General features: G+C 42.1%; 2 protein-coding genes across 2 annotated transcripts; both read left to right on the top strand.

Moving 5' to 3' along the window:
• Positions 1 to 1,900: 1,900 nt before the first annotated feature.
• On the top strand, positions 1,901 to 12,795 carry rasl10a (RAS-like, family 10, member A). The gene is made up of 3 exons (XM_070905105.1): positions 1,901 to 2,116; positions 10,249 to 10,378; positions 12,530 to 12,795. The coding sequence occupies exons 1-3, from the start codon at positions 1,901 to 1,903 to the stop codon at positions 12,793 to 12,795; spliced, it is 612 nt and encodes a 203-aa protein (XP_070761206.1).
• A 9,689-nt stretch (positions 12,796 to 22,484) lies between these two features.
• osbp2b (oxysterol binding protein 2b) lies at positions 22,485 to 59,154 on the top strand. Its single transcript, XM_070903687.1, is given in 13 exon segments — positions 22,485 to 22,693; positions 44,407 to 44,657; positions 48,594 to 48,792; positions 49,981 to 50,104; positions 50,868 to 50,934; positions 51,413 to 51,565; positions 51,650 to 51,895; positions 52,073 to 52,193; positions 52,857 to 52,960; positions 54,887 to 54,982; positions 55,400 to 55,584; positions 55,727 to 55,992; positions 58,366 to 59,154. Coding segments are annotated over 13 exon segments (2,145 nt in total). The 5' UTR covers positions 22,485 to 22,497; the 3' UTR covers positions 58,503 to 59,154.
• The last annotated feature ends 1,543 nt before the right edge of the window (positions 59,155 to 60,697 follow it).

Here is a 60,697-nt window from a genome sequence, read left to right as displayed (position 1 = left end):
AACCAGTGGTGGAAGAAGTATTTAGATCTTTTACTTACATAAAAGTAACAATACCTCAATGTAGAATTACTCCACTACAAGTAAAAAGTCTTGCATTCGAAATCTTACTTAAGTAGAAGTACAGAAGTATGAGCAGCAAAATGTATTTAAAGTATCAAAAGTAAAAGTACTCATTAGGCAGCAGAGTGAGTCTGAAATGAGGCCCCGTTTAGCCACTTGTCCCCCTTCTGGTCCCTCCAGTCCATCGACTGTAGCCTCAGAAACCAAACGGTGCTCCTACAGTTGAACACCACCTGCCTCCATGTTTGCTTTGTGGCAACATTTAGGGTCTCGAGACTAGATATTAATCATCATCCTAAGGCCCTCATCCTGAGCCAGTTTATGTTTAGCATTAGTGGTGCAAATTACCTATTAATTGCAATTGATTAAACTACCACAAAGTAATTACCACATATTGAGTCTGTAGGCTTCAGGGTCCCTGAGGGTTTGGGGGACCCTGCAGGGGACTTGCCCACTTTGCCTGGTTGGTAATCCAGCCTTGATAAACACCGACCATGTTGTTGTTATTATTGTTATTAATAGATTAGAACTAATGTATAAGGTATTACTAAACGATGTATTGGTTATTAATAAACCATTAGTTACAGTTTATAAACCCTGTATAAACGGTGTCTTATTAGGAAGTGGTGCCGCATTGGGAAACTGTTCCTGAGACGATGAAGCCGAGGCTACAAGCTCATCTCTGAGGGACCATAACATGTTTATTATTCCTCAGACTTGTCACTGAGTGGACTGGTGGCCATTGTGTGCAGCTGCCATCCAGCAGTGATTGATGGGACACGTCGCCCCTGCCCTCCCCGAGGACCCTGTCCAATAATAAGTCGTGTCCCTCAGAGATATGATGTTCAGCCTTCTCCATGACCCTCACACTGAGGCACTGAGATGATGTATGGTGCTGTGGCCCTGTTCCTCTGCCATTTATGTGCGGCGTATGGGAGCTCACAGCCTTCACACGCCTTGCGCACGACATGATCCTATTGGATGAGCTGGGCAGGAGATATTGCAAGTGATGAGGGAGAGAGGGAGAGGGAGAGAGCTCGTGTCTCTCCAGCAGCAGACACACACACACAATGCTCGTTAATAGGCTCCAGATGCCTTTACAGAAAACGCACGTCTGCAGGCTGTGTGTGCTGCCTCTTCCCTTCACACACATGTAAATCTGTCTCTCCGCCGTCGACACGAAAGGAAGATTATGTGGTTGTGTGCATTTTCAGAACACGTGGGAAGCTTATTCGTGAGGCTGGCGGCTGTGCGCCCGTCCTCCCTGTGATGGAGGAGCGCGGCGGTGGTGCATCGGTGGAAATGAGTGAGAGGTGCAGAGGAGACAATCAATGAAGACACAGAGGGCTCCTGTGCGTTTGGACAAGGTCAGAGTCTAGCCTGGGTGAGATTATGTCCATGTGGGGACAACAAGGACGGACTTTTACGCTTCCTCTCCGGGGACGAGGTCGCCTGGGGATGTCCCCTGAAATCCAAGAGTTTCTCCCTCCGTGTTGGATTGCAGAGGCGGCGAAAATCCCTCCATCTGCATGATGATGGTTGAGCTTTGTTTTTGACAACCCTCCGAGCTGCATGGCTCGTCTCTTTTCACCCTCAGCCCGGAGATAAAGTTTCTTCGCTCTGCTCGACGGGTGGGTGATCCGTGCGGCCATTCATTCGCTAATTGCTCGCAGTTGAACCCGGTTAAGGTGATTTAGAGGCTGCTGGTTAAAAGGGGGCAGCGGCGGATTGAATTCCATCAGAGCGGCAAACCAAACAGCGGCGGCCAGCTGTGCCTCTGGACGGTCACATCTGTCGTTGTTGTCGTCGTTGTCCATGGTGCTGAACTCGTGCTCCAGGAATGGTGGAGACGCTGAGTATCGCAGTCATCGGTGCTCCCGGAGTGGGGAAAACTTCTATAATCCGCCAGTTCATCTATAACGATTTCTCGGAGGTGTACACGCCGACCAGGACCAGATATGTGTACAGACCCTCCGTCATACTGAACGGCATCATGTATGAGCTGAAGATTTTGGACGTCCCGCCAATCTCCTCCTTTCCATCGAGCTCCAGTCAGGTATAATGTCTCTGTCTGAGGACGTGTGTAGACGCTCTCCCCCAAAATACAACTTTATTAGAGGAACTCTGGTGATCCATTCTCAGATCGCCTGAGTACACGCCTCATTTATGAAACCTCTACTTAATTGCCCGTCTGTTCACAGCCAATGGCATTCCTCAAAGACCAAAACACCAATTTTATTTATTCTCCTATCACTATCAGATGTCCCTAGTCTACTAGTTGCTATGGAGACCCGACTGACTTAAAGCCTTGGAGAGCTTCACTTTGACGTTGTAAACTCTCTCTCTCTGTCTCTCTCTCAGCCCTCCTCAGGAGGAAGGAATGCCAGCTTGCATATTGTAGTTTATTAATCATAACATGTCTGCTACAGATACTCCTAACTAAGAGCAGTGTTCACATATACTCAGATGAGTTGGTAACACTGTAATGCTGGCAGTGCTGTTTGGGTTAAATCTGGTTTGTATGCACAGAAAACGATAGCAGGATTTGTGCTGCAGTCATCACCACAGCACCTGGTCAAACCCTCCATTTAAAAATAGAACAGACTGCCCTTTTATTCTGGCCACAGGTCATGAGGCCACACCTCATTAGTTGGAGACACATCTGATGGCAGGATCATATAGCAGAAATGCACTGTAGCTCCAAATGTCCAAAGGTTTGGAGTCACTTTGCAAAGTGGAAGGAAGGAAATTGAGGAATTATCTCAGTCTTTCTTGTACTTTTTAATCTCTGGAAGTTTTTCTTTTAAGAATAGGTCCACATTTGTTCAAGTCTGTCTTGCTCATATGTACATTAAAACTATTAATGGATGCTATAATCGTTTCTCTTGTCTATAGCGGCCTTGAAGAGATCCATTCCTAAAGCAATTCCATTGTGAGTGATGGGGGACAAAATCCACAGTCCTCATTCTGTGCAAATATGTATTTTAAAGTTCAGCCAAAGCCAATATGAGGCCTCAACAGTGTGAGTTAGTCTTATTAACTGGGTATCTTCTAAACTCCAAAAATCCTTTCAGAAATTCCCTCTTTGTGTTACTGTCTCTGCACCGCAGCTCAGCAGTGAAATGCTGTGGGAACACAAAGAGGGAGAAATTCTGTAACTTTGGAAGATATATACATGATTTGATTAACTCAGACAGCTGCACCCTCACATTACTCTTGCTGAACGTATACAGAGTTTGTTCCCCATCACTTGCATTGACATCGCTGTAGGAAGGGATCTCTTCACAGCCAGCGTAAAAAGGAGACACTTACAGCAACCAGAACCTGTTTCAGTGTACATATGTGCAAAGATGATCATATCCTCCAAAAACATATATATGGATTTGGTGTGTGTGTGTGTGTGTGTGTCTGTATATGAGTGTGAAAGGTCCTTGGGTATTGATACAACGTGCCTGACTCAAAGCCTCTGTTGACTCGAGGTGTGTGTTTAACTCCTGTCCATCGCTGCCTCTGTGGAGAGGCTGTGACGCTTTCAAGATAGAAATCTCCAAGGTCACAACACCTGACTCTGCTGCTGCTGCTGCTGCTGCTGCTGCTGAACATTTCCCTCGTTCTCTCCCCTTTGGTGTCACACATATAGCCCTCCCAAGAACAGCTGTGGTTATCTACACAGACGAGGTGCCACTGAGAAAATGAGATCAGGCCAAGGAGGAGACAAAAAAAAAAGAAAAGAAGAGCAGCTTGGACGAGAGGCCTCCCAAAGCGTTGGTTTGCTGTGCGTTCAGAAAGCCTGGCGTTAACACAGAAAACATCTGACAGGCAGGCTGAGAGGCCAGAGCGATCTTCTTGTCAGACTGCTGCAGAATTACATGTGGCTGTTCTACTAGATTTAACATTTTGTTAGAGAGCGTTTAGAGGTCTGCAGATTGCTTCATTGTTTCCTGCCCTCAGAGACCCTCTGTAAAGACTGATTGAGTTTCTTCTTTCTTCCGCTAAATGGTGCTTAACCCCCATTAGGGAACAAGTTGGTAGGTGTGAGCAGAGAGCAGGAATAAGACGGGATGAGTCTCATGAGTTTAAGTGTGGGAGTGTTAGTGTGTGTCCCAAAGGTTGAGTCACACGAGAAGGCTTTTAAGCACACGCAGCGTTCATCATCAAGTTGTATCACATAGTGTGAACATTTCATGCTCATTTCAGGGTGTAGTGCAGTGAGAAGGCGCCTGTTTGGCAGGACCCTTCGTAGAAGGTATACAGGCAGAGAAAACCATTAGCCGAGTGCTGCCACAACATTTCTATCAGACAGATTTATGGTTACTCATTTGCTGAGGAACGACCCCTCTTGGCCTCCTGTACTTTTTCTTCTCCGCTCCTGTCATGTGCTGCGTGTTGTGAAGCCTGCTCTCTTGCTTTGTCTGGTGACGTCCTCTATTCACAGCGAGAACAGCGATGAGACACAGGGCTTTTTTTTATGGGCTCACCGCCCTGCTCTGTATTTACCCCTGTGGGCAGAGAAATGTAACCTGGGTCAGGGGCGGTGGACACAATGAGTGGCAGGTAGTGCCGGCACAAAGAAACCTGATTGAAATTTACTTGCAGTACACAGCAAATTGAATTAAAGCACAGTTCCCTGCTGGAATACCGCTGGGAATAAAAGACCAACAGAGGAGACAGTAGGACTTTGCTGCAGTCAATTAGAATGGTTGCACAGAGTTTAATGGACACAGTCGAAGTAAGGGTTACCAAATGAGGTTTTATAATGTCCTCTGAAATTTGTGATGAATAAGCTGCAGAATGGAGTGAGTCAGTACGCCTCCATGCTTATGCAGCGTGGCAATTTCTCATCAGTTCAGATTATATTTGAAAGAAGAACAGTGCTGTTCTGGCAGGCTACTTGTGACCCCATTTTAACCACGTAGACAGCCATTTTTATTCTTTCTGATACTGTAGACAGGCAAGATTTCTATTATCTTACTGAGAGGCTGTGATGGTGTAATGATTTGTTTGCTTTGCGGTATGTCTGTCTGTTGCTGATAGCATTGCGTTTAGAGAGCATCTGTCACTGTGTGTCAATAGGATGTGATGACAGATGGATTTAAGCCTAACAGCGGATTCGGAAATGATTTTCTTGTTCTTCTTTTGTTTTTTGTTCTTGCCATCGTGTATCTCCATGACTTCCTCCCACACATAATGCTCCCTCTCCCTTTCCTGCTCTTTCTGGACATTTTTCTCTTCTTCAGTTATATCTGTCCATACTGTCTATGATAACAAGGTGGAAATTATTACACATTGTGCCATTTTGACTCTCACAGACACGGTAGATGTGATGTGTGCCTGCATGAGGTATAGCTACAAACTATTTAAGGTTTTGCTTACATGAGTTGAAAGTTTTGGTTGTGTCTGTTAAACAAAGTAAATACAAATTAGAAAACTTAATGTAAGTGAAATGAATAATTCTGTGTTCTTACAATAGAAACATTTAAATGAATTATAAACTATGTACAGCTTATTTGCCTACTTGCGGAGAGTAAGATGAGTTCTTGTTTGTTTAATCCATACAAAAACCAAAGCGTAAAAAAAAAAAGTTATCACTGCTCCAAGAAATAGACCGCATGCATAACCTCCTGAAAAAACATGAATCATCAGTCAGTCATTTTTTACACGCATTAAACAAATGAGACTTCGGCTTTCCGTTGTTTCCAGTCCTTATGCTAAGCTAAGCTAGCTGGCTGCTCACTGTAGCTTCACATTCACCTTACAGATATGAAAGTGGTACCATTCTTCGCACCAAACTCAAAGCCCATTTCCGAAAATGTTGAACTATTATAAAGCTGTTTCAACTTGTAAAATCATTGACAGCTCCTGTTTTAAAATCAACAATTCATGACTACATTTCCCAAGTTTAGCTGTAATTTAACCAGCAACAGAGAATCCTCTCCATATCATCTCAAGCAATGGAATTACTCAAAAGGCTAATAAAAACAGATTTTAATGATTGCCTGGTATAGGTCACCATTGAGTAATGGGAGTCTCATCCCCAGGGGATGTTACAGATTTTAATTGTAGATCGGCCAGCGTGGCCTATGTGTGATTTATCTCTAACTGCTCAGCACCCTTCCCCCACCAGGTTACGCCGGCCTCCCTCCTGGCTCACGTATTGATCCGTCACAACCACTCATTACAGTTAAGCTGCCACCGTTAATATCAGGAGGCACGACAGCTTTGTCATAGCCAGCTAAGAACTGACCATGGCCTGCGGTTGTCAGGGAGACATGTTCTGTTTGGCTCTTGAGGAGCGAAGGATGAGATGCTCATTTTGAGCGCCGTGCTAAGAAGATCGACTGGAGGATACAAACAGTGGCACCACACTTCACATCCACGCTCCCACAAGCACACTCTCCCATCCTGCAAGCACACACACAAATAAACATGCCCACACATGCATTTTAAACGTGTTTGAAATCAGCCTTGTGATGCTGCTTTGTCTTGTCTTCCCAGCTCTTGTTCTTCATTTATTTATTTTTGCCTCTTGTTTGGGTTTGGAGAGGTAGTGTTGCTGTTTCCAGCCCCTCCCCCACATTTAAAAACAGGACTTGGATGACAAAGAGATATGAGATGAGAACACAAGCTGCTATTTTTAGCCCCACAGGGATGTGAGGCTGCAACTGAAGCCACTGTGTGCATCTCAACGTCGTCAATCGCCTCAATTATCAGAAAGGGGTGAGCTGTGATGATACGCCGTGTTATGATGGGGAATGAGTCCTGTTTGTTTGGCAAAAATAGGTGAATATTTTCTGAGGTGTTGGCCTGCCTGCCTGACACGACTTTGGATTTAAATTGCATTGGATGCTCTACAATAGAGAAGAAATTACAGTAGAAATCTGATTCAACCTGGAGACAGACAGAGAAAAATTATCACATTTATACCAGTTTTCACAACACTGTGCCCCCTTACTTCCTCTCTTCCCCTGCTTTCTCTTTTGCTTTTGATGACAGCGATCTTCGTGCCACATATTTTCTCCCTGTGTGCTGTTTCTTCCTCACACTAACCCACAAACACCTTCTTCCAAATTGAATGAAAGCAAATGATTCATCGCTGACACAGATGTGTTAGCGTTATCATCATTAGAAGTTTCACTGATCATCACCTGCTCCCTTAACCTCCCCTGTCACAAATTATCAGTTGATCTTCTTTGTACAGATTGCCTGTAGAGTGTGTTGATTTCCTCTCCTCATCTTCTCTCCCCAATGCTTTCCCTCTCCCATCCACCTTGCAGACTTCTTCCCAGTCCAACAATGTGGAACACAGGCACACACACACACACACACACACACACACACACACACACACACACACACACACACACAAACATTACATCAACAACTAATATCACCATGATCTGTGACTAAACTTTTGTTAATTGTCCTGTATTCATTGTTTTGTTTTCCTCGTGTTGTCCTGCTAAAGTTCTGCCTTTTGTCTTGCAATAAAAATAAGGAAAAATAAATGAAAAGCATATTTTCTCCAACCTTGAGGGCAATGTAATTAGATTTCTCCCACTCCTGTTTAAAGTTGCACAAGCTCTCGCAGGAGGTAGAAGAAATAATGTCCACATGGAAAATGATTTTCATCAAATCAATCATCATTGCAAACACTGCTACACACAAGGGTGATGGTAGCACGATGCAAATTAGAAGCATAAAAATTAAAAGAGGTCTGATAATCAGCACTCTGATATCTGAGTTTTCAAAGCAACACGATGGAACAAACAGAACTCCAAAGAGGCCAAATCAAATGTGCCCGAGGTGCAGGTGCATCAGTCAAAAAACACAAAGCCAAATGATTTAGTACGTCAAGCAGGACAGCTTTGAAAATCATAACAACATGTGAAAAGATAAACCACTTCAGTAGTGCTCAGAATTTAGACACAAATACAATGCCATAGTCACAAGGTGAAACAAACCTACTTAGAGCTGATAAATGCTGGAACTACTTCAAAGTTAAAGGAATTGATCAACGTTTTGGGGAATATGCATTTTCTTACCGAGAATTAGATGAGTGAATTCCTGGAGTCTGGTTGCCTGGTAACTTCACGGTGATGACAAATCACTGCACCCGGCCAAGAAATAGTCAAGCACATAACCCCATCTAAAACCACAACTTGCTATTTTTACACTTCGTTTTTTGCACTGATTAAACAAATTACATATGACATGTTAATTAGTGAGCTTTAAAGGGGCTGGTAAGCAGATTTTGTTACATTTGGACAGAGCCAGGCTAGCTGTTTCCCTCTATTTCCAGCCTTTATGCTAAGCTAAGCTAACTGGCAGCTAGCTCCAGCTTCATAATTAGTGTACAGATATGAGAGTGGTATCAATCTTCTCATCTAACTCTGCTATGAAAGCGAGTAAGCGTATTTCCCAAAATGTCAAACCACTACTTTGTGATGAAATGATTACGCTCTGTCTGACCTCCCTTTATCTCAAAAGTGCTGCCATATAGTTTGTACATTACAGCAGTTATTACTGAAGTCTTACATTATTGTTTTTTGCTATGAGTATAGTATTTGCCAGCTAAATTATACTGAATTGAATTGAACTGCATTAAACTGAAATGTGCACTGTTCCTGACAGTCTCAGTCTCCAGACCCTTCATTAGCAGTGTGCGTGCACCCCAGAGATTATGTTGACACCCTGTCTGCTCATCCCTTGATCCACTGCTGCTTTTTTCATCTTTTTCGACATTCTCTCAGGGCTGCATTTGTTTTCTCATTTCCCTCCCCCAGCAGATCTTTTCTTCCCACCCCCTGAAGTTCCTCTATTTTCCTCTCCCTCTTTTATCAGATCAAATGCTTATAAATTCATTGCATGCTGTTAGAGGCGGTGACGGAGGTGGTGGTGGGTTGGTGAGAGCTCTGGGAAACACAGCGTGAATAGAAGAATGGGTCACTTTGTTTCTCTTGAAGCAAATGTCCCCCAGTAAGGTGCAAATGTACCCACTTGTGCCATGTGTTTTAACTACAGTTTGAAACTCATTACCATCAAACAAACGCCGCTATTTGACCCGCTGCATGTACACTGCATCACAAAGATTAGCAAAGCAGGAGGAAAGTTTAACAGTATGTGTTCCCATTCCTTCTCCTGCCAGAAGGCTCTGTATTTGCGTATCTCTTATAAGCTTATCGTTGTCCTTGAACATGGTAGCTAGGACACTGTTCAGTGATTACTGCTGAGCAGTCACCATGTTTTATGACTTTGTTCTAGGCTGTGAGACTCCCAGAGCCATGCCTTCATTGAATCTGCATCTTTTTCACAGGGACTAAGCAGCAGAGGCAGGCGAGCTATGACTTTGAGCCAAATGCCTTAGCGTAATTACAGAAACACATACCACATGCTGTTCAGCTAGCTGCTCTCTACAGTTATTGTATTCCATAAGTAGGTGCATTATAAACTGGCGGATCTATGAGGCGGTGCTTTGAGCTAAATGGTAACATCAGCATGTTAACATGCGCCACTGACTCTCATGATGATGTTTAGCAGGCAATATTTACAATGTTTAAGTTTAGTGTGTTATCATGCTAACATTTGCTAATTAGCGCTGAACACAAAATACTCAGGTTAATGGGAATGTAATTCGTTTTGTATTGGACAAATTAAAATGCTAACATGATGGTGGTGCTAAATGAAAAGTCAGAGGATCAGCAAAATCATTAGAATTCATTCTGAAGGGGACATGAATGTGTGTACCAATCTCACTGCAATCTATCCAATAATTTATAGATATTTCACAAATGCCACCCTCATGGTGGCGCTAGAGGAAAATACAGGAGATCACCAAAGTCATACATAGTCTGGGAACCAGGAGTGTCTAAAAGTGTATAAAATGTTTTGCCAGTCAAGTAGATGTTGAGACTATCCACAGGATAAATGAAGATTTTGACTTGCTGGTGGCCCTAGATAAAAAGTCAGAGGATCACCAAAGTCAGTACGATTCATCCTCTGGGCACCATGTATATCTGTACCAAATTTAATAGCAATCCATCCAATAGTTGTTTAGATATTTTAGTCTGGACCAAAGTAGTGGACCAACTGACTGTCATTGCCATCCCTATAGCCTATAATTCTCTATGTCATACTGTTTTCTATTTGTGAGTACATTTATGTTTTTCTCTCTTTGTGTCTGTCCTTTAGGAGTGGCTGGATTTGCGCTGCAGAGGCGTTCGCAATGCCAACGCCTACATCCTAGTGTACGACATCTGCTGCGTGGAGAGCTTTGAATACGTCAAGATGATCAGACAGCAGATAGTGGAGCACAGGTACAGTATGGCCAACTGCACGCTCTCAGCTGGACGGACAGTAATTGAACATACAACCACTGACATACAGCTTGTTAACTCTTCTACAGCTTCTCCTGCCTGGAGATGGCATGCAATTTCACAGCCCTGCCACAAAGCCTCACATTACACGTTTGTGACAGTGTGACAGTGATAGATAGTCCGCTTATGGTGATATCTTTTAATCCAGAACACTCCCCCACTGCATCCAGACAGTTTAGTAATGACATTTGATTCTAGCATTGCTGCATGATAGCCGCCTGAGACGTCACTAGCGATTTAAAGATTATTCTCCTTTTATTGGTACAGCAGCAAAAGATAGGAGGCTTGAGAACCAGGGGGAGATACAGTAAAGGTCTCCCTGCTGGGTTTTAACCAACAAAAGGACCCAACACTAGTGGGAAAAAAGACAGATGTAAAGGCATTACCTGCTCTATCATCCTCGCTGTTGGTATACCTGCATGTATTTACATTTTGAAAGGTGCAATGAGTGACCTGATTTATTCTGCTATATTGTACATGTCCAAACTGCCACAGCACAGATCATGCACTCCTTCCTGCAGCTCCGAATGTGTTACCATGAATATTTATGGCCCATGACAGAAAACCATTATGACCAGCAGCTGGGGATAAGGAGGGTGAATGCAAGAGGAACGGAAAACAGGAGATGCGTAATCATACAGTAGGACAAAGATCTAAGGTCATACAGAAGGAGGGAAGGATAGTGTATGTTAACCGAAATCATGAATAATGTAGGCTGTTACAGCACAGGGTGGCTGCACTTTAGATGTCAGCTATAAAGAATGTGTCTGTTTATTTTACTATATTTTAAAATCTAAATCCTTAAAATACTCTGCAAAGTTCTGCTGACAAAATCTGTTCAAAAGCACAGTAACTTTGTTTTTTCTACGCCTTCTAACAAAGACGCCTACCTTCAGTTCAGGGAAGACTATGACAGTGTGGGGTCTATCACTCCTCTATTAGTTTCCCCCAATTTCCACACACACAGATGCATTCACACACGATCGCACACATACAGTACACCTCGTTCTTCTAAAATACTCAAGCTCGGAGATATTTTTAAGTCTGTTATGTGAGCACAACCTGTGAAAAGGAGAAAAGTGAGATGATTACTGCGCCGTGTTTTTCAACCCTACATCTTCAAGAACTTCGCCTCAGGGCTTGAAAATTGCACTGTACATTTCGCTCTCTCTCTCTTTGTGTGTCTTCCTCTCTGTCGAGCTATCTGTCCATCTGTCAAGGCAGACATGCAAATATGCACAAGTGTGCAAGTCGTTGTCAGAAGATGAGGCACGATGTAACAAAAAGAAACCTTTATTCATTATAAGAGGGAGAGATAAATTGTTAACGCAGCAGCTTTAACAATTTAAACCTCAGCTGACACTGAGCTCATGAAGTCAGCAGATGTCTTGTGCTTACACACATCACTGCGCCTTCAAGTTTCATAATGTACCTGATATAATAGTCCTCAGTGAATTCAACTTGACCTACTATGGTTTTTATAATGTTATTATTTTTCATGGAAACCGATAATTAAAACTTTCAGCTCCACTCCACCCAATCAAACAGAAAGCCTTAGAAGTAATAAAATTAATCACAGTGTTCGAAATCCGATTTATATAATCAGCCTTCTTTCCTTCATAGTATTTGCTCTACAGTCTAATCCAGGATTTCCTGTAGTAACTACTTCTTTTTACATCGTTCCCTCCTTTTTAAGCAGAGCGTCAGACTGGATTTCCAAACCACCACCAATCAGGTGTTACTGGACTTGATGACGTTCCCCTGGATGTTGATGTTTTTCATCAACACTGTAGGACTGAGCATTACAAACACAAGTTTTAAATCACTAATTCATGCCTACCTCTGGCTTGCCATACATTCTCACACTTCATAATGCTGTAAACCAGTCGCTGCAGAGTGTGGTGGGAGGCCCTTTGAGCCTGTGAGCTGTAATCCTCCAGTCCACCCCCGCACACCTCAGAGGGAAGGAAAAACTGCACACAGACATCTTGCGCACGCCCAGCCAACCACTGTGACAAACACCAAGATGATAACTGTGCTTTTTGAAATGAACCTTTTCCTTTTTTTTTTACCTCTCACATGCTCCTCCAGGGAAGGCAGCAGCAGTGAGGTGCCAATCCTGGTGGTGGGCAACAAGAGAGATCTGCAGCGACAGCGCTTCATGCCTCGCAGGGCAGTGTCAGTCCTGGTGAAGAAGACGTGGAAGTGCGGCTATGTGGAGTGCTCTGCTAAGTTTAACTGGCACGTAGTCCTGCTCTTCAAAGAGCTGCTGGGCATCGCTGTGGCACGGGGCATGCGCCAGAACCACACCTCCATCCGTTTGCAGGGGGCGCTACAGAGGAACCGCTGCACCATCATGTGACCCTGAGAGCTCCCTCCACCCCTCAGGAGTGGAGTGGCTGTGGAGAAAAGGACTTTTTATCTAAATGGCTGGAAAAATACCCTGTGGCCTCCTGCTTTACTGAGCTGATTTTTCATAATGAGGTTTATTAGACTCTTGCGCTGTAAAAGACACAAAAATTTCACACATGGTCATCCGACCTCTTCCTGGTCGAATTCCAAATGTGTAGATGCAGGGAAGGAGGTAGAAGAAGAGGAAGCAGGTGAAAACCAATATGACTAGCATAGCACAGTTATTTTTCCTCACATCAACTAGACACTTAAGCATTTGAGGCTGTGCTTCCCAAATCACACAGCAGCAGGTGTTACTGAGGGTTGTCTTGTGGCTGTAGCTGGGCCTGTCAGGATGGAAGCTGTGTTTGTGGGACTCAAAACAGAGAGGCAGCAATATCATTGAGTCTTCCTTTTGAATTTGTCATATTCAGTAAGGTCAACAGCAGGCGCTCATACCAGACATATTTGGATTTCTTTGAGGGTGTGCGGTGAATGGTCAGCAAGAAGAATAAAGAGCAATTTCTGGGAAGATTATCTCAAAATGTACAGATAAGATTAGATGGTGTTTAATTTTAGATTCAGAGAAGTAGCCTGCATTATTTTTCTTTCCCTGTACCTGTTTCAAACTTGGCCTATGATAGAAGCTGTTTGTTCAGACGGAGGGTGTTTTAAGGTTGTCTTGCAGCAGAAAATACTGCAGTCCTTATCATGAAATACTGTAGGGCTTTAATCTGCCCCCCCCCCCTGCCCCCCCCCCCCACTCAGTGTCTCTTTCTGATGAATACATTAAATCCAGGGAACTGGGGACCTGCAGGAGGCTGCAGAACTTAAAACATGAACCTGTGCGTGCAACGTGGATATTTGTGTGTGTGTGTGTGTGTGTGTGTGTATGTGTGTGTGTGTGTGTGTGTGTGTGTGTGTGAGAGGGGGGGGGGGTGGCAGAGAGAGGTAGGTTTGATAGCTGACATTCAGTCAAGCAAAGGACAGACACAGAAAGATAAAAGACAGATGTTGAAGCTTTGGATTAGGAAGGAGCAATAAATTCCTGCCAGGATGTCCTGCCTGACTATATATGTACCATCATATTATATTAAAAATGCCTCACGTACAATAGGTGTAATCCACTCGTGCTCAGATATCCTGCAGAATTAAGGAAGCGGAGCTCAATGGCTTCCACAAAACACCCCATGAGTGCATCACAGACACACAGGGAACCTTAATAAAGCTTTCATATCAGTATCTGAATCGTATCTAATTGGTAATGTTGTGAGACTAACAGTTGCTTTTTCCTTTGATTAGGCCTAGCTAGGTAGTTTGTGAATATGGCTGCACTGGAAGTAAGCAGTCCTATTGTATATAAGAGTGATGATTCATAGAGTAATTGACTTGCATGCTTTTGTTGGTAGAGCCAACTGGTCAGGGGTTTAATTGCACTGATGTGAAAATTTGATATTGTGATTAATTTTTGTAATACATGGTTTTCTGACACTGTAATGAGCAGCTGAGTGGAGTGAATGTGGTCGTTTTTCACTGGCATGTGAGAGCACAAGCTCATGATTCTCTCCAAGATGTTGTGTTGAACCCTTCAATCAGGGCAGATGGCTGTGTGTAGTTTATTTTTTTGTTTTTCTAGTAAAAAAAAAAGAAATATGTAGCAGAGATACACTAGAAAGCAACTGTGTGTAGCATGAGTTCTCATCGGTTTGTCTGCTGCGCGTTTCCAAATAAAAAGGGCTACAGTTTTTTATCAGAAACGTTACTTGTATTTATTTTTACTGTGTTAGTACTGTGAGTATTTTTTTTTTTTGACACATGATGAATTATTAAATGCATTTGAGAACAGCAACCTTACTCTGGTCACTTTTCAATCCTGTGCAACAATCACACCACATTAAGATCATTTTGACGACATTGCCACCTTGTGGTAAAGCGATGTTATCAGGAGCCAAATCAGAGGCAGGCAAGGGGATCAGGCATCACACACTGAACCCTCCTCCAGTTATTGGATTTTTGCTTAAAATTATATACTTGATTGTAGCCAACAAAAATAGATGATCATCTGGTGATCTCCCCGATATAAGAACCGACCTACTTTTAAGGTGGCAGTGTGATAATAGTGACTATATAAACAAGTTAATGAATTAATTGAGTAATCATCTCAGCACTGTCCATGGTGCTGGACTGAATGTGAAGCCTGATTGATGGTTGGCTGATGGCGGTTCAAAACATGATGGTTCTTTGGATCATCCCTCCCCACATTAACCTGTCATGGAGCCATGGGGTGAAAGTTTTTTGTTGGGCCATTATTTTGACGGCCCTGTGCACTGTGCATGTACCCTATTGCCTCCAAATTCCAGATTAGGTGCACAAGTGTCAGTCAGTTCGTGGTAATTTTGATTAAACACAATTTTATTTGGGAATATGCACCATGCAGGCACAATATAAACTAAAATAGTGACGTTCTTAACCATAGAATCTCCTCTACAAGATGGAGCTTTAATATTAAGTAATAAGGCAGGAAACTACCAAAAATCAGGTAGGGCCCCTGGACATTTGAAGCCCCAAATGTAAAACAAAGAGTGCCAGAGTCGTATCATTAGTGGGCGCTGTTATCAGTGGGTGTATTCATGTGTGTCTGTGTATGTGCTTGTTGCATATAACATATAAGGGTCTCTCCTACTTCTGTCTACTCACCTGACAAGTATCAGGTCTGAAATCAGCGGCCAAACCGCATGTCAAATGTTTAGATAACAACATCACGTGGTGCAGGTCTGAATCATAGACATTGATAGAGCGGCCATTTCCATTCATATCCACACATCATGAATGGCCCTGTCAGCAACCGCTCCCTCCTGAAATTACTGCCATAAACTGTCTGGCACTGTCGTCATGGAAATCATTGTTGGTGTGGTGACAGCCTTATCAGAGTATATGGAGGCCATGTAAGGAATTTCCCTTCTATCCGGTCCAGCTCTGTGCTCTGAATCCTCTGCAGTCTGCATCAGCAAAGTGTCTTGGCATCACTTCTCGTCCTTCCTTCGTTGTCCATTCCGGCGTCATGTGAAAGGGGCTCTCGGTGGTCTCTCTCGCCTTACACCTCCGTCGAGGTCATTCGTCAGTGCAGACGTGCTCGCTCAGGTAGACCCGGTGGGGTAGTATCCCTGTCCCCGCTGTCCCCGGTTTATCCTGCACCCCTCGGCGTGCGGCGGAGCGGAGCGAAGGATGAGCGAGCAAGGGAAGGGCTCGGCATCTGCCTCTGCCGCGGCCCCGGCACCAGGATCGGATACTTACAAAGGCTGGCTTTTTAAATGGACCAACTATTTGAAAGGGTACCAGCGGCGATGGTTTGTCCTCAGCAATGGACTGCTTTCATATTACAGGTAAATTTCACATTCACAGTGTGTAAGATTTCTCGAAATAAACGCCAATTGGGCGCACAGCGACTCATATTTCTGTGTCAGCGCATCATTACAGCTGGCTGCCTCAGCTGGCTAGCAGCGGGCTAAAGCTAGCTGTCAAATGAACAGAGTCAGCTGTCTGTTTACTTCAAGCTGACAGTGACAAAAACATAGACGTTTTACTTTACTTTACTTTGACTGTATGTTGCAGAGAGGCACCAACACAGACACACACACACAGCAGCAGCAATAGCAGAACGCTTTCTAACTCAATAAAGTGTCAGAAATGTGGCTACAGTAAGTACCGACGTTGGTTAGCAAACTAAGCTAGCCCGCTAACCTCAGTGTGCGCGCTCATGACAGTTGATCCAGATGTCCGCTCCTAACTGATACTAACACGACAACTGGTCTCTAAACGTTTAGTTCGTAAAGTCGCCGTGTTAATTATTTATTTTTATGTTAATGTCACTGTTTGAATGTTTTATTTCTTATAAACATCATATCAGTCTGCGAAGTTGATTCACTCATTTCATTAACGTTAGCTGACGTTGCTGAGCCAAGCTCCTCAGTATGATCACTGTAACGAGATACGTTGCAAGAGATGCTCGTTATCATTATCATTCTGTCTTCACTCACTCATCACGCAGTTGCAAGCTGAGTGAGCTAACGTTAGCTGTACAATAGCCCAACACCTGTGGCTCAGGTGCTTCTTGCAAAGGAGTCATGTTTCAACAGGTGTGTGTGTGTGTGTGTAGAGGCATCACAAGGAAACAATGAAAGGATCATAAAGCAAAATATTTAGTCCCACTGCCAGAACACATTCAACTTGCTTCAACACAGAAGAGTCTTGTATATTGTAGAGGTTCATGAAGGTCTGATTAGACTGCACTTGGTCATAAGAGCAGCATAAAGAGTATTTAAGCAAGTCTTGGTGATTGATTGACTAAACCAAATCCAAACTCAGTTTTCCCCAACAACAACTCATTGTCAGTCTATTGATAACACAACCTTACTAACAGACAAATTAACTGTCACATGGTGTAGTCTTAGGACGTTCAGTCTTGATCCTGGCAACAGTGTGTGTGACAAGATAGTCTCAACTTTAAGGTCGGCTTTCTGGCATTTCCAGAGCTTCATTTGCTGATGAAGACGGTGAGATGTGGTTAAAAGCTCTGAAAAATCTGTTAGTTTGTCACACTAGAGCTTGATACTTTTCATTGCTTTCCGTACTTTTGCATGTTTAACCAGCTTGCTTGCTACCACTTGACTGCTTTTGTCAACATTCAAATACTCTGCTGTATCACCTTCTAGGTCATACTGTCCTTGGTGCAGTAATAAGATTTTACCAATTTAAACTTAATATTGATTTCCAAATTCATGAGCAATATGGGATGGGTATGACGCAATTAATGACGCCACACCGGGAAACCCTGAACCATGTGTGTACATGTGTGGTCCTCATAAAAGGAGAGATGGAGTATTTGTTGCAACAATTATTCACCCTGTCTGACCCAGATTTCCTAATTAAATGGTTCACAGCAGAATGAATGTGCACCCACTGGAGTAAACCTTCCTCTCCTAACAGTACTATTAGTAACAATTAGTCAAAGCTGTGACTGTGAAGTTTAAATGCCTTCACTAATCGGAAATGATTTTAAAAAACCCTCTAACTTCTAGCTTACTGTATTAATGCAAACTGTAATTGCTTGCGGAAATAAAAATAATTAATGTGACACAAAGCTGATCCCTCTAGGATAATTGTCTTTTCAAATGTCATCTTTTGCTGCGAGGTTAGAGTGCAAAATTGGCTATGAAGCAGGACGGGATTCTCTGCTTTATTTAAAGGCTCTTCTGCAGAGTGAATTCTGGTCAGTATGGGGGTTTGCGCCTGGGTCCTTCTGACTTTAGGGCAAAATTTTGACTCACGATGCTTCCCTGCAGCTCCAACACTCATACATGCAATCTTCATAAATATGAATCTTCAGATTGGATGGAGAACATTCTCTTCTGACTGTGCTTCAAAACCACATTTGGGGCCCATTTCATCCCATGCCACAGCCACGACACCCTAGTGCCACACTTTCTCAAGCAGCCTGCTTGTCTTTTGTTATTTGACACAAAGGTAGGGTAGCCAAAGCCCCACTCCATGGTGAAAGGAAAGACGCCTGTTGCCTCTACCCTCTATTAATAGTCCATTATGTTGTAAGGTGACTGCTGTCCCTGAAGTAAAGGTAGCCTGTCGACATCTGAGCACAGAGGCAGTGAAGCGCACGAGTTGTCCCCTCCACTGATGTCTTCCCGGCAGACCGCATTGTGTGTCTCTGACTTCAGGCTTTGTGTGCCTCTGTCTGTGCCTTCTCTGGCTGACTGTCTGCACTTCTATTGTGCGTGAAGTAAAAGGGAATCAGTCAGACAAATGTGACAACATGTTAATTAAAGTGTCTTTACTGTGTGTCAAGTGATAATTGTGTTGCTTCTCAGATGTACATTTTCTGCAGAACATTTTTGTTCTTGTCCTACATTTATGAGACGGATACACAGAGAAATATGCCACTTGTAAATAGACTTCTAATACTGCCACTCACTGTTTCAATAACACTTATGTTTACAGTTGCTGCTCTTGCACTAATATTGTCATTTTTGAAGTTGATGCACTGTAATATACACGTAGTCTCCATTTTTAAGGATTTAATGGTGTCACTGGGTAAATGTATGATATAATTTGATGGATAGATATTTCATAATGGATTAAACTCTGTCACAAGAGGATGCACTTTAAAGCCCAAGAGACTCACATCACATCAGATGCAGCCCAACTTGCATTGATCAGTTGTTTGATTTTCAGTGTTCAATATTTGTTTGCCCTTTTTAAAAGGCCAGTTGATATTCAAATCAATAGTGAGTGACTGCCAATTAGAGGTCTAGCCAATAACCTGAGGGATGGCTTTCATTCCCAAGGCCTGCTGTTGTCAAAGCACAGGCTTAGTCCTCTAACTTGTAGCTGAGAAGCCAAAGAGCAATGTCTGTGGACGGACTGACACACTCAGCACTTCCGCCTGTTAAACTGTAATGGCTTTTGTAGAGATTCAACATTGCACTTGTTATTGATTACTTTTGGCTCTGACATTGCAAGGCTGTCTGTCTTTTTTTTTCCACATCAGCCTGTTTTAGTTTAAATTACAGAAAGAGCCTCGTTGTGCCATTCTCACCGGGGCCATGTGACGAGCTCTCTCTCACTGAACTTCTTTCATTTTTAATTTCTTAATTGACTTTTCCTCACACTTTTAATACTCTCAGCGCTACTTACTCACCTCTTAAAGTAAATCTGGCTTGGTGCTTTAGGGAAGATTACAGGGCATTAAAGCTTCGAGTGCTATTGGAGCTGCCGTATCAGTGAATCCGGCCCTGTCTTTCATAGTAGAGCAGGGCTGCCGCGTTTCCTTCTCAGCTGCAGGAGAGTAACTAGATAGTAAAGCAATTTAAGTGCTCAGAGGGGGTTTTGGCACCATTCGCGTCCCTTTGGAGAGTCAGGTTATGGTGTTACTGCTGGCAGACTCAGCCCCTGGGTTCAGGGAGGGACAGTGGTGAGCTAGGCAACCTTGGGCCCGAACCCTGTTTACTAGCCTGGCAATTCAGCGTGTGACCGGAGCAAGAGACGTGGATGCTGTGATGTAATCTTGTTAATGGGCTCCTCGTTGGTCTTAGCACTAGGTTACAATGTGTGTGTGTAAGTGTCTGTGTGTGCGTGCCTGTCCGGGTGGTCTTTGTGTTTTAATGTGAAGGTGAGAGCAGCAGAGAGAAAGAGAGCAGGGAGTCTGGCCACATTCTCACCATCTCATTGTTTCAGTCTTTCAGCAGGTCATGTCATGCTGTCCATGTTGCGGTATCACTGCTTTTGGTTTTCTTGTCTTATGTTTCCTCCCTGTCTTCAGCATGATATGTTCCCCGGCGTGTCTCTGGCTCTCTCCCTCCATGTCTTGTGATATTTCAGGCCCCAGCCACAACAAAACCTAGCGACATTCTCATGCTCTTGGTACTGTGTCCTATTTGCTCTGCCTGTCTGTGTATGTCTCCTCATGCATACGGCCGCCTGTTCTGTGTTGTTCACTGGTTGTTGTTCTGTCATTACATGCTCCAGATCGGTGGATTTGTGTTTTATGAGGATGTGTGCACATGGGACTGACAGGTAAAGCACTGCAATTCTCTCCTGCTCTGCAGCGCAAAATGCAGGACCCTCTCTCATGCCCTCAGCTGCCCCCACTCGCCTTCGCCCCCTCCCCTTCTAGTGCCTTAATGCCCCTGTAGTCCTTATCTTTCTTTCCCAGCTTATGTAGTTTCCTTGACTGTATAATTTCATGGCCTTTGCATGGCCTCACCTCCCCACAGGGCAGAAGCGATCAACGGGGATCTCATCTTACTCATCAGCCGCACACTCATTGTTGACCCACTTACAGCCAGGACTGTGCAGCTGAGCGAGGCTGGAAACTGGGTACGGCTTTGCATGGCCCCAGTGCGGTTTTGTCTGCACAACTGATGTGCACCGAGTGCCAGCAGAAGAGCGGTACACTAAAGCGCTTGTTCTGGATTGGCATTATAACAAGACTTGACTTCAGGCAGTACAAGCAGTGTTAGGGAAATAACTGCCTGGTAGAACTTATAAATACACTTCAACCTCTGACTTAATAAGGCGGCAGCCACCTTGTCAGTGTCAGAGACTGGAGCTGGTGTGGAGCTTAGTGCTGCTGCGAGGCAGCTGCTCATGGCAGTGAGGGCTCGCTGAGAATGGATGAATGGATGTTAGCATCCACAGACAAGTACAGACACATGATTGCATGGCTGCATGCTTCAAAGTGGATGTTTCCAAGAGTAAGGATGGGCAATGGTGTGACACTGAGGGTTGAGGGTATGTTTGTGTAAACAACCACCACAACATGTGACTTTGCTGATTAGTTGCTGCTCTCTGGTCGAGGGTGTTAATCAGCAAAATCAGCTGTCTGTGGCCGGAGTTAAGACTAAGCATACGCTCAGCTCTCTGAGGGACATGATGGTCCTTCCCTGCAGCTTAGCTTGTTTAACCGTGACAGAATGACAGGCGGCCAGCTTTCCACCACAGAACTGTAAATGATTGTTTCTCTTGAATTGTGTAATTATGCTACTTAATAAATTCTACAGCATTTTTCTGTTTTGGTACAACAGTATTAACATTTTTGTTTTACACAGTCGTGTACACTGTCGCAGGTGATTTGGTGAATATTAGATACATTACAACGACATTGGCAATGGACAAAAACACCTCCTCGTCCGCCATGTTCCTGAAAATAATAAGAGACTTCCACTGCGTACACATACAGCCGGCCTTGCACCATCTTCTTCTTCTGTTGAGTTTGATGGCGGTTGGCATCCATAAGTGTTGCATTACCGCCAACTGCTGCTCTGTCCCGTCCCCCATCTATTCCGTCATGGCATGTGTGAAAAGGCGCAAGCGGGAAATGTTCCTGAATGTAGCTGCATGTGTGAATAGTGAAAATCACTAGCAGTGCCTGAAAGTTTATCCCAGTAATTTACCGGGAGCTACGTGTGAAAGAGGCTTTAGACTTGCACAGTGCACATACATACAACACTCTCTTGCCTTTGCTCTTTGTTCTAATCTCTTGCTCTGCTGCTTTGCCCCTTTCCCCTGCTATCACTCTCTTTTTTTTTTTTTTACCCGCTCTCACACTCTGTTCTCTCTTTGTTCGCGCTGTTATTCATTGTTTGGTTTTGTTCACTACAGAGGCTTTGAGCCAGACAATGGCCTTGTTATCTGGAGTATTATGGCCCACTGAATGTGCAACAGTTGGTCTTAGTGGAGGCTACACAGAATACCCACAATTCAGCACACTCACAGCAGGGCAGGCAGGTCACGCTGAGTGAATTAGAAGTGCAAACTCTCCCATTTGTTTAACATTAGCTAATGCAGGTTTAGCTTTCATGACTAGATAAATGTGCTACAGAGATGGTGTGTGTTTAGTGAAATACCCACTTCCATTGCTGCTTGACTTTCAAACGGAATCTTTCTATGATCTGTGGCATTCCTCGGTCCCTCCTTGCATCCCTGCTTGTGCTTATTGGCCATAGGAATGTTAATTGTACCGTCCTAGCTGCAGTGATGACAAATGAGGTCCTAGACCAGTGTCTTCAGCTCTCTCTTGTGTCTGCTTGCCTTTCTCTCTCTCTCTGTCTTTCTCTGTCTCCTTTTCTACCTGGTATGTTGTTGCAGGACGCAGGCAGAGATGGCCCATACGTGTCGTGGAACAATCAACTTGGCCACGGCACACATCGACACAGAGGACGCCTGCAATATCGTCCTGAGCAGCGGCGGCCGCACCTACCACCTGAAGGCTAGCACAGAAGTGGAGCGGCAGAGATGGGTCACAGCACTGGAGCTGGCCAAAGCTAAAGCCATCCGCATGATGAACGATCAGTCTGGTAAGGGCAGCTGGAGCAAGTACCTACTTATATGGAAAATTTAAACTGCATGGTATACTGCTTATAGTCGAAGTGCAAGCTGTAAGAGAACAATACACCCATGAGGCACTAATGCAAGTCATTAATGGTCAGACTTTAACCTTGATAAATAAAAGCTGGGCTGATACAGTCTTGGGCAAACATACCAGAGTGTGTATTTACTTACTGTTAGTTCAGTTAATGCTTGTAAGGTTAAAGGTGTGTTAACACTGGTTCAGCATGTTTAGCATGCTCCTCAGGCCAGCTCAGATATTTTGATATATTTGATTTTCCAGTGTACCCTGACATTTCATATTTAGGACAGTTGGTGTTTCAGCTCACGCCCTCCTTCCTTAATGTAATTCAGATTCCTATGTCAGCCAGGAGAGGGCAGCGCCGTCTCCTCAGCCGAGTTGGAAAACAAAACCAGGCTTCCATTCAGTCTCCTCCTGACAACAGAACACTCTCCTTTCCAAGGGGGACTTATTCTTGTATGCTTGTATTAGGTGTTGTGGGTCAAAGGCTGTGGGAAAAGCCTGGGAAGACCTTTTTTCTTCACATTTCTCCCTGGCATTATCCCAAAGCCTCTCTGTCCCAGTCTTTTGCAGACAGGGTCTACAGAGACTGAGACAGGCTATATATTCCTGTGGCCTCCATTTGAAAGTCAGATCACTAAATATAGACTGGGAAAGAATGTGAGTGCTTTTTAGCTCACCACTTCTAGTAAGCAGGAGAGAAATGTTGGTATATTTGTGTTTTGAGAAGGTTAGGCTGTTGAACTACCCACATATTTGATGTGCGTTCAACTACAGTATGCTGATGTCCAGCTACAGTACACCCACCGCAATTTCATGTTCTTTTTCATATATAATCCCCTCTTAATTCATTACTTTGTTTACCTAACCTATGTGTTGAACAAAACTTGCGCTTTATGAATAGAGCAGTTCAAAGTGGAATAAACAGAAATATTGAAAATAAATAAATCAATTTTACACCAGTGTTTCCTCATGGACCCATTCAGGATCCCATGATCTTGTTTAAAAATGATTGAATGCAAGAATGAGCTAAAAATACCTTTCTTTTCATACCATCATTTTAGCAAATTGTTGACATTTAAATGCATGAAGGTTCACTGTTGCCTTCATTTCACATTCAGAACCTCTTTTGCTCTTTGCTAAATACTTTCTTTAAAACACAAAACTTTAAATCTCTAGTAATTATTGCATCAGTGCTATAATTTAGACTGAAAAATTTGACTTTTAATTTATGCAGCAGTAAATTGTTTGTACTTTGTTTAAGCTTCGGTAACAGCTTTAAAGCTTGGAGAAAGAATGTGTGCGTCTTTGTGTTTTTCTGACATTTCCTTTCACAGCTAATCTATCTGTGGGAGGAGGATTTAAGAGAATGTGAGAAAGAGGACACTGTGTGAGAAAATTAAGTATCTGTTAATGAGAGCGGTGCTTCACTACCACGGTGAATGACTATATATGTTATCAGTCCTCACCAAAATGTATAGATCATTTTGCTTGTTGTTTCATTTGTTTTTATTTTAGCCTGAGAAGAACTCTTTAAAATCTAAAATCCAGTAATACAATGTAAGACTCCTGTCTCAACTTGAATCTCAAGCCTCTCTTTGTCTGAGAGCCATGAGATTCTCTTCTATGTATAACTGACTTAAACCTCAAATCAATTACTTGAATTTCTCATTAGTACTGGTGTCACATCTGCAGCCTGTTCCATTTGTAAGCCTTCTCTTCTCTAAATTGCCTGTCCTTCCATGAGTGCATCTTCTTCTAATTTAGGTTTAGATTGGATTACAGCTCATTGAAGCTATTGCCTGCAGTCTGAGGTGCACGTTCAGCAGGTGGCAGTGTTTCCCCTCACTTCAATATGACCTCTCTTCTGAGTTCGCCTGCGTTGTTTTTTGCCACTGCTGGTGAAAGTGGGATCGCAGCCCGTTGAATCACTTGTTCCAGTGGTGGCTTGAATTTGTGAGCCCTGCATGCACTCCTATTTCAATTTCACACAAGTGAAAATGTGCTTAGATGGTGAATTTTTAGCGGAAACTGGAACGGTTTAGTGGAAGTTGGTGGAAACAATTGAGAAATGCTGGAACCAGCCATCCAATTAATGGTTTCTGTGGGTGTAGCTGAGTTCAGACAGACGCAGCTGAGGTAGGCAGGAGAGTCACAGCAGCAGCTACAGATCCACATGCACAATAAAAGCTGATGTGTATCTTGAGTTCTCAAATAACAGTGCATTGATCTGCATCAGCATTCGATCATTACGTCAATCCGACAGTCCTTTTTACTTAACTGACTCTGGTTACTCTGGCGTGTGAGGAAACTGGTAGTTACATGATTTTCTTTTAGTGGTTCACTTATCACAGATATTTGCATTTATCCTCTTGCTTGTGTTATTTTTCTCTTATTCTTTTCCTGTATCTTTCTATTTTATTCTTTTATTTCATATCCCAGCTGCCGTTGTCCCTTTACAGTAAAAGGTGGTGCTCTGTCCGTGGTCCTGAAACAGTGGGAATAACGAAGGGGACTACCTGAGGACAGATTAGGACTGCCTCCTTAAACAGGCTTCATTTGTGTTTTTTCCACCCCTCCTTCTCTCTTCCTATCTCCTGACTGTCTCCCTTTTTTTTTTTACCCCCTCCATTCGCTCCGACACTCGCTCTTCCTCTCTCTTCCAGTCACCCTCTCCCTTGCTGTCTGGTTTTCCCGCCCCCCTCCCTCTTTCTCTCTCTCTCTTCCTCTCTCTCTCTCAGTAAGCCGTGTACTCTGCTTTTCATCCAGCGGGGTTTAGTCCTGAATGGAATGACCCTCTGCTTTCTCCAAGTCTCTTCACTGTTTTTTTTTTGCTTAAAACGTTGCTTTGTCCTGCAAAGTCTGGGGAAAAAATAGAAACGGGCTAAGGCACAGTTTCTCTTTTGTAAGTATGCTGCTTTTCTTTCATTTACATTGTGCTCAGGAATGTGTGTGTGTGCGTGTTTGTGTGCATACATGTGTATCTGGTTAAGATGATTACATGTGTATAAACGTTGTGGCTTATATTACAGTATATTGGTGGATATTGGCTGATTTGTAGTAGATAAATCCAGAATATCTGTAATTTCCATTGTTAGACAGAGGCTGTAAACAGTAGACATCTGTCCCAGAAATTATTAGAGCTCATTTGGGAGACAAACTACGCTTTGGAACTGGAAAATGATTTTAATGATTTACTAATAAAGTGATAAATGTTATCTGATGACAGATCTATAAAGTAAAGTCTGTGACACTCTCACTCTCTTTAAAACTGTGTTTTAAACTGTGTTTTAAAGTGCTGCGTTTTATCACCTGCACTACTTTCTGAGCTCATGAAAGGATGTCATGAAATGACAGATGGCATGCTTGTCATCCTCGTCAATTCGTTCTGCAGCGTCTGTGTATCCAATCGCTTGTCCTTGTTTGTCTTGGATGTAAACGCGCGTGCCGGCAGAGGTCGATTTGCTAGATCAGCTCAGTCCCAGATGACGAGGGAGACGGAGACAAAGAGATCAGAGCTACATTCAGTCTTGTAACATGACAAACATCTCAGCATCATCAGCCAGATGAAGCCAAGCTCTTCACAGAGATCACAAACACTGTAGCTGTCTAAGTAGTCAACCAGCCAAAAATCGTCCTCTGGGTGCTTTTCTGTCTTCTCTTTTTGTTTTTCTTGTGTTTTTCAGCCATATTTAACTTCTTTCTCCCCTTTCTGTCTCTTAAATCTGTTGTGAATGTAACTCACAAGTCTGAACTCACACACGCACAAACTGCCCCCCCCCCCCCATGTTGAATGGAGTGCTGTCTGGTCAGAATAGGGATGGCGCTTCCCTCTTATCTCATCATGCTAAGACCAAACACACTGTAATGGCTCTCCTGCTGATGTTAAATCACATGTGTTGGTTTCTGCATGTTAGAGCATCTTAGACCTCTTCCTGCTATTATGCTGCAGAAGTGGTCTGAGAAGTTATGATGTTTTGACCACAGCCCCCACTCTCTGTGAAAGAGCAAACAATAAGCATTTTACAGTCAACCTTTAAGCCTATAATGGTCAGTGTTTCATACTCAAAGTCAAATATTTTTGGATGTTAAACATATGAAAACTTTTAGATTATAGCAACATAAGTTCTGCAAGTGTTCATTTTGGCACATGATTTTGATTTAGTTGTAGTCTTTTTTTACGAAATTGTGTATTGACTTAGTCATGCCATAGTCATTTGATTGTTTTAGAGTTTTACTAAAAACATTTTATTCTAGTTTCTGTGAGTTAACTTTTAGTCTTGTTTGATGTTTTGATCAGAACACTGTCAGTCAGCAAATCAACGATGCCAAAAAGTATCCAAAAAGAATGATTAGATGAAATGTTGTGTGACATTGTTTTTGGTGATCAGGGTTGATCGGACCAAAACTAGGAGAATATAGTTCTAAATAACATAATTATAAATAATAATATAATAAGAATTATCCTTTAAAGACAGGCCACATGTCTAAGAACAGAATATTATGATTTAAAATGTTTATTTTATGCTTGATTATGTACTATATTTCTAAGCTAGACAATTAGGTTTGAATATTGTACTTGTATTAGTCTCACCTTTTGTCTCTGACATGGGTGTTTTGGTATTAGACCATAGTTAACTCAGTTTAATGGATCTATAAATGATGTGAATTATGACTCCACACAGTTGGTGGACAGTGCTATTGAAGTACTACATTGTTACAGAATCCACACTACATAACTGGTACTATTGTGCTGTCTTTTGTTGTACTGGGATTTGTCGGCTCTGTATGGCTCCAGTGTGTCCAATGACCTGCTGTATGCTGCATGAAACTGAATTCGTTATTAAGCTCACATTGTGTCCCAGCCGACGACCACATTTTCTCTCTGTCGCTCACTCTGTAGCTTTTGTGCTTTATCAGCAGCGAGGAGAAGTTGAGAAATTGAGAACGCTGACACAGGCAGGTCATTAAAATATGAATTAGTTAAACATTGTGCAAGGCGGTCAACTAGACAATAGTGGTTCAGTATTCAGGTTCAGGTTTCAATTTTCCTCCTTTTCCATCCTCTTATTGGATTTCTGTGTTGTGACACCTCTTCTTCACTGGTCAGGTGTTGCTCTTTATGCCAATTCTGCTCTTTTCCCCACAGTCGGCTCAGAGTGTTTTTCCCACAGCTCTGCAATCTGCCAGAGTGGGCTGGATATTGTTGTTGTTGTTGTTGTTGAAAGGCCACCACTGTTGGAAGCTCCATTCTCTGTGGACAATATTAGCTTAAACTTTCCATCTGGCATTTCATACTAAGAGCCGTGAGAGATGAAAACAAAAATCATAATTTTTTTTAATGATGTCTTCCTCTCTGCCAAGCTTTTGGTTCAGTACAGTAAACAGGATGACAGAATAGTTGAGCTTAACATTAGAAGCTACAATATTGCTGCACACTGTGAGACTGAATGGTTTCATTTTTGTTTGTAACCATTTGAATAATGTGGTCTGGTCTTTGCCTTACAGACTCTATAACTGATAGTGAAGAAAAGAGAGGGAAAGGGAAACATGTTTTGTAATTATTTTATGTCATCTTATGTTCTTTCAGTTGTGTTTCAATTGCACTTTATTTCCTTTCCTTTAATTCTCGTGTGTGCCTTTTCTGTTGGCAAGAGCAGAGTCAGGGTTTGTAACAGGCTGCATGAGGCAGCATCGGCCATGGGATTGGAAAAGACCCTTCTGTTATGTCTCCATGGCAGCATTCAACATTGTCCCTAATTGGGTAATTTATAAAAAACATACTTGTTCATGGGTAAAGGAATGCCACTGGAGTTTGTGACATGTTTGACTTGATGATGAAGAATGTAGGAGTGATGGAGAAGATGTCACTCTGGTGGGTGAGGACAGGTGATGTGAAGCAGGTTTGTGGATAATTCCGTTAATTCATATAAACTATTAAAAAACAGAACTAAATGATACTTGGTACATGGTTCAATATTGTCACAATATTTTGAGCAAAGTCTGAATAGACACAATTCTGATGGAAAAATCCAGCCATTGTACACTCATTCCACTTTGGCATTATTTTTCAATGTTTTTAAAACATAATCTCATAATCATTCTTTAGGTTGTATGGTTAAAAAACGCTAAACAAATAACAAATAAACAACTGTATTTTTTCAGGTTATATTTAAGACATTTACAAGGTAGCAGGTATGCAATCCAATAGGATAACAATTTCTATGATAGGAGTGTTAATTAAAGGGGTCTGGTCTATGTATTGTCACGTATGCATTACAACAACATGGACCTCCAGTGCATACCTCAAACGTATCTGTTTAAGATCTGAATCTTAATGACAGGTCAATGTGATAATGACTCACAGTAGCACAGAAATAAGTCTTCCACAGCAGGTTTTCATTGCTGGAATATTGCAACAGTATTTGGAAAGTCGGAGTCCTGACCTTAAGCCTATTAAAACTGTAAATGCAAGACATCCTGCAAATATCGCTGAACTGAAACTATTCTTTAATGAGCAATACACTGCTCATTTCTGCAGCTCTGGTCAGCAGCCATGGAAACACTCGGCTGAGGTCATTGCTCATGCGAATGATTTATCTCTTCTTCAATGTAAGTTTCACACACTGTTTAAAAAGTAAGGCTGTTGATAGATCTTTATTCTTTATTCAGGAAAAGTACTATTTACTCTTATTTTTATTATTAAACTTTTATGAAGAATGAAAATTATACCATATCAGTATGTGTCCATTATCTGATCAGATTTTGGAGCTGTATTTGCATATGAAAGACAAAAATATTTTGGCTTTATCTTCAAGACACGTGCAGGGACATTTTTGAGATGTCGAACATAAAAGTTTTAAAGGCACAGCTCACAGAGGTACTTACAGTGCCAACACCAACAGCTGCCATGCAAAGATGCTACCTGGACCTGAGTTTATTTGTCAGTGATGACTAAGTGCAGGCAGGGCTGGATGATTCATTACCCCAGCGTATTGAGAGTCAGCTGTAATTTCACTCGGCTGCGTGGAGCGTTGGTATGAAGTGTCTGATTACTAAATCATCAAGTTGATGCATGGTTTCTCTACTATGAGCCAGTGCAGGCTGACGCAGGAAGCAATTACTCTTAACTCTTACATTTGTGGTCAATTAAAGATCTTCCACCTCCTTTGGATAAGCAGGTTATTATCGCCACAGGAGGAGCGTCAGTCTTAGAAGCCCTCAGTTTCAGGCTTGTATTTCACTGTGGTCGATTTTGAGTCTTTCTGGTTCTTACATGCGTGAGGCAGCACGGTGTCTGGCATAATGTGGTCTTTTGACATGGATCAATAGCATTTACTGGATATGGCTACTGCTGCTGGAACTGACACAGCTTAATGTTTTTAATGGTCTCGAACACGGAATGTGACTTTCAAAATGTCATTTTCCTGTTAAAATGAGTTCCTTCCCACGATGAAACAGTTTTCTTGAACTGAGATGTTTGAACTGGTTTTAATGAGCTCAGTGTTTGTGCATTCAGGCCGTGGGGAGTGTTTGGGTTCCTGCATCTCAATGCAGAAATTGGCTTAATGAGACTGTAACTGGTGCTCTTTAAACACCTTCTTTCTCTTTAGTTTATCTTTCAGATGGTTTGGCCTTCAACTGTCTCTCCTCCAGTAAATAAACTGAGTAATGTGGGGTTGAATTTCTGAACTTCGGGATTTCAAAAGAATATCATGAGATATTTGGAGCAACTTAGATTTCACTTGAGTCCAGAGCATTTTTCAGAAATCAAATACAGTGCTTGAGAAAATATTAGCTTTTAAAGGTTATTATTCAAATACCTTCAACGGTGACTTCATTTATCTCAATTCAATCCATAGATAATGATAATCACAATAATCAACTTTATTTAAATAGCACTTTTCATACACAGATTGCATCTCAAAGTGCTTTACATTAAGAGTAATGACTGAAAACCAAATAGAAGAAAGAACAGACTGTAAAATGCACCCAAAAAGATTATGTATTTTAAAGGGCGTTAATAAAATGAGCAGATACATGACACAAAGCCGTCTTTTTTCACCAGTCAGGTTTGGCTCTCCTGCATGGTTAAACTTCACTGTACTGTAGAAAAGAAATGATGAAGGTCAAGTATGAAATTAATTGAGGTTTCATGCTTCAGCGGTCCCTCAAACATGCCCAGGGACATTTAGGGGATGTTATTTATTTACAGTCCAACAAACCTTCCCTGTCAGCACTTCCCTCACCTCACTCACAGTCCACAGCAGCCATCCCCTGTTACCTGTTTCTGCTGTTATCAGATATTTTACAGAATCACTGCAACACCGATATTACAGTAGACAAGCTTCATGCGATACTGTAGCACTGTTTTCAATCAAGGGAGGATCTCCGTATGCTCTGCTGCCTAATTTGCACTGCTGTTTTTGTGCATTTTATCCATGCCGTTACCCGGGGAAGAAAGAATTGGTGTTGTCACAGCATATATGCTTTTCTTGAAGCCATTGCCCAGAGATATTCATTGCATCACTGATACATGTAAGCTGTTTTCAGTGTAAAAATTTGAAATGAGTGAGAGGTTCCCTTCCTTTCCCTAATCACACATTTATATGTGATATTGCACCCAAGGTGTAGGGTGTCCTGGCCAACTCAAATATGCTGATTGTTATCACCTATTAACACCCTAAAGAGTGTGTACTCTGAATGATGGCAATGGCCTTAACATTTAAAAATGTCCCCCAGAGGCTGTGTTTACAAAGCACCAGACCTCATTACTAGAGGTCATTAAAACCAAAGCTTGGCACTAGTATTTCTTAAATACTTAAGTACATGACATTTCCTTTCCTGGCTTACTTTGTATATGTTTGTTTGGATTAATTACAGTAAAACTAGTTAAAGATTTTGGACTTGGATTAGATGTCATTGGTTGTTGTAGCTATTCTCAGTCTGACTGAAGACTGTTTATTTTTATACTCTTTATTTACTGAAAACAGAAATTACAGTATATTTGGATTGGCAAGAGGCTCGCAATGCTAGTAATTTGATACAGTTGGTTTATCGTCTAGCCTTAGGTCTGGGTGATATGCTTGAAATTGTTATCACAATAATATTAAGGTTATTTTCAGATATTGATACATCACAATCAAATGCATTATAAAACAATCAAATTGTTGTTATGGACTACAGGAAACCAAAGTCTTCATACTGTAAATGTAAAACAAAAAATTCAATAACTAATTTAGATTTTTTTTTATAACTTGCTATGAATCCTTAATTTGACCAGGAGAAATTAGTGAAACCAGAACAGGATATGGTCATAGTGTACATTATAAGGTGATTCCACTGCAAGCAAATTAACGATATATTGAATAATTATTGGCCAGCCTTACCTGGAAGCGTTGTAACGTGTGTTCACAGGAGCCCACATTTAACTCTAGAATTAGTATTTAAATCTAGAATTAGTTCAGGTGGCCAAGGTGACCTTGGGGCACAGCACAGTGTGATATGTACACTGGCAGTAATATTGAAACGATAACCTTCACCTGCTTTGAAAAGTCAGGGAGTGAGGCTTGTTATTGCAGCCCGGGGCTAACTACAGTATGAATTGTGTTGACACTTACCTCTCTGGGGGAGGTCACATTTGAAGTGGTCCATCAGCGGCTTGTGATCAGCACTATAAAGAGATTCTGATAGAGGAGGGACACATCAATCAGTAGGAGAGGAAATAGACGTTTTATTGAAGGATGTTTTATTTGACCTTTCGCCCTTGGTGTTTGGTCCTCGGAGTTAATTTGTCATAACTTAATCTGTAATCTTTTCGTCCCCCATGTCTCATCATACATGAGCCTCTCATGGTGTCATTTTCTGAAGCAACATAGCCTTTACTTAATACCATCTCTGCCATTTAGCTATCTGAAATAGTTGACTTTTTCTGTCAAGCTGTGAAAGCAGTGGGTTACAGAGAGGAAGCAATGCATTCTGGTCGTAGTTGTGTAGATGACTGCTGGCTGCTGAGTCCTATCTCCTCTCTGCTTCACTCACTCTCTCCCTCCCTCCTCCCCTCCCTCCCTCCTTCTCCAATCTGCACTGCACTGAGAGAACCATGTGGAGGAGAATTGTAAATTTGCCGAGCTTTGTGAATGTGTGCGTCCCGAGTGCGTGTATGTTTCCGGAACAAAGGGAAGCAGTGCTGGAGAGGACATAGGAATTACAAGAGGGAGCGCCTGTCATCGCTCCTCTGTCTGTGTACTTGCATGTATGTGTGTGAGTGTGCATGTATGTGTGTGCACGCTGCAATGCCGAACAGGGCAAGTCGCTGCCTCAGCCCCCCCCGCACTGGGATTATGTAGGGGCCCAGGGCAGCGTTGCGTCCCAGGGAGCGTGGAGGGGGATCAGGCCTGCAGAGAGTGGGATGAAGGGCCGGAGCTGCTGGGAGTCGGGGACGCTCCGCTCCCTCTGCAACTCAGGCTGCCTGAGTAAACTCAACCAGGGTCAGTACGGCTATGGCTAAAGCTATGACACAGGAGCACGGAGCTGTCACACTCCTCTCCATCTGTCCAACGACAAAGCCTTCCTCATCCTGCTATCTCCTCCTCATCGTATGTCTGTATGAGAGATAGCTGTCATTCCTCCATCCGTCTTCCTCCTCTCTCTGGCATGTCTCATCTGTCGCCATGGATGCTCACATTTCTGCAGCCTCCCTCAGCAATGCAGCGCCTCACGCTGTAAAAAGATCAGTCTGTCCTCTCTCCTCCACTCGTCACTGCATGCAGTCTCCTTCCCTCTTTACCTTTTTTCTGCCGTGCTGCTCATTTCATTTCCTCTCTTTTCTTTTGCGCCTGCTCCACCTCACATTTGCATATGGATGAGCTGAGCCTGCCAGGCCTACGTGTTGTGTAGGCAACGCGCATCTGTGGTCGCATATTAAAGTGTGAAGAGTTCATTACTTCATCAGAAACTGTAAAATGTGACTTGCTGTATATCCCAGGGTCCTAGAACCTGTCCCTGAGTGTAAAGTGACAACAGGACATGTAATGTCGTAGGGTGGTGAGGGTAGTCACTAAGGACTACAGATTAATAGGATTTTTGCACTGTCCACTCACAGGCATTACTAGCCTGCATAACATGTTGTCCAAATAGTAAAGGATCTTGCACAGAACAAATCAATATTCTATTACTGCTCATGGCAGCTTAATAGCATCCTATACAGTGTGCTTCATGGTGTCTGTATATGATTATGTCGTTACCTTTGGAAGAACAATGAAGAAATGTGTTCCACATCACCTTGTCCCCTCACTGCCTCATCCTCTTCTATCTTTCGACCTCTCTCACTTCGTCCATGGTTTTCTTGCCTATGGCAGAGTTGGACAATGTAGAGTTGAACAGCTGGGCTCTTAAGCCCCGGGCTCTCTGTCTCCTCACTTTCCCTGTTTGTTCACTGAAATGAGTTTGGCATAGGTGCTGTAGGCTGTGTTGTTTTAAGACTTTTCATAGTAGGCTTCTGCACACTCTCTTCAATATGAATGTTGGGATGTGATTAAGTTACACAAGAAACGAGTGAGTCAGAACCAACACATCACAACTCTGAACTCTTGATCCAATAGTCTGAAATCGTACTAGCTGTTCTCATAGTGTCACAACATAATGTGATAGATCAAAAGCCTTCACAAGATCGTCCTGTATGTAACTGTGGTGATATTCAAATATGAAAGTGCTTTGATCTTGTGTATAAAGTTTATATTGGTATTGCCCAAATCTTGCAACATTAATGCAGAAAATACATATGACATGCTACATATGTGGATTTAAGGTATTTTAATACAACATGTGAGTTTGGGACATTGACATTTTGATACATGTTTACACAAAAAAGTAGCTCAATCAGCTGGTTTGGATTAGAGAGGAGTGTTTAATCATGATATGTGAGTAAATGTAACTAATGTAAATGTATGACATGAGTCGCCCTCAGCCACTTTCTTTTTGTCAATTGTCTCCTACATTATAAACGTTGGGAGACCTTTAAATACTCTTACTTGGCGCTTTTGTGGGAAATTGATATGAACATCACCAAGGTTCTGGTGTTGGTCAATCATTTATATTGTAAAGATTTCTAAATAGCTTTTTCCTAGATCCATGTATTCATTGTGTCCATAAACAACTAGTTAATTTAGCTGTAACTGCAACTAACAAATCAATTAACAAGTAAAGATAAACTTTAAACTAAGCTAACAGTAAGATTGACTATGTGTGTGTAAATCAGAGCCCACCAACCTCCGTTGGTACCAATTAAAAATAAAGATTACAGTTCTTGGTAGAACATAGTTTAATGTAAATGACTTGGGCAGAGTTCAGTAACAATAGTTAACAATAGTTCATCGTTGGCTCAGAGCCAGTAGAAACCACTTCAGCTCAGTAAATTGGAGAGCTCATTGTTCCAACTGGGCCACTGTTTAAAATACAGCAAATACAACAGCCTGAATAATAAGATGCTTTACAATGTCGCAACTCTCCATGATGGAGAACCTTGGGAGGCATGCACATCCCAAACAATCATATCTGGTTGACAGCCATGTCATTGTCACTGTCATGAAGGCAGTGCTCCAGTTTTAAGCAGGAATTGGGATATGTGAAAAACAGAAGAGGAGAGCAGCATAAGAAAGCTACCAGTGCTACCGCACCACCATATGAGATTCCACATCACTTTGATAATCAGTTCTCAGTGAAGTGTGCCTGTGTTTCTGAGAACATGTCAGTGTGCTCAGTTGACATTTTACTTCCATCCCTCCCTAGTTACAACCACACCTAGTCCCTACTCATACGGTATGCATTTTTAAGAGGGTTAGAGGGCAGGGTCAACCTCTGCAGATCCTGCTATGTGCTCATCATTTTTAATTTTTCAAATATTAATGCACATAACTTAAGAGTACTTAAGAGACACCTTTACTACTGCTCTGTGAAGGCAGTCATCTCTTTTCTGGTTTGATGCCTACCTTCATGGCTCGTTATCTTGCAGCGTTGGCACCCAGACAATTAGCAAGATGGATCACGATCTTGCTGTGTTCCAGGGTTACTGATCCTTGGAGCACGATTATTAGGGTGTTCAGTGAGAGACAGTAACTCAACAGTGACTTCTTATCAATAGCATCGACTGTCAAATAGGAGATCAAAATGCTGTTAAAGCTAGCTTGCTAGGTTTTGTTGTGTTGGAATCTGTGCATGAACTCTACACGTCACACAGAGGTGAAAGTCCTTAAAGGATGTAATGTTTAAGACTTCAGTCCTGGTTGATTTGGTGACACTTGTGGTAACGGTGGTATTAATATTACAGGTCCCAGAAATCTAGGGGTTAACATTAACATTGGATTGCATGTATGGATCATTTCCTGGGAATCCCACGTGATTGTGAAGGCAGTTTGAATCCAGCACGGGAATGACAGAGTCCACCACAAAAAAAAACTGTAGAGAGAGGTCACTACAGAATTACATTGAATGGCTATTTCAGAAAAAGAGACGTTCGTAAGTGTGCAATAATACTGCATCTCAAGGATGTCTTACTGTATTATGTTTGTGTGCATGTGTTAATTAATGAGCAGCTACTTTATTACTACTAAAATTACGACACACAAGCAAATTATTTAAGACTGAAGAATGTGCAGTACGTTGTGGAATTGCACCTGATATACTGTACCTCTGTTAATGAGACCCGTCTGTAAAAAGCATTCATATTTTTATCTTTTATGTTTTATCTTTAATCTGTTTTACATGAACCAAGGGAGCTGTCATCAGACCCTCCTCCTCTCACAGCCTGAGCAGCTGTTTGCATTCATATAAATGAAGAATATATGTGTGTAAGCATGCAGTCAGTTAATATGCATTCCAGTCTTGTGTACATGGGTTTTAAATAAACTCTGCCTTTCAATGATGAACACTCTGATAAATATAGCATACATAAGACAATGAAGCGATCAATGCAGCCTGTTTCAGACGGTAAACACAGGCCTTGTATTTTGCTTGTGATGGTCTCTCTAGAGCAGCACACTTTTTTATTACTGCAGTAAAATCCTGGAAGTCCTGTCACAGTGACCAGACTTGTGCAGATGAGCTCAGTTAGTATTCTGAGGTTGTAGGATAATTAATTACCTCAACCATCACACTGTAGGAGTTATGCAGTAAACAAGAGCCATTTTCTCGCACAGGTTTGATGCATTAGCTGGGAATTTATAAAATTTACTCAGCACACCAGAATATAAATCTACAGTTTGATAGTCAGCAGACTGAACGTTTTTCTTTTTGTCTATCCCAGCACATTATAAAATGGTGCTGAATTAAAACTCATTGCTTAGTCGCTGCAGTTTGCTGTTAATCTTTTCTTTTGTTGTTTGCTGCTTTCGGAGAATGTTCGATTGGATACACGGCCAGAGCTTTACTGCAGAGCTTTGGGGACAGTGATGAGTTGCACTGCACAGTTTCTCATTTGCTTGTGGACCCGTGTTACTGGGTTTAACCTGCTGTCTCCTCTGTTTGTCTCCTCGTGATGTATCTCAGGGGAGGTGTGGAGCCAGTTAGCAATTACTGGCCAGGATTACACTCCCCTCCCCTGAGACGCATCCCCGCTCTTCATCTAGCGTCTTCTCTCTTCTGTTTCTGACATACTTCTCATGTATTCTCTTTCTCTTGCACACTCCATCAAAATAGTCGGCTGCAAAACAGTCGTCTCCCTCTCTCTTAGCTGTCAGTGCTGAAAGAAATATTTTGCAGCCACAGCTACAGACTCCCTCCGTGCTAAAAATACAGTGGTCTTTAGATTGCATGTGCATTAAGGCTGGCTAATTGGAATCAATATCTGTTAACCATGATTATTTTAATACTGATCTATATCACAGTATGTATGCAAAAGCAATAAAAAAGAGGTGTGGTATGAGTCATCTCTTCCCTTTTCCTGTGTCTGAATAGGTGGACATTCAGTTAAAGCCAAAGTATAACAAAGTACCATTATTATACTATGTAATAGTATATTATACTCTGCGCGTTATTAATATTTAACCCAAACTACAATTATTTCCCAAGCTTACCAAAGTGCATTTGTTGCTTAAACTGAACCACATGTGATGCGACCCCGGTCTCTGGTGTCAAAGTCCTGTGCTTTGTTCGTCCACCATCCTTTTGACTTTTGTGTGATACTTAAATGTAGCACTTCCCTAGAAAAAACATTGCCTGTGAACATTACATTTGTAACCACAACATAACAGGAAATAACACTAGTTTCCCCTCTAGGCCTTTCAGTATCTTTAAATACCATCTTTAATCCAGAGGGGCAGTGCATTTTCTCCCATGTGCTTGGCTTCTCGACATGCTCGTCTTTCTGCCACAGGGTGACGTCTTGTCAGCTGGAGGCCTGGCTCCACTGATCTGACAGCCTGTCCTCAGGGACGAGCAGGGAGTTGATCCCTGACTGTGGGACAGCAGAGAGACTACTGCTCTCCCAATTACATTCCCGCACATCCAATTCTCCTGCTTTCTCCCTCTCTCTTCTGCACTCATCATTGAGATGGACAGTAAGGAAGGAGTGAAGGGTGAAGAAGCTATGCACATGCTGAGGAGGAAGATGGATGTATGTTTACGTGTTGAAATGTGAATTGATGAGCTGTGACCTGTAAGCTTGTGTCCAAGCTTGCCTCAGACGCAGATATTTGCGTAAATGATATCATCACCTTCTGAAGAGGATGGCTCAGTAGAGACATGGTGGGAACTGGAAACAGATTTGTGTTGATGCAGGATGTTCTCCAAGGTGATAGGCTGTGGGGGAAGGGGGGTAGTCCGCCCTTGAGGCATGACTGGTGTGGTAATGGGCTCCTGGCCTTGCCTCGTCGGTGTCGACTTCGCTACGGAGAGCCATCCATCAACATCTGTTGTTGGGGAGGAAAGGGTTGGAAATGTGAGGGGGTGAGCTAGGCGGCCACTCTGATGCACAGACAGCATAGATTGGCTATTTATTGACACGGGTTTAGTGTAAAACCCAGTCTTCACTTTTTATTCCAGGCCTGAGTGATATACAGGTGATAAAATACACTATATTGCCAAAAGTATTGGCTCACCTGCCTTGACTCGCATATGAACTTAAGTGACATCCCATTCTTAATCCATAGCGTTTAATATGACGTCGGTCCACCCTTTGCAGCTATAACAGCTTCAACTCTTCTGGGAAGGCTTTCCACAAGGTTTAGGAGTGTGTTTATGGGAATTTCTGACCATTCTTCCAGAAGCGCATTTGTGAGGTCACATGCTGATGTTGGACGAGAAGGCCTGGCTCTCAGTCTCCGCTCTAATTCATCCCAAAGGTGTTCTATCGGGTTGAGGTCAGGACTCTGTGCAGGCCAGTCAAGTTCATCCACACCAAACTCTCTCATCCATGTCTTTATGGACCTTGCTTTATGCACTGGTGCACAGTCATGTTGGAACAGGAAGGGGCCATCCCCAAACTGTTCCCACAAAGTTGGGAGCATGGAATTGTCCAAAATCTCTTGGTATGCTGAAGCATTCAGAGTTCCTTTCACTGGAACTAAGGGGCCAAGCCCAGCTCCTCAAAAACAACCCCACACCATAATCCCCCCTCCACCAAACTTTACACTTGGCGCAATGCAGTCAGACAAGTACCGTTCTCCTGGCAACCGCCAAACCCAGACTCGTCTTATCAGATCGCCAGATGGTGAAGCGCGATTCGTCACTCCAGAGAACGCGTCTCCACTGCTCTAGAGTCCAGTGGTGGCGTGCTTTACACCACTGCATCCGACGCTTTGCATTGCACTTGGTGATGTATGGCTTGGATGCAGCTGCTCGGCCATGGAAACCCATTCCATGAAACTCTCTACGCACTGTTCTTGAGCTAATCTGAAGGCCACATGAAGTTTGGAGGTCTGTAGCGATTGACTCTGCAGAAAGTTGGCAACCTCTGCACACTATGCACCTCAGCATCCGCTGACCCCGCTCCGTCATTTTACGTGGCCTAGCACTTTGTGGCTGAGTTGCTGTCTTTCCCAATCGCTTCCACTTTGTTATAATACCACTGACAGTTGACTGTGGAATATTTAGGAGCGAGGAAATTTCACGACTGGACTTGTTGCACAGGTGGCATCCTATCACAGTACCACGCTGGAATTCACTGAGCTCCTGAGAGCGACCCATTCTTTCACAAATGTTTGTAGAAACAGTCTGCATGCCTTGGTGCATGATTTTATACACCTGTGGCCATGGAAGTGATTGGAACACCTGATTTCAATTATTTGGATGGGTGAGTGAATACTTTTGGCAATATAGTGTATATTTAGGGCATCTTAAAGGGTTTTCATCTCCAGTATTCAAACTTGCTTGACATTTTATTGACGCTATATGGATCTGGCCAAAAGGACATTGCAGAAAGGGCATTTCTGACATACTTGTGGAGGCTTCATTTTAGAGAGAAGACAGCTTTGTGTGCTGGTCTTTCCTTGTCGTTGAAGGGTGTCTATACAGTAGAGCCGACGGCAAAAATGTGTGTTCTTGCAGCTTACAACTTGGTTTTGGAAAGAGAATTAGTTTAGCAGGCGACGTGCTGTAAACAGAGTCTCCTCTAAACAAATATGCCTTGGTACATGTGACAGTTTATTTTTAAGTGGCTTCGCCTGGAGCTGCTGAACTCATTGGCAGAATGAGGGTGAATAATAAGAGCAAGGCTTCAGTGCAGTGCTGCAAATGTATTTATTTAGCCATATATGTTAGTTTACTCTTAAATGTCCCAGCTGTACAAATTATTTAACACTGGAAAAAAGCATCAGCCTGAGCCAATCCACTGGTATTTAAAATGTGTTCGGTGCTCGGACGGATTCACCCCATTAGCCTCTTGTTTTTTCTTCACAAATGTCTAAATGCCCCTCCAACAGTATATTATCCTAATATTATGCAGACCCTACTCTGTAATTTCACATCTCAAATGTGGACGTGAAGCAGCGCACTGGGGTTACTGTAGCTCAGTCAGTGGTGATTTTGCCTTTCAGTAACCTTGGTTTTCCATCACAACAGAAAATAGTCTCATGTTTTTGATTGATGTCATTGAGGGGGTTACTATGGATCAGTCTCCAATGTTCATTTGTTTTGTTCGTCTGCTCCTTACTGATACACAACCTACAAGATTTTGAAGAAACTTGATGGCAGGAAGCATGATGCCCTGCTTTTAACCGAGGTCCTTGAACCTTGCACACTCTCAACAAACCCATCCTTGGTCCATGAAGTTTCAACCTGCAAAGAAACCAACTTGCTGGTTTCTGGCATTTCAGGTTTACTGTACTGTGATTAGTTGTTCATGTGTGATACACAAGCTCCTGGTGATACTAATTAGAACTTGAGGAAACTTGTTGCTTCTCACCACTTTGGCTTTCAAAAGTTAATTATTAATTGGCTTAATTTGACAAGTACAGATCAAAGTTAATTGTAATAACTTGTCATATCCAATGCTGCTAATTAGTTAAATTCAAATTAGATACACTTTAAGACCACATATCCAGTTATCCTTATTCTATAAATCTATCTAACGCTAGTTGTTATTTGACACAATTTCTAATATCTCCAGAGGCAGCTTTTCATTAATTTTCTGATTTCCTTTAAGACACAGTGAAATAAAAAAAATAAAATTTCCAAGTTCTAATTATCTGTCCTTGTGTTAATTGTTGTGCTATCTCTTATTATATGACAAAATATATTTTTTATATTTATATTATTCCTCTTTACACTTCCTATAGAACGTTAAAATATTTTTGATGACTCATTTTGTACTCGGGGATGTATACATAAATATATCCAATCAAATATGATTTGGGGCAGGCTTAGTGTTGCCTCGTGGAAGGAAGTTTAAAACTACACCAATTAGCCAACTAGCTTATCTGTTTAAAGCTGCCATAGTCACACTTTATCAATTTAAGGCTTATATCATTATCCTCTCCAACTCTCTCTGAACTTGCTCTCTCTTGCTCTTGCTTTCCTTTGCACTGCAGCTGTCCTATCGACACAAACTCCAGTCAATTTTCTGACTTTACGTCGTCAGCTTTTTCCTCTTCTTTACCTGCCTTTCTCTGCAGTGACTTTATTGAACTCCAGTGTAATTTGATTCTTACTCTATTGCTGGCTGGTAATGGGTGGATGCTAGTGTCATTTTGTGATCCATGTTCCCTTCAGGCTTTATTGTCACTGTAGGGCTGCTGCTGGGTTGACCTTTGGCTGGACTGTTATGCTTTTGTCTCTAATGGCCAGACAGTTGTGTCTCTCTGAAAGCCTATTCAACATGTTCACACATTGCCTCTGAGCCTAGAACTCAGTGGCCTGTGTTTTTCTGCTTCTTCCTGGCTGAACTTTGGTTACCTTTGGGTGAAAATGGATGCCCAGGAATGCAAACATGGTGAGAGATTTTTTTTCTTCCCCTCTCTTTCTCCCCCTGGCTCACCCTCCCCTGGTTTCTTTTCTTTCTACAGTCACTCTGCTTGGTTCTTTTTCACTTTGGGTGAGAGGACTTGTGGTCATATATGTAATCTTGGTCAATCTTGATTGGAGCCCGACATGTGTATTATTGGCCAATTTTAGTTTATGATATGTATATCAATATCATTTTACCGGGCTGTACCGAAAACAAATTCCACCGACTTTGTGAAGTGAAAGGAACTGATATGTCGCCCAGTAAATAAGAACAAATTACAGAAATGCCAGAGGTGTTTTTTTTTCAAATATTTATATTGGTTTTGGCCTCAAAATGGAGTATACGTTGTGCTCTTTGATACTGTCGTGGTTGCTTTGGCTAAATACTATACTATACGACTAAAAAATGTTACTCACTTAGAATAACTTGTTGACATTGTTGTTCAAGGTGCTGCTATTGCATTTAACTAAAACCATTTTGAAAACATTGTAAGTGTTTTTGGATGTTGAACATCAGCTCTACTTAATGATTCGTCCAGTGCAGATGCTTGTTTCTCAGTGGAGCTGGACGTTCCACTGGACAAAGGTCCCAGTCAAATGTGAACTCAGTATATTGCCGTTACATGATGTAACCCTGAGACTGCCATCCGACCAGCAACCCCCGGTTGGAGATCCATGTTATACTTGCATGATGTAAATAGACTTGACAGAGGTGATAGTCTCTTCCACTGCGAGGTCACAGCCAGCTGCCATGTTCTTAGGAGAAAGTGTTGCTGTAGTGCTTCCTCTCACCAAGACTGTGACAGTCTCTCCTATCAGCTGCACAACAGTCCTTTTTAATGTGTCAAAACATACTCTGTAAGGTGGAGTGTAAGAGACAGCAGAACAGCGGTTTCCAGACACAGTAGAGCATTAGAGGGTCTGCAGGGTGGATTAGAGGGTGGAGAGACTTTCTCTCTGCTTTCGAACCTTTAACCTCACTATTACAGAAATATATTTTCCTTGTTGAGATAAACAGTGTCCTCTTACTCATCCTCCCCCTCCCCCGACTTCTTGTCTGTTATCTGTTTTCCTAGTTTTAGTGGTAGCAGGAGTTTTATACATGACTCCTAAGGTGGGATTGTTGGTGCCAGCATTGAAGCTGGTTCTTTTAATTTATCACAGCCGTATGGGCTTGTTTTGTTAGCTTGATTTATTAAAACAGAAACACTTATGTTGGAAATATTCTTCTATGTGAATATAGATTTTATACACAGATGTGCAAATATTTATAAAGGTCCCTGGTGTTAGAAAAAGACATTTATATTAAAATGTATTCTTCTAGAAAGATTGTGTGTACATCTGCTTTAGTTCTGTTCTCTTTTTGGATTTCTTCTTTTTACGATGTCACTAGGCTGTTTATGGACCTTGGTCTTACCCTTGATATATTTCTGTCTTTCTGTGTGTGTGCTTGTGCTTGCAGTATATGTGTGTGTATATGTGTGTGTAATGTAAGGCTGACGCGGCAACACTGTTCTTGTATGTTCTGTTTAAGCTTGAGCAACCTCTTTTCAGTGACATCATAGTGAAAAGCAGCTGCTACTGCAAAGACTCATGGGTATGGACGAACTGTCTGTATTCAAATGCCCTGATACAGCTTACATTTGCATTTGATAAGCTTCTAAGAACACTAAATATGACTGGCTCAGAGTGGGTCGCTGTCTAATGGGTATATTGATTTTACAGATGGGTATGAAACCATCTGTAAAATCAAAATGGCTGTCCAATTAACACTAATTTCATCAGTGGTACTAATCACTGTTAAAATGATTTGTTGTCAATGTGACAAAGTAATTTGTCTTTTAATCATTCAAACATATTTTTGCCTTTTTATCAGCTTCATTATTTAACAAACAACACCAAAACATAGAAACGTGGGCATTATGCCTATCTTCGCTGATTTAACACTTTCATTGTCTATAAAAGTTATCTTTGATTTAGGCAGTGGAGGTTACTGAGCAATGGAGGAGTTGGGTATTTGTTTGCCATGTTAGCGTGAGAATTCAGCAAATCTCTAATGGGAAATATCTGTATCATAAAAAGGAGGGTGTGTAGATCTTTTGTGATTCAGCTGCTACACCGTCTTTGTTAATCATCTCTTTAATGATTGGTGTACCCACAAATCCCAGTAATCTTCTCTTGTTTAAGATGTCGTATATGTGACTTCTGACCTCTCCTTTCCAGATGACTCGGGGGACGAGGAGCCTACATCCCAGTCGGACCGCAGTGAGATTCAGGGCACCCTGAAGATACTCATCAGCAAGCTCGATGACCTCAGCACATGTAATGACCTGATCGCCAAGCATGGGGCGGCCCTGCAGCGCTCCCTGAGTGAACTCGAGGGTCTCAAAGTCCCCGTGGAGGGAGGAGAGAAGATCAAGGCAGTCAATGAGCGAGCCACCCTCTTCCGCATCACTTCCAATGCTATGATCAATGTAAGTAGTGACAAGACGAAGCAGCAGTGAGCAGGGAGGGACCTGCGTCCCGCATGCTTCAGCATGATCAATGTGACAGGAATGCCAGTCGTTTATAATGCCCCGGTTAGGACGTGATGAGAGATGAGATCACTTCATAGTGTGGCATGTTAAACGAGAGTCAGCGAGCTGCAGGCTCGGAGGCTGCAGGTTTAGAGAAGCAGTTCCAGACATTACCAGATCCAGTTAGACCTACTTAAACACAACCACCACTAACTTAACGTTTAAAAATGATGGTCAGTACTTAATTGCAGAGGTGATGGTGGTTCCCTGTGGTTGCAGCTTAATAACATTTGGACTTATTGTTAAGAATAACATCATCTCTTCTACGTTGCTCAGTTAAGTAAAATCGATTTGATTTATGTAGCCCTGACATACATGAAACTCGCCATATCCATATATTTTTGATTTGATAAGTAAAAGCTCCCCCAAAAAAACTTTTAACAGGGGAAAAAAGAAAGAAACATCAGGAAGAGCAACAGAAAAACCCTCTTCCAAAATAACATATTGCAGTTTAGCCAACATATTTGCCTTATCAGCTACTTTTAACTAAACACAGACACTACCAGGTCTTCAGTGACCACTATGTGTTGGATCTGATTACCAGCATCAGGCAAAGAAGTGTTCTACTGTATCTGGCCCTGTTGCATTCTGGTAAATACCACAGGACAGGCTTTACAGTATGTTAATAGTGGACGAGAGTTCAGGGACAGTTGAGGTCCAGAAGGAGTGATACTAGATATGATAGTGGGTGTGTGGGGGGGGACAGGAATAGCCCCTGCTCCCCCCTCTCAAACTCCTCCCTCCCTGCCCGGAGAGGAATGTCAGATCTTTCTGGACCACAGTTAGACAGACAGACCTGCTCTGACTAAAACCAGACAATCACGCAAGGTTTGTCTTTCTTCCTGCTTCTGTCGGTGGCTTTGTTGATAGCATTGTTTATTCTTGTGGGAGTGGGTGTTTATTTTTACTAGAATGCATGCCTGACTGGTTTTATTGGACTGGAGTATTTTGACCTTAAGATTACGTTTGAAAAAGGCAGTAGGAAAGTATTACTCCTCATATGCTGAAGTATGTGCTAATACAGCTTGTTAAGAGACTTGAGCCGTACTGCCATAGAGTTGTTATGATAAGAAAAAAAAGTAAAATCTAGATTGTGCTTTAATTATGTGAAAGGCCGTTGCTCAAAACGATGAGCCCCTTGTTTCTCTCTGTCATCCATTTAGTTTTATTAATTGGTGTGGGAAATTGAAACTTACTGGGCAAACTATAAAATAGACCCTCTTGGATTGCCTAACTCATTAAAATGCCATTAGGTTTGCCAAGAATGTGCTTCTAATGAGAAAAAGTGCTGCCCCAAACTCCCTGCAATGATTTTTGTTCTTTTAAATTGCTCTCTTCAAGCAGAGCAGTGCAAGATATGGGTGTTTGGATCTCTGTAGCCATATTTTGGGCCACCTTTAAGACATTTACTTTGCTCTAAAATATAATTGTAGTTTTTGTGTGCTTTTCCCAAAGAAATTGGGCTATACATACAAGGAGGGAATAAAGGAAAGGGGAGAGGTTGAGGGAAGGAGGCCATAATGGCAAGACACAACATGCTCCCTGTGATCTGACCACAGCCCGAGGAGAGAGTTGCACTAGTTCATTTAATGATGATGTAACTTCTCCCGTGTGCCAGGCTCTTGCTTACATTTATATACCTACCACTTTGGGTTTGTATGGTTTAATCACATGAAACGTCCCTCAAGTTCATTGTATTCTGTGCTACGTCACTTATTCTGCAAAGTGCATCAGGACTTTTAATTTGATGCTGACATCTGTTGATGCCACCTCTTACTTACATATCCCTGTCTGCATGCCCATTCACTTTTTAAATTTTTTTTTTAGCCTTTATCAACCCTCCCTTCCCCCAGTGGAAGTCACATGCAGTCTGCGTTTGTATCAGAGACTCAGCATAAAAAAAAGTGGAACTATCATACATTTTCAAGTGGGTGTTGAGTTTCATATCATGGTTATGTCTGAGGAAGTGGACCCCAACGTCACATGCACTTCTAACATTTAAACTGAGGCTTGGACCTTGATGTTTAGACATTTGATGCAGGACTGCTGAAGGTAAGAGACTGATTGGATGGCTTTACTATCAGATATTATGTGACTTTCATACATTGTTTTCAGTCAAAGTAGAGTTATAGTGTAAAACACCTAAAGCCTTTCAAATGTAACCTTTGTAAAAGGTAAGGGTGCGTGATATTTCAGTACTATCAACATATAATGAAATTGCACCATTACCATACATATGAATTTAAAATATTACATTATAACAATTAAAATCTCTTGGTCTGTACAGATTAGTTACAACAAGATGAGCACAAATTACTTTTCCATTTTTTTCCTTATCTGGTTTAACAAATGACAGAAAAAATAAATGAAATTTAAAGCATTAATTTAGTTACTTGGTAAGATTAAAGACGTATTACACATATCGAATATATTATTATAATGTGATTTTTAGAAATAGCTTTCATATTTTACTAAAAATATCACCTCTTTAAATATTAAGAGACAACTAATTGTGTATCTATGTAATATTGTGTGTTTGTTTGTGTGTGTGAGAGAGAGACAGGGCTGAAAAGACAATAGACAGACAGGTATCCTGCTTTCTGGAAACAAATCAAGGAAGGAGTCAGGTGTTACGCACCCTTGTTTCTCTTCCTGCTGCCGCACATCCTGACTGCACGCTCACCAGCCAGAGAACAGAAATTATTCGAGCTGTGTGACACCTTCGCCCCTCCAGCTCACCGCCTGCAGCCACTAGTTTATCTAAGTGGTTCAAGCTAACTCTCAATAGCCCCTCTGGCTCTGGGACCAAAGAGACTTTTGCTGCAAAATGCTGAGTGGCCCATATGTGATCATGTGCTCTGCTCCACTCATGTGGTAAGAACAATGACTAGCCCCCACAAAATGCTACAAAAAATGTTCGATTTAGTAAAGCAGTTTCAAAATGATGATTCAGAAACCCTCCTCTGAGGCCCGCTATGCTGACAGCTCAGTGAGTGTCACATGACATTTTCATCATGCACGTTGTCAGCTGTGAGCTGTCATTTAGGTTCATTGACCTTTGAGTTCACTATGGGGCAAGGCTGTCAGACATAGGATGTGGTGCCAACAAATGCTGACATGTAATATATATGTTTCATCTGAAGTAACCTCTTCGTCTCTGCAGCAAAAGCAAGGCAGCAACAATAACTCAAATATAGTCTGCTACGCAATCAGAAGCTTAACCTCCAGCTCATCACTCACAGATGTTTTCTACACTGTGCTCCGAGGCACATTTGACACAGCAGGGAGAACCAGTAAATACTCGGCAGACAGCTAATTAACATATTGATGATTGCTTGAAACAGAGGTAATAAATACCCTTGATTACAATGATTGACATCATTATACCTTTTCCCATTCCAGTGTTCTCTCCCTCATATTGATGTATTGTTGTTATATCATTATGTTATATCATGAATAATTATATCCTGATAATTTCGTTTTTTCAGTGTTGTCTTTTCTGTTGACTCTAATAAATGTGGAAGCATTCATAAAGGTTTTATGATTTTAATTGTTTTATTTTAAAGAAGAGGTTACCTAGACTTGAACAGGATCTAAAAGAAGTCACTCTTTTTCAAAATCCCCATAATGCGATGGTGTTGTAATGCCATGAGAAGAGTTATTTGAGGGCACTCAAATAGTCATAGCAAGTGGAAAGTAACTTGTACCTTGTTGAATTATGAACAGCAGATTTTTTTCAGGATGTAAATCCATTTTTTCAGACTCTATATTATAGAAATTCAACTTTCAGTGCTGTCTGAGTGTTGATGTACTTGTGTGCATGTGTTCCCCCAGGCATGTCGAGACTTCTTGGACCTAGCAGAGACTCACAGCAGGAGATGGCAGCGGGCGCTGCAGTATGAGCGAGAGCAGCGTACCCACCTAGAGGAGACCATTGAGCAGCTAGCCAAGCAGCATAACAGTCTGGAGCGAGCGTGGAGAGAAGCACCCACGCTTGCTTCCACCACACCCAGTGCCCCTTCCACCAACAAGGGTGAGACTGACTGTCAGTCACTGTGGGCCTCAGTGTAGACCTCAGTGCACAGGCTAAAAGTCATGTGTGACCTCAGGCTCAATATTACAGACAGTCCTCATTTAGAGGAAGGGGATTTTAAGTTAGTTAAGTCAGAAGGTTTGGATTGGATTATCTAAAGTTAGAGATGGTAATTACCTTCGCCAGGACTGTAAGTCATGTGGTCTCTTCTGAAAGTCTGTCCATCCATTTGTATTTTCCTGTCTGTTTACTTATGAACAACATATCTTGAAAACAAATGGCAAGCTGGCATGAAATTGTATATCCATCGTCACAGAGGAAGAAACCTATTGATTTTGGTGACCCTATGACTCTTAACACCCTTTTTTTCAGTTTCAAATCTCCTGACCCTTCGTCTCAAACATACATGTGTTTGTTTAGTGTAAGACTGTCCCCTCCAGAAAAATGGCTGCACTAGTCATTTGTACAAATAGCTCAAAACAACATTCAGTACCAAAACAGGAAGTAGTGCTACACTTAATAGTATTCTGTCATTTATACAGTGCAGTGCTGGCTGTAAAGGTACCAGAGAGATGAGTCTTTTCTCCTTTAAAACGTTGGAGTGGTGAAAAAACATTTCATGTGTTCATGACCAGGATGTAGTGGAGGTTATCATCTTCTCTCAGTTATTTAGTAGTTTGTGAGTAGAGTTAACCCATCCTTTGAGGCTGATACAAATCTTTATTGAATAAATACATTGTATGCATCAAACTAACTAGTATTAAATATAAGCTGGTTTTAAAAGAATATTATTAAAAACAAGTATTTTGTGAAAATACAGTTTGTTCACATTGGTGGTTGTTTGTTTGTTTGTTTGGTTGTAGTTCCCCCTCATTTTTTAATAGAATCACTTTCCTTTAGATTACCTGATATAAGGATTTGTGCCTCTCGGTTGGAAGCTCTAGTTTACACACATAACGGATCAGTGAACATACTGAATATTGAATGTTGGATACTGAATGTTCGAAGCGCACCCTGGGGAACTTGCATCATTCAGGCTACTTAACCAGCAGGAACATTGCCAATTTTACTAAGCTGATTATTCCTTGATTAATTACCATGGGTATTTGATTATACGCTGCTCTTTCCTGAACTGATGGTTCTGCTAGTAGTGAATGCATTTACTCACCAATGTATGTGTCCTGACAGAAGGGAGTGAGAGGCTGCGCAAAGAAGAGGCAAGTGATGAAGATGAGGATACTGAGTACTTTGATGCCATGGAGGATTCCCCTGCATTTATCACAGTGACTGCCACTGAGAACACACAGCACAGGTCAGCCGCACACGGGGAACCATATTTTCTTATTTAGAGACAGCAGGACAGCTGACAGACAGATACGGGGATGAAGGTTTAGTTGAGTTTAATATTTAGTCTGCTTGTGTACATGTGTTACCACAATAAACCATTTCTGTGCATGCTCTAATTTGTCATAACAGTGAATTTGACTCAGCTGAACAAGCTTCTGATGATGGCTCATGGTGTGACAACACACACACACACACACACACACACACACACACACACACACACACACACACACACATACATTCACATTTTGTCTCGTGTTCACTTGTGTTAGACAGATAAAAATAACATAATACTCTCATCCCTGTCTGCTTTCCTGCAGCAAAATAAACACATTTCTGTTTGGGTTCTTTTTTGCTCTCTCAGTACTTTACTTTATAGCACATTTGTATCGCTGCATTGGAGTCAGTCTCTTGCGGGCAACTCAAACGCTTGTTTTTGCAGAGCTTGTGCTTCTTTACTTTTGAAAAACTTCTTGACTACCTATTAGTCATCATTGTTATGATTCATCACTTGCAACACATCCCTCAACACCAGTAGCACCATTAAGAATGATGGAAACTGTTGCACAGTATTCATCTGTAATACGCAGCAATCTGTTTGCTCCCTTGTGTGTATTGAGTTTGTATTGTGTGTGTGCACGTGGGAAATGAGAGAGAGAGACAGAGGGACATTGAGTCTGTTTATATGTCCAGTGCTCATTGTAGAAAACATTGTCTTTCTGTTCCAGGCGATCTCAGAGTAATTTGAGCGGAGCAAGCGGAGGTCAGCCCAATGACTGGAACCAGGACAACCATGTAAGTGCCTGTCCTAACTAGTCTAGTCTGACTAATACTGCTGACATTTGTAATCTCAATATATATTCATTTGTGCTGCTGGAAAGCTCATTGATTTATTTCTATAACCACCTTCACTTGCTGCTCTCACAGTCCTCCTTTCCTATCCTACATTCATCCCATGCTCACACACGTACACACAGGCAGCCTTTATCTGTGTTTCCTACGGTCTCGTTGTCACCCCCGTGGTGCCGAAGATACACAGCTGCTTCATTCCACTAAATCTTAATTACCAGTCAAACATCTGCTCTTCTTTCCCTTCAACTCTCCCTTGCTTCTTCTTCTCTCTAACACACATCTGTGTCTTTCACTTGCTCTGTCATTCTGTTTCCACTTGCTGATATGCTGCCAAGCTGTCTATGAAGTTGAAAGGACTTCTCAAACTTGTATACATCGAGTATTCTTTTCATCCACCTTTTCCGCTTCCACCTAATCCCAGATGTCTCCAAGCTGTAATGATGTGTCAGGGAAGGAGCTGCAGCCACGCAGACAGAGGCGAACTCATGTCCCAGACAAGCCCAACTACTCCCTCAATTTGTGGAGCATCATGAAGAACTGCATCGGCAAGGAGCTCTCCAAAATTCCCATGCCTGTAAGTGTGTGAGGCGTGACCCTCCTTTATGCTGACAGATTAAAATAAATGTGTGTCTCACCCCTTCTTGATCCTCCCATTCAGGTAAACTTCAACGAGCCTCTGTCGATGCTGCAGCGTCTCACCGAGGACCTGGAGTATCACGAGCTTCTGGACAAGGCGGCACGCTGCGACTCCTCCCTGGAGCAGATGTGCCTGGTCGCTGCCTTCTCCGTCTCATCCTACTCCACCACGGTCCACCGGACAGCCAAGCCCTTTAACCCCCTCCTGGGCGAGACCTACGAGCTCGATCGCCTGGAGGAGTTTGGCTACCGCTCGCTGTGTGAGCAGGTAAGAGCATGGCCAAGGGGAGTTTTTTTTGTTTATACACTCACTGATGTGCATGCACACACATGACACACAAACTAGTACACAAGGTCAGCCCATGTTCTCCAAACAGGTTGTTAAGCGTTATATGAATATATTTCGTATATTCTACTTTAACTTTATATCTGTCTTTCTTCTAAGGTGAGCCATCACCCCCCTGCAGCTGCACATCATGTGATTTCTCAACGAGGCTGGACCCTGTGGCAGGAAATCACCATCGCCAGCAAGTTCCGTGGCAAATACCTCTCCATAATGCCTCTGGGTGAGACATTTCATATTCAGTGGGGGAAGCAAACAAACTATATGTGTAAATAAAGGTTCCATCATGCACATTTAACAGCCACATCAGGCAGAGTCCGGACTCCACTTGAGAGCAGGAGACGACTGTGTTTCCTCCCACACAATCTAAAGCTGGAGGAAAGGGTGTGAGAATGAATCAGGACAGTTTTAAGACCTTTTTGACACATGCATGAAATATGGGTATAAAGGGAGCTCTCTATTGCACTGGGGCGGCAGAGAGCAGCGGTCTGTTGGCTCAGATAAATGAGTGATTTGATAGATGCTGGTCCAGCCAAGAGATGCAGTGGTATTTATCTCACTTCTCTCACTTCCTGTTATATGCCTGCTGTGAGGAGCCATGTAATAGAAAAGAAACTCTTTATGCATTTATGGTCAAATACATGTTATCAATCTCCCAGGGTCAGGTCATACTGGAAATAGGTGGAAATGCATTGCCTGTGCACAGGTCATAAATTTGTTTTTCAGCTGCTTCAAGTAGAACTGATCATGTTCACAAACAGATTTAGAATCAGAAAAGCAAACCCACAACCTAAACATCAATGCAACGTCTGCAATTACAAATTGGTAACAAAGAAGCTGTGATATTTCCTTTCTCTTACAGCCTTTTGTCCCTCTCCCTCCCCAGGTGCCATTCACCTGCATTTCCACTCCAGCGGGAACCACTATGTGTGGAGAAAGGTCACCTCCACAGTGCACAACATCATTGTGGGCAAGCTGTGGATTGACCAGGTCTGTTTGTGAGCACTTCTCATTGGTAATCGTTCATCCACAGCTCCAAACCCACAACCCTCTGATCTTCCAGAGTAACCCTATAGATGTTTTTTCTGCCTGTGTTGCCATCGTGTGTCGGACAGACCAGCAGAACAGAGCACTGTGAAGAAGGGAATCAGAGCAAAGCCTTGCAGCACATGAAGAATGAGCTTCATGATCTCTAGGGATTTATCTTTAGCTTTGATCTCTAAAAACACCCTAAAATAACAGCTTCTTCTTTCTGTGAGATGGCCCAGTTATATAGGGGGAGGGAGGTGGGAGGGGCAGGCTTCATATCTGCATCATGTCTGTCTGTCTGTGCGGGATCACGTCTGTTTGTTTAGAAGTGGAATTCTTGTTTTTCCCTTTCCCCTCCTTTTTTATTCTTCCTGTTTCAGCTTGTGCTGTGTGTCATATCAGTCTGTCTGTCAGCGTGTGTGTGTGTGTTTGTATTTGTGTGTAAGAATATGGCAGATTCACTTACATCTGAATTATTACTCTCAGAAGCACATTGGTGTGTGGAATAAGGATGCTTCTTGGCTACAGACCACAATAGGAATATCAGCTCTGAATTATTAAACCAAAGCATTTTGAGTTGGTAATATCGAGTAGTTTACAAACATCCAGTATTTCCCTGGATATTTATGGCTGATGTAGATGATTAAAGGTACCCTGTGGAGTTATGTGTACGTTCAGCATTTCGCAGCAAAACACAATGTGTGTGTGTTCTTAAGGTCAAAGAAATGCGTTGTTACCTCATACAAAATTTTTTTTTATGTTTTGAAATGAATGTATCCAAGTAAACTGTTATTTTTGCTATCGGCATGTATATTTGAGATACTAGTCTAGCAAAAACAATACCACCTCTGCGTCCCTCTAACTTCGGTTTGTCCACTAAGAAAAAGTCTCACCAATATTTACACATTCTTATTTTTCTCTCTTATTTTTTACTCTCTTATTGTTTCGCTTTCTCCGGTCAGTACTTGCCCTCTCCCAACGCCCCCATGCATCACTCTGCCCTCTGGTGCAGAACAGGGTCAGTAAAAAAACTCCATACCAAACTATGGAAACTATTCTGCTGCTGCCTTCTCTACTGCCAGTGTAATGGCAGACAAGTGAAGCCAGAGAGGGCGATATGTACAGCATCTGCATATTATCACTTTTTATTTAGTTTGACTGGGTGACAGTTGTTGAGATTTAAATTTTATGGCTGTTAGATGCTGCAAAAGACAAAAATGTGTGTCACAGGTTAAAAATGTGAAACTTGAAAGGCATGGCCTATCAACAGTGGCTGCCCATGTGTGTGTGACCTCATGCACGTGCTGGTAGACCACATACAGTACAAACAACATGGGGACCTGCTCATCAACACATTGCTCTACAGCACCACTAGTTGTCAAAAATGGTACCTTTAAAGCACCTGAAAACTTGGTTCCAAAGCATTTCTCTATAACACTAAATATTTGTTGCCTAAGTTTCGCAACAATCAAATATAAACATAGAATAAAACTTCCTTAGTTATAAATGAATGAGCACTGTGGGTGCAGTTTGATCAGATTTGATTAACTATGGTGTCTCCTCCTGTACATTTCTAACGGTATATAAACAGTATGGTCTTTAACAGACAGCATGTTCATGTAGAACTCCATCGCTAATAGTAAAAATGAGTAAGAAAGTAGGTTTTCAGGTCCTTTGAGATAAAACACGGGACAAAGTGCATTTTCATTGTTGTTGGACCCCATCTAACCATTACGGTTTCAATTTGCTGACCTGTCATGCTGTTTGCCATTATCTCAGGATACTTTTACTTTACTGTACACACACGGTGAAAGAATAGCTTTGACATGCTACTATTCTCTCTGTGTGTTTGCCTCTCTCACTCTTTGTATGTTTGTGTCTGTGCAGTCAGGGGACATTGAGATTGTGAATCACAGGACCAAGGAGACCTGCCAACTCAAGTTCTCTCCCTACAGCTATTTCTCCAGGGACGTCCCACGGAAGGTAAATGCTTCCTTTCCATACTGATAGCCGACCTTGGCATGATGTCATACGATGAGGGGTTTATTTATGTGATGCTGCCTCCTGCTGGACAGTACCAACGTAGTACTGTAATGTATTAGTACTTACAGTAGTTTAATATAGAAGCTCGCTGTATGAGGTCACAATGCAGTGAGGTAACCTCTTTTGGAGTCGTGCCAGTTTCGTAAAAATGGGGCATGATGCTGCCTTCCTTGGTAGTGACTGATTTGGGATAAACTTAAGGAAATCTACGGGTGCCCTACCCAGGGGACTGTGCTTAACATTAGGAGGAAAGGACACGGTGATACATCTACAGAAAGATAGCTTGCTTTAGTTTCTTCATTCCCTATAGTATCTATGTAAAAAGTCCATTTTCTGATTTCCTTTTGCTTTTTCCAGGTGACAGGTGTGGTGGCAGACAGTGGGGGCCAGGCTCACTACATCCTCTCTGGTACGTGGGATGATAAAATAGAGAGTGCCAAGATCGTTCAGAGCAGCCGAGGAGGCAGTGGATCAGAGGGCAAGCAGAAGACAGTCTATCAGACGTTGTCCCCCAAACTGCTGTGGAAGAAATACCCTCTCCCGTAAGCGCTCGTCTCATCAGCCTCATAAGGCAGAATGTTGCAATATATGAGTCATGGTAGTTGCATAACAGGTGCAGTCAATATCATTGATTGCAGAGCATCACACTGTGTAACTCCTGTCAATTTCCTCTTACTCTCTCAGGGAGAACGCCGAGAACATGTACTACTTCTCAGCGCTTGCACTGACCCTGAATGAGCAGGAGGATGGAGTGGGACTGACCGACAGCCGTCTGAGACCAGACCAGAAGCTGATGGAGGAAGGCCGGTGGGACGAGGCAAACTCCGAGAAACAGAGGCTAGAGGAGAAACAAAGAGCTGTGAGGAGGAGGAGGGAAGCAGAGGCCACAGACGCCCTTGATGACGGTATGAAGCGGGGAACATGAAGTGTGGAGTCTGATAGGCAAAGAGGTGCTGAGTATAAGACAGACAGACAGGGATGATAAAGACAGAATAAAGGGAGGGGAAGGGCGTAGGGTTGTGAGGTGGGAGTTTTTTTAAGGGGCATCCAGGGTTCCTGTCGTAAAAGTCCCATTCATTTTCTGCTTTGCCAATGTTAGGTGACAGTTGGAGCACTGTTAAATCGTCACAAGAAAAGATAAGCAACTCAATCAGAAAATACCTTGTTTTTTAAGCTAAAAGACTACATAAACACAAGGAGAGGAGTTAACTTCGACCCCATGAGCGTTTCTGTAAAAAAAACATCCAATCACCAAGCTGATATTCTGTTTACTGGAAACTAAACATTATGATTTGTAATGACCTTATAATACATTCAGCAGTTTTAATCAGTTGACTTCTGGGTCAATTTTGGATGAACTTTTCAACTATAGTGCAGTGTTCGGTTCCTGATTGCAAAAACAAAACGTTTTTGATTTGCCTCAGTTTTGATTCACACGTCTAGCTAACTTCTTTTCTGTAGCAATGGCAGCTGAGGCTTGTGGGTATTGTAGTATTTAGAGCTGTCTGCCATACTAAGCTGACGTAAAAAACATGATTTCTTGGAAAAGAAGTTGAAATAATTTAAACTGATGGCCATAATGTAAATCTAAAGTATTGTTAAACTATCCAGCAGAGTGTGTCTGTGTTGAAGAACATTGACGATATAATAAAAAGAAAACTTTGAAATGGGAATTTATAGTGGAGTAAAAATACTTCCAGAACCAGCTGGTCCTCCCGTAGTAGTAAAAATACTCATTATGCAGAATGGCCCATTTCAGAATGATGTATATTATAACTTTGGATTATAAACATTGATAGATTAATGTACGTATCACTTTAATGTTGCAGCTGATGTGGCTTTATATACTGCTATGTAGCTTAATCTATATTCATATATCATATGTCATTCATTGATTATATTTTGTATTAATAATCTGAATCTGTAAAGTAACTAAATGTATCAAATAAATGGAGTGGAGTAAAAAATACAATATTTACCTATGAGATGTAGAAGTATAAAATAATAAATAGAAATATTCAAGTAAAGTACAAGTACCTCCAAATTATTGGTTGGCCTACAGTAAGTAGGTACAGTACTTGAGTAAATGTACTCTCCACCACTGTCAGTATGCTGTATTTAATATTAGAGACAGTTATTACTGGGACCAACAGCCAAGACCTCAAACCAAAGCATTACATAAAATGATAAGCAGTTGCTGTTATATAAATAATTTCTTCCTCCATTATTATGGTCTATAATGGTTAGGATTCAAGAAGTAGTATTTTACGGAAGAACTCAGCAGAAACTTTTCATCCTGGTGGCATTCCTGTGTGTGTGTTGTGCGTAGGCTAGATTGTATTCGATGTACCCATGACTTGTCTTTCTTTTCCTCCCTCTATTGGTGGTCAGAGTGTGATTATGACTCTGGTGAGTGGGGGTTGCCCTGTGCCCCTCTGTTGTGCATCACTCCCACACACACACACACACACACACACACACACACACACACACACACACTCCCACACACACACACACACACACACACACACACACTCCCACACACACACACACACACACACACACACACACACACACCATCCTCTGTGTGTCCTCTGTGTGGTCTGCCTCTGTGTGGGAACTGCATGATACCCCTCTCATGTCAACTTCTCCAGATAATGACTCAGGAAAAAAAAGACTTTTTCCTGCATACATGTGACATTTTCATTTAGAACTGTTACATGAAATAACAGATACAACTCTTAAAATCTACAAGTTTTCTCAGTGTGCTATGGTGAAGCCACATTAGCAAGTGATTAATTTGCACTGCATTGTCATCTTGTCTATTTGTTACACTGACCAACAGTAAACAAGTTACAGTAATGCATTTTTCAAGTTAAATCTAATGCCTCAAATGTTTTTATAAAGGGAACAACATGAGCTGTTTGCTTAGTGTTCACACATCTGAAAGCTGCAATTTATGACTTTTTTGAGTTTCTTTTTTGAGTTTCTGTATTAAGAAATGGAGTTCCAAAACTGTGATTATAATTTTCCTCTTCACTGGGATCGTTCCAGTTTTATATATAAAACATATATATATTGTGCTCATTTGTATTCTGTTGACACTTTTGAGTACAAACTTGTTCACCGTTACATGAGATTGGCTCACATTTGGAGCTCTCCCAAATGCAGTGCTCAGCAATTGATTGCTTCCCATAGATATGCATATGTATGAAGGCGAATTGATCGCTCAGTGAATCGCCTGCAAGTGTGGCTTCTCCACTAGAGTGCAATTTAAATGATGGCAACTGAGTAACACCTGTGCTTCCTCCCTGCAGGTAGAGAATACGAGGGCTACCAGCCGCTGTGGTTTCACCAGAGGAGGGACTCAGTCACTGGAGAGACAAACTTTGTGTACAAGGGAGGTTACTGGGAGGCGAAGGAGAGACAGGACTGGAGCATGTGTCCTGACATCTTCTAACCCAGGAACTGACCCTGGATCACTCCTAACCTCATCGGACAGGGAACTGCTCTGCCTCTTGTCCTTCAGCAATGGGGCGTAGCTGGCTTATGAGCACCATGTGGACCTTTTGCGAGCACGAGAATGTGTACGTTTCACGCACTCTCGGATAACACTGTACCTCCAAATGTGCACTCTCATTCTGTTTTTACTATGGGGAAAAAGAAGGGGCGATCCCTGAGCAGTCCTCTTTGACACTATACTGAAACAGCCGTGAGATAATATGTGGATGTGAGGTGGTGTTGGAGTTGTAACTCACCACACAACAAAGGCACCTGCACACTCCTGAAATCAGGTGCTCTCTAAATCCTAATCACAATGCACTTTTCTGTGTTCACCCCATTTAAGAGTTTTACTGATTGGCCTGAAGCCCATATCAAAGCAGCTCACGATTACAGACTGACAGCTAACAGGGACAAAGTCATAAACGGCACATAGAAACAGAACAGTGTTGAAGGTTACAAGATCATCCTCCGTTTGATTCAGCACAATTGAGATGATGCTAGACCTACTTTATAAATCTTAAATTAGTTCCCTCTTTTTCTTCACAGGAATATTTCAAGTGCTCATTATTTGCCCCTTTTTAAGAAAGAGGCTAAGGCCTGAAAATGGTGTCTGGAAATGTTCAAAACTGATTAAATAAAAAAGACATCCTGAAAACACAACAAATTGTATAAATAACTACAGACAAAATGTATATCCAATATCCAATTTTCATACACCTTTTCATTCTGCTTATTTTTCACAATTGTTCATTGCAAGTCCTTTTTATTTCTATTAATTATCTATTATCATTTTACTTTTTTTTTTACCAAAAAGTCTCAAGACAAACAGGGCGTACACAGACCGGTATATGATTGGCCTCGATCTGAATGAGCTGACAGGCAAAGTGGCATTATGAAGTAAAATGACTTTGGAAAAAGAACATTTTGAAATAAAAACTGCTGCAAAGAAATAAAACTGGAGAAGCAACAAATTCTGTCATTGTGAAAATAAGCAGGATGAAATAACATGAGTTACTATTGGACAGATGATCAGTATTTATTGATATGATGTCTTATTTACTTGTTTAATTTTCAACACTTAACAGCTAATAATTGATTGGGCAAATCTTTCACAGTAGAGGCTGGTTTATCTTAACTGATATTTGAATATGCAGCAGTGCAGAAATATATTTTATTTGGTGTGAATGTTGGAGCTTCCCTCTAGATACATGAAATGACAGTCTGTTAAGTAGTCTACTATAGTCCATGTTGAGATAATAATATTCATTTCATATTTTGAATATAAACTGGCTGTCAATGCATTTTAGTCATCTAAACATGCTTCAGACATCTTCCATTTGTGATTCTCATTAGTAAAATGCTGCAGTAGTCAGTCCTTTAGTTGTAACACATTAGTGCAACATTGAACATTAGAAGGTTTTTCTTGTCACTCTAATAGGAATCTCCATCAAAGAAGTGAATAAGCTCTTTTCACTGTGGTGACAATAGGTTAGTACATATCTCTGTGTTGGTGTTACATGTACTTTACCTTGTCCTCTGGTGCTCTCCCATAGCAACACATACCGTATCCTTGGTGACCATTTTCAGTGACATCATTCTCAGTGATCATACAAAGCACCAACTCACTGAGACATTCAGTAATTACCACCCAGGAACAGGTTGGTTTCTATAGTGAGCAATGCTCTAGCTCCACAGCCTCCCATCAGTCACTAGTTTGTAGCTCAGATGTTTCCAGTAGGACCACCGTACGTGAGACTGGAGCGGTTTCTCTGAGGAGTCCAGAGTGGCTTCAACTGACAGGAGGTCAGAGGTTGTAGAAGCAGACAGGGCTGGTTCCTGTAGCACACCAGTGTGCAGTCCGCCACCCAGGACTCCCACAGCTGCCGCTCCAGGCTCAACACAGCTCGCATGTGTAGTCCTTCTATTCAGTGTTTGTGGACATGCTGATCTGGGATCAGCTCACGAAGGTACCCTCAGTCTTTTGCCTTTAATCGACTGAACAAGGGAAAGAGTCCCCTGACCTGTGCACTACACGTCTCCGGTGACAAGAGTTTTGAAAACCAGTTAGCATTTTTTTGTAATTATTGTTAGGAATGTAGAATTCAAGGCTGGAGGTATTGTATCTGCCGTCTAGTCTATTTGTGTCAATAT

The sequence above is a fragment of the Enoplosus armatus genome, chromosome 4 (assembly GCF_043641665.1).
Source record: "Enoplosus armatus isolate fEnoArm2 chromosome 4, fEnoArm2.hap1, whole genome shotgun sequence".
Taxonomy (NCBI): domain Eukaryota; kingdom Metazoa; phylum Chordata; class Actinopteri; order Centrarchiformes; family Enoplosidae; genus Enoplosus; species Enoplosus armatus.
Note: the sequence above shows the minus strand (reverse complement) of the source record. Positions and strands in the feature narration are given on the sequence as shown.

Excerpts from the sequence above, each read along its gene's own strand:
- rasl10a (XM_070905105.1), top strand. The coding sequence starts at position 1,901 with ATGGTGGAGACGCTGAGTATCGCAGTCATCGGTGCTCCCGGAGTGGGG. Across the intron at positions 2,117-10,248 it reads TTCCATCGAGCTCCAGTCAG|GAGTGGCTGGATTTGCGCTG; the intron begins GTATAATGTCTC and ends TCTGTCCTTTAG. Across the intron at positions 10,379-12,529 it reads GATAGTGGAGCACAGGTACA|GCAGCAGCAGTGAGGTGCCA; the intron begins GTATGGCCAACT and ends CCTCCAGGGAAG.